This window comes from Durio zibethinus, chromosome 12 (assembly GCF_047325235.1).
Source record: "Durio zibethinus cultivar Kanyao isolate XHJ-2024 chromosome 12, ASM4732523v1, whole genome shotgun sequence".
NCBI lineage: Eukaryota > Viridiplantae > Streptophyta > Magnoliopsida > Malvales > Malvaceae > Durio > Durio zibethinus.
This window is the reverse complement of record NC_143173.1, coordinates 5623788-5695876: the sequence shown is the minus strand read 5'-3', so window position 1 is coordinate 5695876 and position 72089 is coordinate 5623788.

Here is a 72089-nt window from a genome sequence, read left to right as displayed (position 1 = left end):
TTTCACATACTTTGGTGAATTACCATGCATTATGCATTCTCTTTGTAGCTTTTATATTCTTGCCATTATACATATATACCAAAATATATTTGTGTAAACTTCCTTAACAAACATTTGGCTATGTTCTTTGTCCATAGTCTTATCAACTTTATTTCTATGAAATTTCATTTGCATCATTTATTGGTTTGCACCAAGAAGATTTAGCCTACTAATATGAAAATGTTATTATCCATGATTGTAAAATAACCATTTATAACTTATTTCAAAATTGCTACTTCATTACGACCTTACTGTCTTAATAAAACTTTAAATTAGATTTCATAATTAACATTATTGTATATATTTATATACAATCTACCTTGTTTTTCAAACAAGAATCATGAAATCTAAGTCATATGATTGCTTTATTCTTTTATTAAGAAACTTGGATCATATTTAACTCCTTTTACAAAGTCTTTCTATTCTTCTATTTAAAGAATCCTTTCCAAGTTTATATGAACTTATTTGAGAAATTGTTTTTAATATATTTGCTAATATCTATACCTATATATAAAAATTGTCCCTTTTTAAATTTTGGTTTGATAACTCAGCAATGTAATAAAAAGTGATTACATAGCTAAATTTGGGATGACAGGTGATTTTGACGCTTAGGGAGTCCCCTTTTTTTGTTTTTGGTATTCATGTCAATAATGTTTATGCATAAAGACCATGTGTACTTGTTTCATGCTATCTGATTATGCATGAAGGCCATGTGTTTGATAAACTTTCTTTATCCATGGTCAGGGTAAGAAAAGGGAAACAATTCCCTATTTAAATAAAATCAAAGTCTTTCATGAACCCTAAAAAAAAAAAAGTAGAGTCTTTCAAATACTCAATCTTATTTTTTTGCAGGATCCTATTTCTCTTTCTCAGATCTCATTAAATCACAAATGAACCTATGATTCCACCCAAGCTTTCTTTAGTTCGTAATTCCATATCTCACATCTCTCTCATTTGATTCAGAATTTTAGATCCCTTTCTTTCCTATTTTTTTTATTTTAAAAATTTTCTTCTAATAAAAATCTCTCAATTCCTCAAATCTTCTCTCCCTATTTTTTTCATAATAGGTTTACTTTTTCTTCTTTGCTCTCTCCTCCATTTCTTTTGCTTAGGTATCATTTATTTTTTTTTCTACTTTGTTTTTTTATATTTCAAAAGTTTATTCTTTCAAATTTATGTAAATGATAAAATGGGTTTTCTTTTTTTCGTATTTTTATGATTTCTTATGAGTTTGGACTTAAAGCTAAAAAGGAGGAATAACATTGAGGGATTTCAAGAACAACCTAGATTTTAAAATCTAGGAAAAAACAAAATTAAGATTGCTTTGGAAGTTGTAGAAAATGATTGTATTGAGATTTGAGAAATAGATGAAGAGACGAAGGAGGGATTTTGGGGTTGGGTCAGTTATTGTAAGTGTCACAAAGAGGATTGGTGATGGAAAGAAATTTGTTGCAAACTAAAGAGAGAGGTTCAAAATAGCAATTGTGTTGCAAGAAATTGAAATTGATTCCCAGCATTCTTCAAGTAATTCCATCATTAATTATTTTTAGTGAGAAAAAAATGAATTAGTGAGTTGTAGACTAAATAGATGGCTGCACTAACCATCTTTTTGGCTACACGAGTTACCAGGTTTATTAAATTGCTTCCTTGACCAACATGAAAAATGATAAAATGCCAATGAGTCTACTTGAATCATTCTTTTAGGATCTAAATGTTTTTTTTTTCCTTTTATGTAGTCTCAAAAAACCTGGGGTTTTAGTAGCTTCGGGTGTTATCTTGCTTTATATTTCAGCAGGGCATTTAGTAATATCATTAGTAGTGTATATGAGAAAGATATGGAAAGTATTACTAAAGTAGTTATCTTTACTTATTGGGTTGCATTAGCTTATGATTGGTGTTGACTATTTAGGGCTGATCTCTCATGTTACTTTATGTCTTTTATGACAAATATCTTTACACGCTTAAGCTAGATTCCCTATTTCACTAGATTAAGAAAAAAATCCTTGCTTTCGAGGTTCATAGATATCAAAGTTTTTTATTCTAATTAGTTGTTTGGTAAGGGTAGTATCAATATATTTGTGGGTTGTTCCTATTTCCTAAATTTTAGAACTTTTTTAGGTTAATATATTTATGATGAAGGTTTAAAAGTTGGAATGAGACATTTTTTTTATGAAAGATGTTGGGTCTTTAAAGTAAGTTAAGTCCTAACAAGAGCACATTTTACATTGTAATTTGCTCTTACAACTAGAGATAAAGAAACTCTTACTGAACTATTATAGTATAAATGACAATTAGTAGTCAAGTAGCTATTTACAGTTTATGGTTTACACAAGAATATGTGAGATAGATCATATTATTTATAGGAAAATTTCATACTTGTTATATATTATGATGATGAATTGATTATAAAATTGATACTAGATAACTCTCAAGTCCTTGAATCTTTAACATGCAATAGGGTTATGCTTTTATAGATTATTGAGCTAATTTTATTCCTGCTGAAAGGTTCTTAAGCAAAAAGCCTCTTGTTTAGAAACAACTAGATGTAGTTCTCTATCACTCTCTCTATAGTAAGTTGTCATCATGTTCGCATGTGATTTTTTTCTTCATGTATAATTAATTGGATTGTAGGCATAAAGTTTCTTCTATACACTAGATTTACAAACATATAGCTTTATAAAGGGAGACTGATTCTAGTTAATACTTTTCTTATTGCTTTAATAATGGTAGATCTTGAACTCTGTTAAACAAAGATTGTTGGTTACCCACCCTACTAGGCGAAAGCATTACAAATAAAGCCACCCTTTCAATCTAAGGGGAGTTTTGATTTCATAAGATTACATCGGTCATTATGCATAACTATTTTAATTTGTCTTTCTTTTCCCTTTTTTTTTTTTTTTTTTATTAGGAAAAAAGAGGATTTGAACTAGAAAATACTAGAGCCATCATTGGAAATAACAGACTCGGTTTGACAATTTCATGGTAAGACAAATAGGGAATCGTCATTGTTCAAACATGAACTTGCAAAAAGAATAGGTTAACGAAACTGAGAATTTTTGTACTGATTAAGCTTAAAAAATGGAGTATTATGAAATGTATGATTGTGTTGTGAGTTTCTTTGTAAGTATGTATAAGTGTTGTTATATTTATGATTGTGCTCTATATGATTATGCTGTGAGTTTCTTTATAATTATGATTATATTGTGAATGATAGTGCTATCAGTTTCTTTATAATTATGATTGTGCTGAGTATCATTGTGCTGTGAGTTTCTTTATAATTATGAGTAAATATTACTAAAATAGTTTCTTTGTAATTATGTATAATTTGGTGCCGTGTATGTTAGCTTAGTTAGAAATGTGTTTAGCAGGTGTATGATTATGCTATGACTTTAGTGTGAAAAATACTTTGTAATTATGTATAAATGTTACAAAGAGTTTATCCTTAACATAAAAAATTCTATTTGTTTGTAATAAAAGCACTATCTGTTCAGTATTTGATAAAATACTCAAGTGAATTTTTAGCATTCTATGTATTCAAATTATGTTATGTTTTGATAAAATGCCTAAGTAAATTTCAACACACTATAGTTCTTGATACATTCAGTGTTGAGAATTGTGTTATGTTTTGAAGTCATATAAATATGTAAAGTTAACAAAAGATCAAGATTAACGAACAGAAAATATCTAATATACTAGTTTTGAAGCATGCTATGAAGCCATTTTCTGTTCTCCATTATGATATTTCCTTTGCAAATTTTTGGGGTCTTTGTTTACAAATAATGATATGGTTTGGGACATTACATTTGTGTTATCAGTTGTGTTGTTTTTTGTGTGATGCCATATATCTGTCTTACTTTATGTTTTGTTTTTGCATTGATTAGACTTATATAACATCGAATAATTGCAACTATTTTTTGTTTTTAGTTTATTTTGTTTTGGCAAAGTGCCAATCAAAGGTATAATTTCTATTATTTGTGACTATTTTAATAGATTTTGTTTTACAATTCAATAAAGGGATGTAAAATAAAACATGTTTTTAAACAGACATTTAATATCTAATATCCAATCTCATAAAAAACTTACAAGAGAGAGTTCATTTTTATTGTAATTACACTTTAATTTCTATTGGTGTGAGAAAGAAAAACTTTTTAGAGCCTGGTTGCAATGATCTCTTGTATTAAGATTAATTCAAAAAAATTATAAATATATAGAAAAAAACCATCAGCAAAGTGAGGGTAGAAATCTAGTATTATTTAAATATGGCATCCTAGATTCAATTACAATTAATATTGTAATTGAGACTTTTAGATTCAATTAATATGAATCTTCATGTCTTATTGTGTGCATAATGCAATGCACTTATTCCTCTTTATTTTATCATAGATTTTGAAAATCTTTGCAATTGTTCCACATTCCAAACCATTAGTAAGTTTAGGTGTGATTCTATTTCTTAATTTATGAGAACGGCCTTATTCCTATTAATTTGGAACCATATTTAATCATAACATAATGTCATAAATGCATTTGTCTCATAACCTTGTATTTAACCAAAAGTTTATCATTAAGCTTTTAAGTTAATCTCTTAAAAAAAACATTATACCACACCAAAATGGTGTCAATTTATTTTATTAAACTCCAAAATATAAGATCTACCTCCTTTTTGTTAAAGTTAATACGATTGAATAATTCAAAACAATTGTACATCAAATCATGCATAATACAATTATTGCAATTCTTAAGATTATTATCAATAGAAGTTTTATATCCTTTTTTTTTATTAATCTTAAGCAATAAACATGTGCAATCAATCTCATGGTTTAAATATAAAATATATTGCATAACTTGAATAATCATAGCAAATATATTTTCCTAACAGTAGTTATATAATTAATTTCTCTATTAATTACCAAAATTAGCTATGCATATTTTATTGTTTCAAGTATTTTAGTGATTCTCATTTAAAAAAGTAATTTCTTAATTAAGCATGTAATGAAACAAATATGTCAATTACATCTCTAATCGTAGAATTATTTAAACTTGCTATAGATTTGTGCATATATTCATCATATTAAATAACAAAATCATATTTTATTAAAACCATAGTATACCCATAACATTAATCTATTACGATGAAAATCATTATTATGAATCAATTAATGCATATTAGAGCATGATTCTACATTTAGAAAATAAATTCATAGACATTATAATAAGCATGTAATTTATCAAAATTATCAATTAGTCATGCTTAATCATAGAATCATAAGAATATGACTTATAGATTCATGCATCATAATAATCATGCTAAATTGTTTGCCAAAATATTATAGCATATAAGGTTTTTAGCAATATCCATTTCATACAAAGTCATATTCAAAGCACATTCCATTTCAAATTATATTGATATTTAAACAAAACAACTTTACTTTTGTTATAAATATTATCTTGAAACTAATCTTTATAGTATACTATAAATTATAAATTTATATTGCTTTAACTTAGATTTCAGTATAAAGTAATTTCATGTTTGTCTCATTTTCTTCTTTATTTATAATTGAAATGCTTTAAAATTTCATGCTAACATATATTGTAGCATAGACTTTGCTTATCATGCCTTACATATCTTTTAGATATTGTAAATTCTACTTTCTATAATGCTTTCAATGAAGGGTAATCAATTCTTTTGATTAAGCAATTGGTTGCCTTTATTTCAAAAACTGATCTTTCAATTTTTAAAGTAGGATAATCGACTGCCTAGTATAGAGTGATCAACTCCTTTTAAACAGAAAGCCATTATTTTTCTCAAAAGTTATGGGTAGTTGACTTTTTTACATGGGCAATTCGTTGCTCTTTACAAAAGCTTTTAACAAGTTTAAACTACTTGTTAGTCTTTCTTTAAAAAGATGAAATAGTCATTTTTATGACTTTATTTCAATAAACCATGCATCCTTATAGTATTAACTTAAAGTTTTTCCTTTGAATAAAACTAATGTAACTTTTATCTCATAAATATCATACTATAATAGTATTTATTTTTCTTTTGTTCCTTATGTTACCAATCCTCTTATTTGAAGATACACATAAACATTTCAAGAAGTATCTTTTATTTTATAAAAATGATTTTTTGAAAATTCAACTTTATGATAATGAAAATACATAAATTATGAGAACAACAATGGGCTTACGAAAATCCATCTTACATAACTATTCAAAGTTGTTACCACATCTTATAAATAACTGTAACTACAAATAATTAAAATCATAAAATCATGCATAAAATAAAAAAATGTATATGGCTTATCTAATTTTTGGTGAAAACCATTATAAACTTTTTGAGTGAGAACCTTGCTTTTCCTCTTCACAAAATGCTTCATTGAATTGTTTCAATTTTTGAAACACTATAACCTTTTTCTTGTACATTTGAGCCTTTTCATCTTAAGTTTGAATGAATGAAAAATAAGCCTTAAGGTTGTTAGCTCCAAAGCTTACATCTTCATGAACATTAAAATTGATGGTGATTTTTCACTTGTATCTTCGGTTGTAGTTTTCTCTTCCAAACCTTGATTAAATTTAAGACGAAACCTTCAAAGAATAAGAAAATAACTTCAAGGCATGTTGCAAATGCCACTTTCCTTGATGTTTATTTCGTCTCTACCAGTTATGCTATGCAAAAAGGATATAGCCAAAATGCCTTCAAGATATAATGAAGCCTTAGTCTGATTTTCACTTTACAATTGTGATATCAAATAATTAAACATCTCTTTATGCAAATGAAAACATCAAACCTTGAACATCAATTTCTACGAAAATTATGTCTAAGTAACTAGCCAGTTTTTGGCAAGAATGGGAGAAAAAAAACCTTTTAATTTTATCAATTTTATTGAACTTTTCCAAATGAACACTCTTAATCTCTATTTATAGTGATTAAATCCTAAGGTTGTGACTCTTTGATTATGTTGTTTCAATCAAAGATAATTTCCTTTTGATTATAAATGTCTCTTTAAAAGATTATAAACATATTTATTTATTTGAATAATCAAAGTTTTCACCGAAAAAGAAACCTTTATTCATGTTTCTTGAAATTTCAACTTTCAAGTAAAGCAGTTGACTACTAAAAAAAAGTAGTCAATTGCCTCTTTGTAATTTTAATTTCTAAAATGCTTTCTATAGTGGGCTGGCCAACTTCTTTATAAAGTAGTTAACTCTTTTCAACTTACATAATACGTTCAACACATAAACAATTGACTACTTCATACATCAATTGATTCTTTTCAATTTGCAGAAAGGTTTCACATTTGACTTGCCATAGAGTAGTTGATTCCTCTTCAATGGCAGTCAATTCCTATAGATGATTGCACTTAAAATTTAACAATTTTTATCATACTTTTTTAGGATATTTTATGATAAATTATTGTTTAATCCTTGAAAAAATATGGCAAAAATACTCTCCATTGTTTAAGTATTCAATTTGTAAGTAAAAATATTGAAAAAAATGAAAAATGATGATTTGTACTCGTTTTGGATGCATTTTGGTGCTAAAATCACCATATGGCTGAACCTAGTGTGAAACTTGTACAAATGCCATTTTTGGAAGATTTTCCCTAGCTTTTCTCCATTACTTCCTTTATATATTTAAGCTTAAGTTAACTTTAGTTCAAGCTTTATTCCTTATAAATTTCTTGTTTAATTATCCTTTTCAGCTTATAAATTGTTTGCTATCTTTGTAATAAAATTACATGAGCTAACTAAGAAGAGAAGCAATAGGAATAAGTGTTTGGAGCTATTATTGGAGTTGGAAATTTTGAATTTTTACATCTCTAAATTGGCAATAAAAAGTCTTCTAATTGGTTGGAAATTGAAGAAATATTAGAACTACAACTGGCATCTATATTTGAAGACAAGGAACAACTTTTAGCCATTGGATGCAAGTGGCATGATTAAGGTAAAGTTGGCATTTAATTTCAATCAAAAAGGAAGGCCAATGGGCAGCTGCTTAATTGGCAATGTGAAGGCTCCTTATTGGTCATAATTCTAACTTTCAAAAACTCAATGGATCAAAAGAGGAAAGCTTGAAGAGAACTGAAGTAAAGGTAAGCAAACTAGGAAGCTTATAAAGCAAGCTTTAATGACAAGAAAATATCTAGCACATGTGACACTCTAGTTGGCTATTTCTTGTAATTTGATTGGTTGGAACACATCATCCGTGTCCTATAAATAGGACTAGTGGTTGGGCTAAGAGGGAGAGTTTTTTTTTTTCATCTTTTACATTTTTTACATTTTCTGCAATTTACATTTTTTTTTCATTTTCTTTCTAGCAGTGTCTTCCTTATTCTTTTAAAGGGCTATTTGGCAGAAAATCTTTTAAATTTTCTTGCACAATTTACTTTTCCAACACTTAAATTTCGTGCACTTTAAGTTTCTTGCAATGCAATTTAATTTTCTTTAAGTTTTCTTACACATTTACACATTTTTCCATTAATTGCTCAATACTATTTGGCTATTTCAATTCCTAAACGACTTTCAATTTTTAGCTCAGATTTTTATGATTTCTTGCTATTTTTTAATCAAGTTTTTTTTCTACAAACTTTCAATTCATTGCATTTTAATTTTGTAAAATTTTAATTTAAAATTCAGTCTTCATTTTTTTTCTAAAAATCTTGGAAGTTTTAGCTGAGAAACTGGCAGTAAAGGTAATGGCAAGTGGTGATGACTTGTAGAGTCTTCTTTCCTAACTAGGTGGTCACATTCTTTTCTTAATTTGATTTTGTTCATTTACTTGTTTACTCGCTCAATTTCAATTCCTTGTACTTAAATTGTTTTTTTTTTTTACTTGTGCACTTTAAGTTTCTTGCAATGCAATTTAATTTTCTTTAAGTTTTCTTACACATTTACACATTTTTCCATTAATTGCTCAATACTATTTGGCTATTTCAATTCCTAAACGACTTTCAATTTTTAGCTCAGATTTTTATGATTTCTTGCTATTTTTTATTCAAGTTTTTTTTCTACAAACTTTCAATTCATTGCATTTTAATTTTGTAAAATTTTAATTTAAAATTCAGTCTTCATTTTTTTTCTAAAAATCTTGGAAGTTTTAGCTGAGAAACTGGCAGTAAAGGTAATGGCAAGTGGTGATGACTTGTAGAGTCTTCTTTCCTAACTAGGTGGTCACATTCTTTTCTTAATTTGATTTTGTTCATTTACTTGTTTACTCGCTCAATTTCAATTCCTTGTACTTAAATTGTTTTTTTTTTTACTTGTGCACTTTAAGTTTCTTGCAATGCAATTTAATTTTCTTTAAGTTTTCTTACACATTTACACATTTTTCCATTAATTGCTCAATACTATTTGGCTATTTCAATTCCTAAACGACTTTCAATTTTTAGCTCAGATCTTTATGATTTCTTGCTATTTTTTATTCAAGTTTTTTTTCTACAAACTTTCAATTCATTGCATTTTACTTTTGTAAAATTTCAATTTAAAATTCAATCTTCATTTTTTTTCTAAAAATCTTGGAAGTTTTAGTTGAGAAACTGGTAGTAAAGGTAATGGCAAGTGGTGATGACTTGTAGAGTCCTCTTTCCTAACTAGGTGGTCACATTCTTTTCTTAATTTGATTTTGTTCATTTACTTGTTTACTCGCTCAATTTCATTTCCTTGTACTTAAATTGTTTTTTTTTTACTTGCTGTTTGGCTGAATTTCCTTTCAATTGTTTGTTTTCACATTTCTAGAACTTACTTTTTGTTAAGTTTTTGGAGCTTGTTAATTCATTGATTTAGTAGATATCTTTACTTACATTTACTATTTACATGTTGATTTAAGTTTCTTTCGCTTAATTCAGGTTCATTTACTTTCAAGAGCTGTAGATCTAGGTTTTTAAGTTCAAGCACATTTAAATTTCAACATGTAAAATAGGTTTCGATTTCAAACACTTTCTATTTCTTGCATCTTTCAAGCTTTTTCAATTTCTTGCATTTAAATTCAGTTTGATTTACTTTTTTAAAGTTCATTTTCATTTAAATACTTGCATTAGATTAGATCGATTTACTTTTCAAGTTGCATTACATTTTAAGTACACTAGTTACTAATTTCAATTTTCGTATGTTTTTTCATGTTCATGCACTTTACTTTCCGTTTTACTTTGGTTCATGCTTTATGTTTCATGTTCTTTAGTTTAGAATTGAATTCCTTTACTATTTAAATTTACTTCATGCTTTTATGCTACTTTTTACTTCTTGTTATGTTTTCTTATGCATTAGCTAGTTTCAGTTTATGTATTTAAATTTTTTATCATGTCTTTACTTTTATATTTAGCTTAGAAAATCCTTAAACCTTTTGATAAAATTAACTACAATAAGAGTATGTTGATAATAAGTACTTAGAATAGATGATCTGAAACTAATCTCTATGGGACGATATCTTGACTTTGTCACTTTATTACTTGATACAGCTTGTACACTTATAAAAACACCAATAAAGTTTTGGTGTTGTTGCCATGGATTAGGTTGTAAAGATTGCCTTGAGTCTAATATCATACTTTGGTATGCTTTTCTATAGATTAGGTCACTTGTTAGTGTACATACTCTAGGCTAGCTATTAACTTGCCTTGATTTAATTTTTTTAAGGTATACATAAGCCTAACTTTCCTTCTTGCCTTAGCTTTTTAGTTGTACAGACTTAGTTGTTTTTTTTTTTTTTATTTCTTTCATTTGATCAATTCAATTTTTCTAGGGTGTACATAAGCCTAACTTTCCTTATTGCCTTAACTCTTTAGTTATACATATTTAGCTCTTTTTTTTTAATTTCTTTCTTTTGATCTAGTTACCTTTGTGTTCAATGTATGCAAACAATTATGAGTAATGAGCTAATCCTTTTTTATCCCAAAATAGAAAATACACTTAGGAGAATTAAAAAGAGTGACAAGCCGACCTTACCATAATTGCCAAACACATAAATACTATAGCCCTTATAGATTATATTGTGCTTGACCTTAATGGTTTCTAACCCAGTGTAAGGAGGCCTACAATTCAGGCAAATACTTTTGAAATTAAGTTTGATATCATCCAAATGATCTAAACCTCAAGTCAATTTAGTGGTCATATGAGTGAGGACCCTAATGTTCACTTAGGGAACTTTTTAGAGATATGTGACACATTCAAACATAAGGATGTTACTGATGATGACATTAAACTCAGGTTATTTATTTTTTCCTTTAGAGTCCAAACTATGAGTTGGTTGTCCTCTATGCTATTAGGTATTATCACTGTATGAGATGATTTAGCATAAAAGTTTATGGCTAAGTTCTTTTCTCTAGCCAAGATAACCAAAATGAGGAATGATATTACTACATCTGCTTAGCATGACTCAAAGACCTTGTATAAGACTTAGGAAAGATATAAGGAGCTTTTAGGAAAGTATCCATACCATGGACTACCAAAATGGCTAAAAATTCAAATCTTTTATAATGGTTTGATAGTTCTAATAGGACTATTCTAGATGCAGCCATAAGTGGTACTTTCATGAGTAAAACTCAAATGTAGCCTATGATCTTATAGAATATATGGTGATTAACAATTGTCATTAGTTTAATAATAGGCAACATTCTTGAAAAGCCTTAAGAATATATGAGCTTGAATTTTATACGGCCTTAAAGGCTAAAGTAGAATCTTTAACTAAAGTTGTAGATGCCTTAAAAGTTGAACACATTAAGCCTAGTCCTAGTTATTCTAAGCTAGCTTAGAGCTCATTCACATGTTGTGAGATTTGTAGAGAGGACATGCTTATAACTCATAATCTATTTAGACTGAGAGTGTTCAATACTTAGGTCGTCATAATAAGTAACACAATAATCCATATTCTTCCACATATAATCTTGGTTTTAGAAGTAATCCTATGTTTTCTTAGAATCATTCGTAAAAACTAAATTCCATTCTTGTCCATTCTAATCATGCTACTCAATAGCTTTAGTATGCTCGAACACATAACTCACTGGTTTCCATTCTAATTCTCATCAACAGTAAAGTCCATATCAAACACATCTCAATATCAACCTAAACCATATTTTGAAAAGAAATCTTCAGTTAAAGATCTTTTAGCTTTCATGATGAAAACCTAGATTTTTTTCGTGCAAACATAGAATACCATATGTCAAATCAAGCTATAGCCTTTATGAATCTTGAAGTACAATTTGGTCAGATATCTAGCCTTATTAGTACCCATCCTCGTGGAACTTTACCTAGCAACATTAAAGTTAATCTTAGGAGAGAGGAAAAAGAGTAAATGCAAAATAATTACCTTTAAGAGTGGAAAGCAACTAACTAGTGACCTTATTCAAGTTTCTTTTAGGGATGTAATGAATGAGTTGAAAGTTGAAACAAAAAAAAAAGTTAAAGTTAAAAAAAAAAAAGAAGGCAAAGTTGAAGTTCAAAAGAAAGAAAAAGGTAAAGATGTTAATGAGATAGTAGAGTCTACCCAAATGTTAGTACTTAATTCCTCTAGGACTATTCCTCTTAAGTTAAGCCATATAGGCCTTATATTTTTTTCTTTCAGAGATTTTAGCAGCAACAATAGAAGAAGTAATTTTTTTAATTTTTAAAAGTGTTTAAGAAGCTTCATATCAACATCCATTTTTATGGATGGTTTAGTGCAAAAGCCTACTTATGCCAAATTTATGAAAGGTATTATCTCAAGAAAAAAGAGATTAAAAGATTAACTGGTGAGTGTAGTTCACTGATTTAGAGGGGAAACTTCATATCAACATCCATTTTTATGGATGGTTTAGTGCAAATACCTATTTATGCCAAGTTTATAAAGGATATTATCTCAAGAAAAAAGAGATTAAAATATTAAAAGATAGTGACACTCACTGGTTAGTGTAGTTCACTGATTTATAAGGGATTACCACCAAAGCTTAAGGTTTTATTAGTTTTACCATTCCTTGCAGAATCAATAACGTGTCCTTTGACAATGCATTATGTGATTTAAGAGCTACCATCAATTTAATACTTTTGTTTATCTTTAAGAAACTAGGCATAGGAAATTTAAAACCCACTTTTATTACTTTGTAGTTGACGGATCATTTATTGAAATATCCTAGAGAGATAGTAGAAGATGTACTAGTGAAAGTGGATAGTTTCATATTTTCTATTGATTTTATGATCTTTGATATGAAAATAGATCGAGAGATCCCAATCATTTTAGGGAAACTTTCTTAACTACTAATAGAGCCATAATATATGTGAAAAAAAAGAATTAACTATGAGAGTTCATGATCAAGAAGGCAAGTTTATAGTTTAAAATATCCTAATTATTCTGATGACTGTTCGAGGATAGAGGTGCTTAACAATTTAGTGGATAATGCTTTCATATTAAGCACCTGATTGCTCATCTCAAGGAATCTCTTGATATTGATAATATAGTAGACATGGATTTAGATGATGATGATGATAAAGATATCATAATCATCACTACAATTCAATTTTCTCCTGCCAATGTTAAACCTTTAGATGTTTCTAAGTCTTTCCCTCAAGTGTTGAAGCCCTCTATTATAAAGCCACCAGTGTTAAAGCTTAAACCATTATCCTCTCATTTTAGGTATGCTTACCTAGAAAAGGACATGGATTTAGATGATGATGATGATAAAGATATCATAATTATCATTACAGTTCAATTTTTTTCTGCCAATGTTAAACCTTTAGATGTTTCTAAGTCTTTCCCTCAAGTGTTGAAGCCTTTTATTATAAAGCCACTAGTGCTAAAGCTTAAACCATTACCCTCTTATTTTAGGTATGCTTACCTAGAAGAGGATGCATACTTTGCTTGTGATTATTTCAACTTCTTTGACTAATGATCAAAAGGCTAAATTGTTGCATATGTTGAAAGTTCATAAATTAGCTGTAGGTGGTCCATAGCTAATATTAGAGGAATCATTCCATCTTTTTGCACACATAAAACATTAATGAATAATGGATACAAGTTGACCATAGAGCCTCATTGTCATTTAAGTCTAGCCATGAAAAAGGTTGTTAAGAAGGAAATAATCAAAGGCTTGAAGCTAGGTTCTGATTTTGGATAGCTTATGGGTGATCCTAATTCAATGTGTGCCAAAAAAAGGTAGAAAAACTATATTGTCAAATGAAAACAATGAGTTAATTCCCACTAGGATTGTGACTAGATGGATAGATTGTATAGACTATTGAAAGTTGAATAAAGCCACAAGAAAAAAAATTTTTCATTTGCCTTTTATTGATTAGATGCTAAATAGGTTATCTGGATATGAGTTTTATCTTTTTTCTTAATGGATACTCGGGATATAACCAGATAGTCATAACACCAAAAGATCAAGAGAAAACTACCTTTACTTGTCTTTTTAGAACCTTTGCTTTCAAGAAAATGCCATTTGGGTTGTGCAATGCATAAGCTAAATTCTAAAGATGTATGATGGCTATATCTTTTGACATGGTAAAGGATTTTTGAAAGGTTTTCATGGATGATTTCTCAATCCTAGGTGATAGTTTTGAGTTGTGTCTTACTAATCTAGCTTTAGTTTTGGGGAAAAAAAATGAAGAAACAAACTTAGTACTTAATTTCAAAAAGTGCCATTTCATGGTGAAAAAAGGAATAGTGCTAGGTCATAAGATTTCTTCAACCGAAATTAAAGTAGATAAAACTAAGATTAAAATTATTGAAAGACTTCCACCTCCAACTTCAGGTCATTAGAAGTTTTCTTGGTCATGTTAGATTTTATAGGAGATTTATTAAGGTTTTTTTCAAGATTTCTAAACCTCTATACAAGTTGTTGGAAAAGGAAATGAAGTTTTATTTTTATGATAAGTGTTTGGATGCTTTCAAAGCAATTAAATAAAAGTTAATTACTACTTTAGTCATTGTAGCACCTAATTGAGCTTGTCATTTAAGTTTATGTGTAATGCTAGTGATTACATAGTAAATGTTGTTTTAGGATAGAGAATTGAAAAACAATTTCATGCAATTTATTATGCAAGAAAAACTTTGAATGAAGCTCAATTGAACTATGCTACTACTGAAAAAGAGTTATTAGCAGTAGTATTTGATAAATTTCACTCTTATCTTATAGGTTCAAAAGTCATAGTTTACATTGATCATGCTGTAATTAAATTTCTTAAGTCTAAGAAAGATGCAAAGTCGATGTTAATTTGATTAATTCTCCTATTTTAGAAATTTGATTTAGAAATTAGATAAGAAAGGATAAAAAAGCCATGCGACCAACCATCTTTCTAAACTTGATAATGGCCATAGTTGATTATGGATCGAGTATTAATGATAGCTTTCTAAATGAATGGTCAAAAGCATTAAGGCATGATAAATTATGATAGCCTTCCTTGGTATACAAACTATGTGAATTATTTAGGTAAAGGAGTTTTACACCCTGAGTTGACATTCCATTAGAAGAAGAAGTTTTTACATGATGTCCAGTATTATATATGTGTGGGATGAGCCATATTTGTTTAAACAATGTAAAGATCAAATTTTGAGGTGATATATCCTTATGAAAAAAATTGAGGATATATTAAGACATTGTCATTCTTTTGAATATGGTGGACATTTTAGAAGTCAAAAAACCACTACTAAAATGCTTTTAATTTGGATTTTATTAACCCATTCTATTTAGGGATGCACACTTGTTTGCTCAAAAGTGTGATCGCTATCAAAGATTTGAAAATTTGTTTAGAAGAAATGAGATGCCCTTAAACCCTATTCTTAAGGTTGAAATTTTGATGTTTGGGGTCTAGATTTTATAAGTCCTTTTGTCTCATCCTATGGTAACCATTACATTTTGATGGTAGTAAATTATGTGTCTAAATGGGTAGAAGCTGTGGCTTTACCAACTAATGATGCTAAAATGGTTCTAAACTTTTTATGAAAAAACATATTTATGAGATTTGGACTTCCTAGGGTGATGATCATTAATGATGAGGGCTCACATTTTTATAATAAGACTTTTAATACATTAGTAACTAAATATAAAGTCACTCATAAGGTTGCAACCACTTATTATCCATAATGTAGTGGTCAAATTGAGGTGTCAAATAAGGAAATAAAGTCAATTATTGAGAAAACCATTAATCCAAGTCATAAAGATTCGTCTAAGAAGCTGAATGATGCATTATGGGCTTATATGACCACTTACAAGACTTTGATTGGCATGTCACCTTATCAATTGTTTTATGGTAAAGCCTGTCATTTTTTGGTTGATCTTTAACATTGTTGGCTATAAAGAATTTAAATTTTAATTTGAATGCAGTGGGTGAGAAATGTCTGTTATAGCTCTATAAGCTTGATGAGTTTCATTTGCATGGCTATAAAAATGCTTGGTTGTTTAAAGAAAAGATGAAAAGATGTTCATAATAAGTGAATTTTGGATAGGACCTTTATACCTGGTCAACATGTTTTGCTTTTCAATTCTTATTTAAAGCTTTTTCTTGGTAAGCTTAAGTTAAGATGGTTAGGTCCATTTTTGGTTACTAAGATTTTTTGCTATGGTACCATTGAAATTATGGATAAGATTAGAAATATACATTTCAAGGTAAATAGGCATCAATTGAAACATTATTTTGGAGGTGAGGTTGAGGGAGTAGTAAAAGTGATTTATTTAGTTGGTTCATTTTGAGCTTGTTTGGACAATCTAGCTATTGACTTTAAACAAAATGCTTCTTGGGTGACAGCCCAAGTTTTACCTTTCATGTTGTTTTCATTTGCTTATTATGTTGCTTTTGTTTATATTTTCTTGCACATATTGATGCTTGTTCTTTTTGTATCTTTTTGTATCTTTTTTTATTTTATAGGTGAATAAAAGCTTATAGCTAAAAGCACAAGGTTTAGTTACATATTTTTTACATTCAATCACCAAGCTTTTAATGATAACAAAAAGTTCCCTTATTCTTTTCTTGTAATTTATTTCTTTATGCTTACACATTAAGGATAATGTGTTTTTTAAGTTTGGGGTATGAAAAATTTGCTCAAAAATTTTGTAAATTTTTTTTTTTTAATTTTCCTTATGTTTTGCCTTGAAGTTGAGCTTAACTTGTTGTAACTTAAATCATTAGTATGCTTTCTTTGATTAGTTCTTCATGAAGCCAATGATAGGTAGAAATTGAGAATGAATATAGGTTTAGGAAAAGATTGAATATTGTGTGAAATATGAGATGATGCTTAGGTTTAATGACTTTTTGAGTATGAGTTTACTTTTATGGGTTAACACTTTAATCATTGAATTGCATTTTTTATCTATTGCATGATTATGTGAGCATGGAATTTTTTTTCAATTGATCTTTGAAGTTATGTTTCGTGGTTTAAAATTTGTTTGGATAATCTTTTAAGATAAACTGTTAAAGAACACATGATTAGGAAAAAGATATAGGTCATCTTTGGATTGTTTGAGCCTTTTAAGCTAACATTGATCTAATTCTTCCATAGTCACCTTTTTTTAGCCTAATGATACTTTTTTTTTTATCATGAAACCACATTAGAAACCCAAGCCTTTGTTATTATATTTTTAATCTTTTGGTCCTTTACCCTATGTGTGTTAGGACACTCATGCATCATTTTTAAGCTATACATTATTAGAGATGAAGTGTGGAACTTGGAAAAAGAATGAAAAAGAAGAAAAAAACAAAAGAAAATAAACAAGTGAAAAGACCTTGTAAAAGAAAGAAAAAGAGATTTAAAAAAGGAAAATAAAAAATAAAAAGAAAATAAAGTGATGAAAAGCATAGAAAGAGAAGAAAAAAAAGTAATATGCAAAAATGAAAGTTTAAAGGTGATTCTTCAGACAAGCTTTAAACTTTTTTCCCCTAGAAAGCTTAAAATTGAATGATCCTATGAAAGTAATACATAGTTAGGGTATTTAAGCCTAAAATGAATTTTATCATATCTTGATCCTAACCTTATATTACAATCTTATAAAGTTTTAATTAATCTTTAGTTATGTGTTTATCTACATCAATGGAAAGAAATGTGATAGGCAAACATATGAAATATGGTCACACTTTATTGATATTGGTTTTGAATTTTCATGCTTTACATGACCATTAGGTTTTATGCAAAGATTTTTAAGATGTTTTACTTGCATTTAAAACCATAATTAGGAAGGAACTTAGCCTTGGTTGATTCTTATATATTAGCTTATGTTAATAATTTTGCTTTAGTTATATCCATTATTTAATCCATGAGGTATTCATAGTTGAATGAAACATTAGAAGTAAGTGATAATTCTAGCTCAATCTTGTTTTGCTTGAAGGTAAGCAAAAGCTTAAGTTTGGGAGTGTGATTGCACTTAAATTTTAGCAATTTATCATACATTTTTAGAGCATTTTATAATGAATTATTACTTTATCCTTGAGAAAAGATGGCAAAAATAATCTTAATTGTTTAAATATTCAATGTATAGATAAAACTATGGAAAAAAGAGGAAAAATGCTAACTTGGACTCATTTTGGTGCTAAAATCACCATTTGGCTGAACTTAGTGTAACGTTTGTGCAAATGCCGTTTTTGGGAGATTTTTTCTAACTTTTATTCATTACTTCCTTTGCATATTTGAGCTTAAGTGAACTTTAAGTCAAGCTTTATTCCTTAAAATTTTTTTGTTTAATTATCCTTTTTAGCTCATAAAGTGTTTGCCACCTTTGTAATATTGTTGCATGAGCTAACTAGGAGGAAAACCAATATGAGCAAGTTTTTAAAGCCATTAGAAAGTTTTTGGATTTTTACATGGCTGAATTGGCAATTAAAAAGCTTCTAATTGGTTGAAAATTGAAGAAAGATTAGAGCTATAATTGGAGCCTAAATTTAAAGACAAGGAATAACTCTTAGTAGTTGGATGCAAGTGGCATGATTAAGGTGAAGTTGGCACTTAATTTGAATAAAAAAAGGCCAGTGGATAGTTGTTTAGTTGGCAATTTAGAGGCTCTTTATTGGTCATAATTTTGACTTTTTGAAGCTTAATGGATCAAATGAAGAAAGCTTGAAGAAAAGTGAAGTGAAGAGAAGTAAATTAGGAAGTTTATGAAGCAAGCTTTGATCACATTAAAATATCTAGCATATATGGCATCCTAGCTAGCTATTTCTTGTAATTTGATTAGTTAGAACACATCATCCTTGGCTTATAAATAGGACTAATAGCTGACCAAGAAGGGAGATTTTTTTTTTCATTTTTTACATTTCTTGCAATTTATATTTCTTGTTTATTTTCTCTTTAGCAGTTTTCTCGTTCTTTTAGAGGGCTATTTGAGAGAAAATCTTTTTAATTTTCTTTCACAATTTACCTTTCCAACACTTAAAATTCATACACTTTAAGTTTCTTGCAATGCAATTTAATTTTCTTTAAGTTTCCTTGTACATTTACATGTTTTTCCTTTATTTTCTCAATAATGTTTGGCTATCTCAATTCATGCACTGCTTTCAATTTTTACCTTAGATTTTATGATTTCTTGCAATTTTTTATTCAAGTTTTTTTTTTTTAACAAAATCTCAATTCATAACAATTTAATTATGAAAATTTTCAAATTCAAGTTCAAATTACACTTTTTTTTTTCTAAAAATCTTGGAGGTTTTGGTTGAGAAGCTAGCAATATAGGCAACAGCAAATGGTGATAGCACTTCTAGCTAGGAGATTGGTCCATTCTTTCCTTGTTGATCATGTTCATCTACTTGTTTTCTTGCTCAATTTCAATTCTTTGCATTTAAATTACTACTTTTAGATGGTTGATTTAGTTAATATCTTTATTTGAATTTATTATTTACATGTTGATTTAAGTTTCTTTAGCTCAGTTCAAGTTCATTTACTTTCAAGAGTTGTAGATCTAGGTTTTAAGTTCAAGCACACTTAAATTTTAGCATGCAGAATAAGATTTGGTTTTCAAGCACTTTATATTTCTTAGCATTTACTTTCAAGCATTTTCAATTTCTTGCATTTAAATTTAGTTTGATTTATTATTTTTAAAGTTTTTTTGTATTAAAATGTTTGCATTAGATTAGTTCCATTTACTTTTCAAGTTGCATTACATTTTAAATGCACTAGTTACTAGTTTCAATTTTCATATGCTCTTTATGTTCATGCACTTTACTTTCTATTTAAAGTCATGCTTCATGTTTCATGTTCTTTAGTTTAGAATTAAGTTTACTTATTGTTTGAATTTGCTTCATGCTTTTATGCTACTATTTGAATTGTTATTATATTTTCTTGATATGCTTTAGCTAGTTTCAGTTTATGCATTTAAATTTTTTCTCATGCCTTTCGTTTTGATGTTTAGTCTAGAAAATCCTTAAACTTTCTATAAAATTAACTATAGTAAGAGTATGTTGATAATAGGTACTTAGACTAGGTGATTCAAAACTAATCTCTATGGAACAATAACCCAGCTTTGTCTCTTTATTACTTGATATGACCTGTATACTTGCAAAAATTACCAATCAATAGCATACATTAATTTTTCAAAAGATAATTATCAATTGCAGTTGATTCCATTAGGGTTTGAAATTGATTTTTCTCACTTCCAACTATAGTAGTCATTTGCTCTAGGTTAGTAGTCGGCTGCTATTTATGCATAATTTAAGTTTTAGCTTATGTTTGGCAAAGCAATTAACTTAATGCCCTTAGCAGTTGACTACTCTTCCTAGATGCCTAAAGCAGTAAGTTCCTCTATGGATGGCAGTCGATTGCTTTCATGTAATGTTTTCTTAGTATGATTCTTTCAATTCTAGAATCATGTTATTAATCTTCGGAAAGTAACCTTAAGTTATTTTAATAAATTAACATTATTTCTCTTTGATTAAGTTATGTACTTAATCATATTTTCATGTTTTAAAAATATTTTCCAACATCATATACAAGCATTAGACTTAAGTGAAAATTGCTTTGTCAGAGTTAATTAAAATAATGTTTAGATTGCAAGGAAATTTGATAATTTTATAGAATTATTATATGGTTTTACAATGACTTTTGCTTGATTCTTAAGTAAATTCATGACTATACTCCTAAATGATGACATTTCTCATGTGTAGGTGAAATTTATAAAAGTAAGGAAAATGAGGCAAAAGTATTTAATTTGGAATGGTTTTGCTTTAGTTTGGAATGGATTTCTACTCGTTGGTTGAACCTAGTGCTTATTAGAGAAGAAATTGAGTTGGTAAGGTCCTTAGAGTTTAGTTGAGCTATCTAGATGTATAAAAAAATTACTATACTTGGGGGTATAGTTTTTTTTTTCTTTAAGTTTTGGGGTATAAAAAATTTTATTCAAATTTTAGCAAAATTTTTGAAAATTTTCTTTAAAAGTGTTTAAATGTTTTTGCTTAAATAATTACTATGCTTATTTTGATTAGTTTTTCATAATCCAATGATAGGTTGAAATTGAGAGTGAATATTACTCTACAAAAAGATTGAGTATTGTAGAAAATATGAGATGAATCTTTGAATTAGTGACTTTTTTATTATGAGTTTCCATTTGTGAGTTATATTTTGATCATTGAATTGCATTTTTTCTAGTGCATGATTATGTGAGAATGAAATATTTTTTACATTGGCCTTTAAAGTAGTGTTTCATGTTTTAAAATTTATTTGGATCATCTATCGAGATGAAATCATATAGGACACATAATAAAGAAGATGATATAGACCATCATTAGATCGTTTGAACTTTTCAAGCCAACCTCAATTTAATTTTTTCATAATCACCCATTTTGAGCCTAATCTTTGTTACGAATCCATATTATTAACCTAAGCCATATTTTTATACTTCCTATCTTTTGTTCCTACCTTATGTGCATTAGGATTTTTCATGCAACATCTTTGAGCTATGTAACATTTGGAAGAAAGGGTGGAGTTTGGAAAAAGAAAAAAAAAAAAAACAAAGCAAATAAATGAAAACAAAAGTGAAAATGAAAGATGAAAGAAAAGAAGGAAAAAAATTTGTGTATAAAAGAAAAAAATAAATAAAGTGATATAAAAACAAAGAAAAACAAGGTAATATGCAAAATAAAAAGTGTAGGGTGATTCTTAAGACAAGCTTTTATCTTCCTTCCTTAAAAGCTTATATATTTAATGATATGGGAAAAAGTAATGCATAGTTAGGGTATTTAAGCCTAAATGACCTTTTATTATATCTTAATCCTAATCTAAATTACAAGCTTATTAAAGTCCTAATTGATCTTTCATTATATGTCTATCTACATTAGTGGAAAGGGATGAGAAAAGCGAACATATGAAATATGTCCTCTCTTTAATGTTACTTTGTTCAAAATTTCATTTTTAAATAATCATTATTAGATTCTATGTGATGATATGAGAGAGAGATATAACACACAATGAAACTCTAATTAGGAAGAAGTTATTTCTAGGATGACTCATGTGTATTAGCCATTACTTATGATTTTTCTTTAGTTATATTTATTAGTCAATCTATAAGGAAATTTGTGTTGAATTGATCATTGGAAGTATGTGATTATTCTTACATAATCTTGTTATGCTTGAGGACAAGCAAAAACTAAGTTTAGGGGTGTGATAATTCTATAATTTTATAGAATTATCATATGATTTTAAGTTGATTTTTGCATGATTCTTAAGTAAATTCATGAATTTATACTCCTAAAAGATGAAAATTTTCATGTGCAGGAAAATTTATAAAATTAAGGACAATGAGGCAAATGTGTTTAATTTGGACTAATCCTGAATCAATTTAGAAGGAAATACTACTTGTTGGTTGAACCTAGTGCTCATTAGAGGAAAAACCGAGTTGGCAAGGCCTTTAGAGTGACTTTAGCTAGCTAGATGTACTTTGGAGCTTAATTCTAAGAGTTAAAGGTTGGTTCTAAATGTCAATTGCCTAAGGAAGTCCATTAAGCTAAAGGAAGAAGGAAGGAATTAAAAGAAATTTTGCAAATTATAAAAAAGATAGCAAGCTATTGTAAGTGGTTTTATGGAGTTGTTTGGAGTTGAAATTTGAATTATTTTTTGTCAAAGAAATTAGTGATGAGTTGGCATTTTCAAGAGTTGTATTTGGGTAAAATTAAAGCTCAAGAAGAATGCAAAATTTTACTCAAATTTAGAGGAAAAGTGGTGGCAATTCAGTTGGTAGATTTGGAGTTAGTTTGCACTTCATGTGTGAACATAATTCAAACACTGCAACATTTATGCAATGTTTGGATAAATATTAATAAAGGAAAGGAAAGGAAAGTAAAGTAAAAGAAAGTTTTTTAAAGAAAAGGAAAGGATATATGTACTTCTTATATAGATAATTAAAATTAATAAAGGAAAGGAAAGGGAAGAAATTCTAATAACCATTGTTTGGATAAAGAAGAAAAAGGAAAGGAAATGATTCATTATATTAATTTTTTTCAAATATAATCTTTCATTGCTTGTGATTTTAGAGCACTTTTGAATTATTGTCTAGTATCTTGTTTGGCCTCACAATTGTTGTTATATTCAATGGTTTTTATATTGAAAGAAACATGTGAAACTTACTTGAAAAAAGAGATGGCTTTGAAAAAATTACAAAAACATTGTGATGTGGTTAAGTTTTTTTTACTAGGTTTTTAGTATTAATAAAAAGATGAATATAAGTCTTTCTATAAAAATAAATTTTTTTCAACTTTTCTTTCCTTAACTTTCTCCCAAATTGGGGTATTAAAAAAAGTGAAGATTATAAGGGAAATCAAAGGTTATTGAGTTTTCATCTCTTTCCTTTCCTTTAAATTAAAAGTTTATCCAAATAAATGAAGGTTTTTTCTGTTTCCATTACTTTCCTTTATATTTCTTTCCTTTCTTTCTCTTCCCCTCAATCCAAACATAGTGTTAAGGAAGAGAGTGGCTGACCTAACGCTCCTAGGACTTCTTATTGGCTGAAATCAGAAGCACTTGGATTGCTCAAATGAAGCTCAAAGCCTTCCAAGAAGATGAAAAACAACTGCTACCACTTGAAGTAGAGAAAGTGACGGTTAAGAGTTCTTTAGCTTACATGGCAACTGAGTTGGCAAAATGGAGCTCCCTCATTGGTCCAAAAACCTCACCAATTGCCTATAAATACCCCTAGTTGCTTCCATTTGAAGGAGAAAAGTGTTAGGGAAGTGTTAGAGTAGCTTAGAGAGCTAATTTAAGTAGGATTAGATTAGGAATAGTGTAGATTTAATTTCTTGCACATTTTCTTTCATTTTCTTTTCTTCCAAACAGCTTTTATTTTGATTTTTCTTTAATTGTCCTGTTTAGTTTTGGTTGCTGTTTTCTCACATTTGTTTTATATTTTTGCATTCGTTTTTGGTTCTTATGTCAGTTACATTTTCCTTTATCAGTTACTTAGTTTGCATCTAAGTTTGAGAGCTAAACACCATAAGATTTGAGAGAAAACTGAAATTAATTGAATGTGACTTAGATGCTTGCCTTCATGTTTGATCCTTGGATTTTCTTGATGAATCATGGATGTTTGGTGATCATTGAGGAAGGTAACTGATTCTTCAGGGTAGTGACAGTACCTATGAGGAAATCTTTGACTTGAAAGAAGGTTAGATCCTTTTTTTCTTTAATTTTTAATTTGCTACATCTTTGTTTAAATTCCTGTATTGCATTTTCTTTACTTACATGTTATATTTCACTTTGATTAGTAGCTCTTTGATGCTCTTAATTTTCATGATGCATTTACATTTCATGTCCTTTACTTGCCTTTACATTTCATGGCTTTACATTTCACGCACAATTGCTTTATTTCATGCATGTAATTTTTTTTATCATGTTATTCAATGTTGTTTTCGGTTTGTTAATTTGCTGTTTTTAGTTCTTTGATTTGGTTCTTGTTTTTTGAATTCTATTTTGTCAAGTACTTACTTTCCATTAGAGATTGTTGGTTAATTCTTAAGTTTGAGGGTGGAGCTGCTTTGCCCTAGCAATCGAGTAGGCTGAACTGAAAAGGAAATCAAATGTATTTTCTTATGCGCTACATAAATTTTCAATCTATACACATTGTAAGGCTTCTATTGTTTTTCGAGAAAACGCAAGGGGAGTTTCCGATAAGGGAAAAACTTAGTCTATTTTCAACAGTGACGGAGATGAAGTTTTTTATGTGATGAGGTTGTGAGTTTGAATTGTAGATCTGGGGTTTTTAAGGGGACTTTTTTTTTTTTTTTTTTTTTTTTAGAAAAACTAACTTAGTAGGATGAAAATGAGGAAAATGAGATCATTTGGATGGATTTTGGTGGAGACTCGACAGTGAATAGTGACAGCTAGAGGCAGAGCTCGACAGTCGACGGTAATTCCAATGACTAATTTCTAGAACTGTGCTGTGTATGGTTTAGAACTAAATAATCTCTTTCCTTTTAGCAGCCCCAAGAGTGAATTCAAACAGCCCCAAGGCTTATTTATCATCTTAAGGACACCCGAGTATGAATCATTCCTTTCCTATTAGAAGCCACCAGAGTTGATTCAGAAAATCCCAAGTGTAATTCAAATCCATTTATGGTAAAACATGAGTTTTGGTCGTCACTTTCTTTTGAGTAGTCCCAAAAGTGGATTTTTGATAAACCCAGAAGTTATTAAACCTTAAATCTGATAATCATATGATTTGGATTGGCAACCTTAGATGTTGTTGCAAAAACTCCAAGACACTTTCTCAGCAACCCTAAAGGAAATTTCTTATCTTTTACCTTGTATATTAGGCTTTCTGAACCACGTTAGGTTTGATCTCTTCGAAGTACATAAGCAACAATAATAGGTGCGACATGGACTTTTGATTTTTGATGCTTATACAATCTGCGAAATTTGTTTTATAAGCTTTGACCTTCACTAGCACCAAGCTTGATCGAAAGAGTGCAAACTATGAGTCCAAAATTTTGCACCTTAATAAGGAAGGTTCACAAATCATTTTAAAGACTTAAATTCATTCCTGGACCTTTGGAATTTTGTGCAAATTAGAATTATGTGACGATCATGCATTAAACTTCCTCTAAAAAGAATTTAAGAAGTTTTTACTTTCATCCTTTGATGCTATCTGATGACGAGTTTCATAACTTTTCTAATACTTGGAATTATTGGAGAAGATTAATATGGTTAGAGAGAGCGTTGAAATCCATTCCTTTTGAAATATTATAAGTTTAAATATGATAAGTAGTCAATAAGATACAAATGAAATACAAAGCATGTTCTCAAATCTAATATACCTTTAGTATTTTATTCATCTCTTTAAAAATAATTCGAATTTTTGAGTGAAACCAATCTCATTTAAAGTTAGGCTCTCTACGCTTTCCCACTAGAGTAAGATCACTCAATTCTGACTTCAGATGATAAAGTTATGATTGTTCCAAGTTGGTTAAAAAATGTTCGAAAGTTGGATGCCAATTTGCACTCTAAAATGGCGATCGATACTTACGTTTTTTTCTTTTAAATCATGAATTTATACATATTGCTTACCTATCGTTTTTAACGCTACTTGCAGTGCTAATTAACACAATCACTTTGTCGATAGATAATCTCGCGTTTTATTTTAAAAGTGGAGATTTTTTCTTTATTCACTTTCAAGGCTTCTCTTCAAGATTCTTTTAAACACTTAATTTTATTCAGATTAATTGAAATGAATTATAATTTCAAAACTCGATTTGAAATCCTTTAAATATCTCAATTAATTTTATCTTGTTTATTTGAAGTTAAGTCATTTGAACTCGAACGGACTTGATTACATGGTTCAATTCAATCTAATTCAATATGTATGTCATTTGGTTTGGAAAGCCAAACGTTCATATGAATTGGGCTTTAAAGACCAAAATCTAATTTTCAATTCCCAGATTCATTTAATTAGATTTAATTATTTGGTTTAAATAAAAATATAAAAAAGGAAAAAATTAAATTTAAAAAATTGGAAAATCAATGAAGAAAAATACTTGTAGCAGGTTTCATGCATGGCACCCTTTCAGGCTTCTCCCTATCAGCCTCCCACTTGCAACTCAAACACCCTAACACCCTTAGGACTCAGCTATCCTACATTTCTTACACTCAGTAGCCACATTAACAGTTGACAACAGCCACCATGGTAGCTGAAATCAAGCCCAAAATCCTTGAATTGATTCAAAATCAATCTCTATTAAGGGGTGTTTGGTTCAAAAGAATCCACAAAATTTTTCCCATAATCTTATTAGTGAGTATTTGATTCTAACATTTGTTTCAGAGTAATCCAATTCTGAGAAAAAGTGACAGATTCTTAATAATACATGAAGTTTCAGAATCAGAAACCCACATCTCCCTATGATATTCTAGGATTTTGGGAGGAAAATTTACGTTATTTTCAAATTTAACCTGAATAAAAATTTATGAAATAGCCGTTACCATTTTGAAAAACATATCTGGAAATGATGGCAAGTTAGTTGTAGGTTTTTATTGCTAAATTTTTTTTTATATTATAATTAATGGTGTTTGGTATGGAAAACACCTTAAATAAACCATCATTCAAATAAATATTGGGTTGAAGAAATACCTTACATGATGATCATTTAAGGCATTTGGGTTGAAAAAATGCCTTAAATGATCATCATTTAAGGCATTTTCCTCCAAAAATGCCTTAAATAATTCAATTAATATGGCCAAGTTCATCCCACTACGCTCCAATTAATTCTTGCGTCAATTATTTAAGGCATTTTCCCAATTGAAACGCCTTAATTGATAATTAAAAACTAATCTTTTATGTTTATAGATTAGAGTGTTATGACATGATCTTTTTTTAGATATGCCTATAAATAAATGATTAAGGCGTATGTATGGAAAAATGCCTTAATTGGTTATCAATTGAGGTGTTTCTTCTTACAACCACATTAATTGTCCCATATTAAAATTTTTTTCCCTCTTGATGACCATGTTCTGACAATAAGAATGTTCTAACGTATAATCATGAAGCAAAAAGCATATAAATATAACTATCAAATATGACGTTTGTATATTTGAAACGCCTTATTCGATGTCTTCATCATGTTTCAATAACCAATACATTTGTAATTTATATTTCAACTGATCTTAGCTCATAGCATTTACTTTTCTCTTTGGAAAAATTTCAACTTCCTCATCCGTTAGTTAATCTTCATCCTATTAAAGTTTATTGTCTTTTTACACAAAACAGTGTGTATACTTTCTTATTGATAGTGTATAATCCATGTTACCTTCTAATGAACTTATTTTTCATTTTTAGATGCTGTTTAGCTCTGGATTAAAGTCATTTATATATATATATATATATTATTTGTTTAGTGGTTAAATTGTTTTAGCTCCTTCCAATCTTCCAATATTTTGTTTGTGATTTATATTTTATTTGATGATGCTCAAGGGATTCCATCTACCATATGCCAAGATTTGCTTTCCATTATGCTTTCAACTTTAACGATATTCTTTCTTTTAAACAGTTATGGTTGGTTTTTCACTAAAAAGGAAAATGCGATTGGTTTCATTGCTTATAATGCAATTGAACCATATGGAGACTTTTTTGCATTTGTTATATTTTGTTGTTGTAACTTTACTAAATATTAACGTCGAAAAATGATGTAGACTATCTTATGATGAAACATCTTATGATAAGCTACATATTAGAGAGTTAAACTTAAACACAATGATCTTTGAGAGTGATATACATTATCTGGATCATACTAGAATGGACAGGGAAGCTTTTACAAAATTATATCATTTGCTTAAAATAGAAAGATGGTTACAGTCATCTAGACATATGTCAATAGAAGAACTAGTAATTAGCTTCCTCTGCATTATTGCCCATCATACAAAAAAAAACGATTATGAAGCATCAAGTTGCTAGATTTGGAGAAACAATTAGTAGACAATTCCACTTTGTGTTGAATTTTGTTTTAAAATTGCATACGCTATTGTTTAAAAAACCTAAATCCATATCAAAAAATTCAACAGATAATAGATGAAAATGGTTCAAGAGTTGTTTAGGTGCCTTAGATGGAATTCAATGGTAATGACATTTCCTCTAGATAAATGATCATGTGCATAATTAGATAACGCATCAATGGCAGCCTTAGCAAAGGTCATCTTTTGAGTCCCAACATCCTGCTACAACATAAAATGAAATAAAAGTATAAAAACATAATCAATAAATATAAAATACAAAAAAATAGTACATGAATAAACAAAATGAAAATAATGAGTGGTACCAGAGTTTGGATTTGCTGCCAGACCTAAATTATGAAAGCTTATCCCTATTGGATGTTGGTAACTGATTGTCTTATAGGCATGTTAGGCTACATTGTTGCCAACATCACCTCCAAAGTTGTGAGTCATTGTCGTTGATCATTCAGGTGTTGCTTTTGCTTAATAAGTCTTTGCTATTGTTGCTGAATGATTGCTTCATATTCTATATTCTTCATTGGAGAGCGTTTGGGTTGATTACTGAAGAACTTTGATGGCAACACAAATCTACCAATCCCACGAACTCGACTATGTCTTTCTTTTTATTCTAATGCTAAAGACAAGAGGTCTTCACCATAATCGGTTGGTAGTTCACAAGATTCAAATTTAGTAGCAAAACCATCATGAATGACAATAATAAAAATGGTGCATAACAACAAAGTTATACAAGTGTATATTCATGCATACAAGCACCAAGCCAATCACACATGACAAACTAATCAGTTATACATATAATCTTTTTAGCCATTTCTTCAATTGCTTCATCTACGAATGATCTATCCGTCCACATATGTCCTTATTTACACATATTCCATCTAGGAACTTCAGTGCCAAAACGAGATAATTCCTAATAATTTAACATTATATAGGAATCAAAATCTATTAAATGAATGTTTATAAATATTCATATATGAGTATAAAACAAGTGTATGAATACTTACAAGATCATGCTTGATATTTTTATAACCCTTTTCTCGATGTCCGATGGTAATATACTTGTTTGACCCGAATGCTCTTATATTGATCTTTGATTTTTTGAAAAAAAAAAAAAAGGTGAATCACATATTAAGATATTGAATATATTACATAAAATATTATAAACAATTAACATAATGGGTATATCAAGAATTCTTTTGATAGTTGATCTCGAACAAAATGCGTCTAATCTTGATAACTGATAACATCTACATATGACGATGAAAGATCAACCAACAAATCACTATTATTAGTGAATGGTAAAATATATCGAACTGTCAATTTGCTTTTAAAGTCTCTGAATGCTTTCTCAGCTAATTGCAACAAAAGTTTTTTATACTCATTTGGGATGTAAAACCGTTCCTAATAAATTTAAAACAATTAGTATGAACACATTACATTTCAATTAAATGATCATTTAACAAAATTTATGAAATTGTTGAATTAACATACCACAATTGACTACCATATACGGTCTTTTTGGTCATCAAGAACTTATCACCAATCATGGTACGTAATAGAAATGCTACTACAGACAACCGCTCCAATGTGTCTAGCCAACTTGATAGCTCCATCGAATACAGATTACCCACTTTGATAAAAGTCAATGTGAATTTTGTGTTAGTCACTTTAATTTGTTTATCACATTCTCTTGCTTTTTTTTTTCAGTACGAGTGTGTCTTCTTCATGTTTAGTAGTAGGAGACATATGTTCTTCGGATTCCATAGTACCTACTATTTGTATTTTAATTATATGAAATACACCAAATTATCTCTCTAAATTTTATATAGTAAAAAAAACAACTAATATCCACTATAGTTACTAGACCAACATACATAAAACATCTTAAAACCAAAAATATTTTACGAACACAAGCCATATTGTGATTCCTACCATAAATAAAAGTTTCAAGCAAAACAAATAATGAGTACAATAAAGAAACACCATACATGTAATGAAAGGAGGTTGGGCAACTAATGTAGTGGTGGAATATGAATAAAAACAAGAAAATATATATAGTACTTATATCGAAGAATATAAATAATACAAAAAAAGATAAAATACACACATACAGGTAAAAATAGAGGTGTGTTGGTGTTGAGTTGCTAACAGTTAGAGGCGACGAGAAAGATGAAGAAACCAAAAAGCAAACTAAATACGTTGATGGTTTAAGGGTTGGTTACAATACAACTTTTTATCATTCACTGTCTTAGCCATTTGGTTTTCCAAAGTTCAAGAGTGGATAATGAGTTTTTAAAAATGATCATTTAAGGTATTTTCTTAAAAAGAATGCCTTAAACAATTGCTTTATATTATAAAAAAAAAAAGGTTATTTAAGGTTTTTCTGGCCAAAAAGGCCTTAAATAATCTTGGTCAATTTTTTGTAAGAGATTATTTAAGTCATTTTTTATTAGAAAATATCTTAAATAAACCATTAAAAAATATTGAATAAGATTATTAAAGGTATTTTTTAACCAAAAATGCCTTAAATAATCACTTAAAAAAATTGATCATGATTATTTAAGGCGTTTCTAGCTAGAAAATACTTTAAATAATCCCTATAAAATTTTGACTAAGATTATTTATGGCATTTTTTGACCAAAAATGTCTTAAATAATTATCTTTAATTTTTTTATGGGATTATTTAAGGTCTTTTTCGCTAGAAATAATCTCCTCAAAAAATTGAATATGATTATTTAAGATAATTTCTAGCAAAAAATACTTTGATTGATCTCCTAAAGAATTGAATAACATTATTTAGGGTGTTTTTTGGCTAGAAATGCCTTAAATAATCTTCTTCAATTTTTTTAGATAATTATTTAAGGTATTTTTTGCTATAAAATACCTTAAATAAACCATTATAAAAAAATTGAATAGGATTATTTAAGATATTTTCTAGCTAAAAATGCCTTGAATAATCCCCTAAAAAAATTGAATAACATTATTTAAGGCATCTTCTAACAAAAAAAGCCTTAAATAATTCCCTAAAAAAATTGAAAAGGATTATTTGAAAAATTTTTGGACAGAAGATACATTAAATAATGCTTTTTTAGGAAAGTATTTACCATTCAAATTTTACTGTCTTAAATAATCCCCTAATAAAATTTGAATGGGATTATTCAAGGTATTTTCTGGTCAAAAATGTTTTGAATAATCTCCTAAAAAAATTGAACAGCATTATTTAAAGCATCTTCTTGCTAAAAATGCCTTAAATAATCTAATAAAAAACTTGAAAGGATTATTTAAGGCGTTTTCTGGCTAGAAACATTTTAAATAATCCTTGTTAATTTTTTGTAAGGATTATTTAAAGTATTTTTTATCAAAAAACACCCTTAATAATCACATTTAATTTTTTTTATGATCATTTAAGGTATTTTTTGACAAACAATGCCTTAAATAATCCCCTAAAAAAAGTGAAGAGGATTATTTAAGGCACTTCTAGCTAAAAGACGCCTTAAATAATGCTGTTCAATTTTTTTAGGGCATTATTTAAGATATTTTTACTAGAAAATATCTTAAATAATCTCTTACAAAAAATTGAATAGGATTATTTAAGGTATTTTTTGACCAAAAATGCTTTGAATAATTGCTTAAAAAAATTGAAGGGGATTATTTAAGGCATTTTCTAACAAAAAAAAATCTTAAATAATTCAATTATATTTTATAATCCAATTATACCAATTTTTGTTACTCAAAAAAAAAAAATTGAAACGCCTCAATTGATGATTTTTTATAAATAAAAACATCAATCAAATAAAATATTTATCTTTTTTTTTTTTTAGAAAAGACATCATTTGTGGTTTGGTTATTTAGAATTAATAAAATCTAATGAAATGTTGTCATCATATATGTGAAGGAGATTATGGTAATTAATTAGAAATTACTATATGTGAATTTCTCACAACTAAACAAGTGAATTTGAACATGGGATGCTGTGAAAATGAAAGAAAATCTGGGTATCACACTTTTTTAGGGATCACACTTTCTCTAAAATCTATGATTTCGTGAACCAAATGTCCCCTTAAAGTCAAGCCAGAAATCAAGATTAAATAAAGGGGATAAGGCAAACAAAAACTCATAAAAATCCCAAATCAATAACCAGAATGGCCAGCTTTCACCACCATTGATCACTATCCAAAAAACTTAATCTGCCACATGTCAATCTCACCACCACCTTGCAACTGAAACCAAGAAACCAAAACCCACCCTCAAGCAAACCACCCAAACATCAAAACCACACTGTCACCTTCATCCAACACCATTGAAGCCACTAATACTTACTGAGACCACCATCGATAACTCCTTTACCCATCACCTAAGCCTAGTTCACCCAACATTAAACCACCAATTTAGCCACCCAAGCCAAATCAAAACATAAACATAAAAAATAAAAAGCCTCACCTATCAACTGCATCTCTAACAGAAGAGAGACAAATGCAAAAAAAAAAAAAAAACACACACACACACACAAAATAAAAAAACCAAAGTGAATTTTTTGTGTTTTTATGTTAGGCTAGCATTAGAGGGTTTTGGGTCCTCTTTTCCTAAGGAAAATAAGGCCATAACAAGGAGAATGACATAGTAAAAGTTAGAGGCACTTGAGTAAGAGTTAGAGGCATTTCAAGCAGAGGATGGAGAGTATTTTGTTTTAGAATTTTTTAGTAAGTGGGTTAGTGATTTCAATGTTTAATAAAACAAGTTGATAAATTTAGTTCTAATACGAGACAAGTATGAGAGTCTAAATAATTTAATGTAATCACCTAAATATAGGTTTTGCACATCTTATTCGTCAGTGTGGTTTGACGATTGTATAAGCCTTTAATCCAACAAACCTTTAATGGGGAGCTTTTTAAGATTTAATATAAATTGGCTAAAATCCCTTCTTCATTTCTAAGTAACGGTGTCCACCCATTGAGAGTCGTCAGTAAGAGAAAAGCAAATAGGAATACCTAGTCCTTTCAGGAATTGGTATTGCTTTTGCTTATCAATTATGACTGCCTAAATAGGTACATAATATGATTAAATGTGGTGTTCTAATATTCATATATGGTTATTAAGATTTAAAGTTATACTTAAATGTGGTATTAGAGCTTAATTAGTTGATATTGGAACCTAAAATTATGGTTTTAAATTTAATTTTGCACGAAATTAAGTTTTGGGTGAAATCTTATAATTGTTGTAATCCAAATTTTTTATCATGCTTTCTCAAAATTGATTTAAAGCTTTTGTTCTTCTCTGTGAGAGGATTGGAACCATGTATGGAATGTTTTTTAATTCATCCTGTAGAGAAGGAAATTAGATTTTAAAGATTTGGATTCAATATTTAATTAAAATCTTAATATTTAATATGTTTTAATCCAAATTGACACTTGAATATTGTTATCCATATTTTTTAAGATTGAAACATGTTTTAATTGCATCAAATTTATGTTTTAATTGACTAGTTTGGATAAAACCCAAAATAGGTAGATTAATTAAGGGCCTTATTGCATAAAAGAAAATCAAGCATGGTGTTTAGGTTAACAAGCATACAAACCCAAAAGTTCCTTTGTAGTGATTGATCTTGATTTTGGTTACTTTAATCAATTTAAAGCATGGGGTTAATAAGTGAAAGCATGGATCACATGTCTAAATGTTTTGTGCATTGAAAAGGTTTATGAAAAGGCATTAAAGCCTTAAGAATTTGGAAACAAATTGAAAGAAGACCTGAATGGGTCAAATTGTTAAAACCATTCGAGTTAAGTTAAAAGTTGAAGAGTCTGGTTTTGTTAAGCAACATTGACCCATTCTTTGTGGTGGTGCGTGTAGGTGTGTGAAAGCTCTTCTAAGCTCTATTTTGGACACCATTTTTTTTGTTAAACTTTTTACAATGTAAATAATTTATTTATTATTTTTTCATAAATTTTAAATTGTATAAATAATTTATAATTAATATTTATGTATATTTATTTTATTATTATAATTTATGCACATATTTTCTGACATTTGATTTCATGAAAAAATATTTTGACATGCTGAGAGTTTATTAGAGGTATGTACTCTTCCCATATATTGTTTAAATTTTATGTACTCTAAGCTTGAAGTTATGTGCATAATTGAATAAATTATGTGAAATTTATTTTATTAAGTTTTGGACTTTTGTTTGAATGCAACATGAATTATTAATGCAATTTGGATTTAATCTCTATGAGGTTTTTGTACCACTACTATTTTATTGGGCTTTTTTTTTTTAATTGGAGTTTAAATTTGTTGTCTTATTTATTTTCCCATGACAATTATAGAGTTATGTATCATTATTAGTTTGAAATTTATATTGTGATGGATGATACATAAGAATAGATTATGGATTTAATATTGATTCATTCATGAATTTCAAGACACTTGAATTTTGAATGCAATAGAGTAAATTTGATCTAGTGAGACACATTTGGTTTAAGTATCTCATAAGGAGAGATCACATTTTATAATTGTCCATTGAGATACACATTAATTATTAGTGTCTTACACAAGAATGATCAGCTCTTTAAGTATTTATTAACCAAAAGAGATACATCATGGTTAAGTATGTAGTGAGAAGTGGTCAAATTGCATACACTTAGTTAAGTATGCAAATTAAAGTTATAACTAATCTAAGTTCTTCTGTGAGAATATACAATTATTTAATGTGAGTGTTTGGCTACTAAAGTGGTTCACTCATTGAAAGTTGCAAGATTTTCTTATACACAAGAATAGGAGTATTGTTAAATTACCTTATACAATCACCTGCCCAAAGGGGGTTATTGTGTTTGGTAAATTGGAGTGGATATGAAATATCATAGTTAAGGATATACTAGTCTAAAAGGTCTATTTACTAAAAGGGAATAGGCCTTTTGAAAACTAAAATATTTTCGTATTCGCTTCATGTGAAAAGTACCTAATTGAATGTCATATTCTTTGCCGAAAGGGGAGTTTGTGATGATGCACTTGGATATTTCAATTTAATTACAAATAACACATCATGGACTAGTGCTATTGTATAGATTGTTGCTTATATGTAAAAAGTTGCATTCTTTTGTCTTGAATATTAAAGTTGATTTGGTGATAAAGATTAAGTAACTTTAATTAAAAAAATGATAAAATATGATTTAGAACTTAATTAAGTCATGGATGTTTTCTTGGACATAATTGTTAAGTTTTAAACATTTTTGTTGGTTATTGTCCAATTGTTAAAATATTGCATTTTGTGATAACAAAAGTCCTTAAGACAATTTATGAATCATTTAAATATTGTCTAGTCATATTACAAGCTTATTAAAGTCCTAATTGATCCTTTATTATGTGTCTATCTATATTAGTGCAAAATTATAAGAAAAGCAAACATATAAAACACATCCTCTCTTTAACGGTACTTTGTTCAAAATCTCATGTTTTGCATAATCATCATTAGATTATATGTGATGATATGAGAGAGATATATCACACAATGAAACTCTAATTAAGAAGAAGTTATTTCTAGGATGGCTTATGTATATTAGCCATTACTTACAGTTTTTTATTAGTTATATATATTAGTCAATCTATGAGGAAATTTGTGTTGAATTGATCATTGGAAATATGTGATGATTCTTACATAATCTTATTGTGCTTGAGGACAAGCAATAAGTTAAGTGTAGGGGTGAGATAATTCTATAATTTTATAGAATTATCATATGATTTTATGGTGATTTTTGCTTGATTCTTAAGTAAATTCATGAATTTACACTCCTAAATAATGAAATTTCTCATGTGTAGGTAAAATTTATATAAATAAGGAAAATGAGGCAAATGTGTTTAATTTGGAGTGATATCTTGAATCAATTTAAAAGGAATTTCCACTTGTTAGCTGAACCTAGTGCTCACTAAAGGAAAAACTGAGTTGGCAAGGTCTTTAGAGTTGACTTGAGCTAGCTAGATGTACTTTGGAGCTTAATTCTAAGATTTAAAGGCTAGTTCTCAGTGTCAATTGCCTAAAGAAGTCCATTGAGCTAAAGGAAGAATGAAGGAAATAAAGGAAATTTTGCAAATGATCAAAGAGATAGTCAGCTACTGTATGTGGTTTTATGGAGTTGTTTGGAGTTGAAATTTGAATTGTTTTTGGTCAAAGAAATAATTGACAAGTTGGCATTTACAAGAGTTGTCATTGGGTAAAATTGAAGCTCTAGAAGCATGCAAATTTTTGCTCAAATTTCAAGGAAAAGTGGAGGCAATTAGCTAGAAGATTCGGAGTTTGTTTGCACTTCGTGTGTGAACACAATTTAAACATTGCATGATTTGAGGAAGGGAGTGGCTGATTTGACACTCCTAGGACTTCTTATTGGCTGAAATTAGAAGCACTTGGATCGCTTAAATGAAGCTCAAAACCTTCCAAGAAGATGAAAAATAGTTGCTACCACTTAAAGTAGAGAAAGTGACGGTCAAGAGTTCTTTAGCTTACATCGCAATTGAAATGGCAAAATGGAGATCCCTCATTGGTCAAAAAACCTCACTAGTTGCCTATAAATACTGCTAGTTGCTTCCATTTGAAGGAGAAAAGTGTTAGGGAAGTAATAGAGTTGCTTAGAGAGCTAATTAAAGTAGGATTAGATTAGGAGTACTGTAGATTTACTTTCTTGCACATTTTCTTGATCACATCTCCTTTGGTTTAGTATCCAGAGGTGCCCCCCTATGGGGCGACAAGATCGTTCCCAAGTGGGTGAGTAAGCGAGTGTCTGATTCTTATCAGAGCTTGATTGCTCTTTGTGCAGTCTTAAAATAGTAGTAACCAGGGTGTGGGATAACCACTGGGCTGGGATGTCAGACCTTGGTAGGTATGCATCCGAGTGCATTTCCCTTTCCTCCATATAGGAAAGGGGGGCGAGCCATCTCATAAATAGACATGACTACGATGAACAAATTGCTTTCATCTTTGATATCGGTCAGACCCTTTCTTTGGCATAGGGTCTTAGAAAACCCTAGGATGATTAAAGGAATTCTTTCAAGGGTTCTTTTGATCATTCAGGATGGTCTTACCAAGGAAATGTGTATTGCTACTCACTTACTGGCAAAGCGGATCGTGCCCCTTCCCTTGGGCGAGCATCTGGTTGGCTTTTTGTAGCATTGTATACAAGCTGCAACTAGTCTACAGTTGTTCTATGGGGAAACCCCACCGGTTCCCCCGGACCTTTTACGTCCCGGTCTCTCTCACAAGGTCCGGTATCCCTCGAATAATTCCTTCCTTTCATAGAAGAGTTATTCGGGAGATACAGTTAAAGGGTGATTTGTTGGTACGATTTTATTTGTCAGCATTTTATATATCAAAATTAATATTGCTGGCAAAGCCTGTTAGTAAGGCTACTTTTAAATCAATCGTTACCCCACCCAATGACATGGACTCTATCCTTGATGTGGTGTCGGACGTCAAATCCACTCTTCCGGCTCTCATTGAGCGGTATTTGTCCATGGATCAGAACCAAGCCCCTTGAACAAGGGCTTGCGTTCGAACTAACCTGGAAAGCCCTTCCTACGTTTAAAATCGTTCAGGCTTGTCTCACTCGTCAAGCTCGTTTGAATTTTGACAAGGTTAGGAGGCTTCGGTCTTTTTTCTTTGTCTACCCTACGAGATTGCAGCGTGGCATGATTTTCTTTTCTTTTCTTCAAAACTGCTTTTATTTTGATTTTTTCGTTAATTATCCAACACTTTAATGTTCCTTTTACTTATTTTTTACATTTACCTAATTTTCCTTGTGAATTTACATTCAATTTCTTGTTAATTTCTTTCAATTCAACTTGCACTTTCTATTCTTACAATTTCTGTTTTCCTTATTCCCTTGGCTGCGAAACACTACCTTTTCTTACACATTTCTTTTCATTTACTTACAATTGAAGCACTTTTTCCTTTTCTTTATTTTTCTAAGCAATTTTACGTTTGATTTTACTTCAATAGAATGCAATTTCCATTTGATTTCACTTGTTGATTTTGATTTCTTACTTTGATGTTCTTGCGGGTTTTTAAGCTTTTCACTATGATTTCTTTGTCCATTTTTTCCTGAAATTTTACATTATTTTTGTTGACTTCTTTATTTACATTTCTACAAGTTTTCACTTTCTAATTCATTTTACATTGCTTGCGATAATTTTTGGAATTTTCAATTTTTGTTCTCTACTTTTAATGCTATTCTGTTTAGATTTGGTTGTTGTTTTCTCACATTTGTTTTATATTTTTGCATTCAATTTTGGTTCTTATTTCAATTACATTTTCCCTTATTAGTTACTTAGTTTGCATCTAAGTTTGAGCGCTAAACACCATAAGATTTGAGAGAAAACTGAAGTTAATTGAATGTGAGTTCGATGCTTGACTTCATGACTGATCCTTAGATTTTCTTGATGAATCAAGGAGCTTGGTGGTCTTTGAGGAAGGTTAGTGATTCTTCAAGGTAGCGACAGTGCCTATGAGAAAATATTTGACTTAAATGAAAGTTAGATCCTTTTTTTCTTTAAATTTTAATTTTCTACATGTTTGTTTAAATTCCTGTATTGCATTTCCTTTACTTACATTTCTATTTTACTTTGATTTGCTGCTCTTTGTTGCTCCTAATTTTCATGATGTAATTACATTTCATGTCCTTTACTTGCCTTTAGATTTCATGCACAATTGCTTTATTTCATGCACTATAGGTCACTTAGCTAAAGCCATAGCCAACTGGCCCATAGGTTCCTTGCCTAGCAACATTGAATCCAACCTTAAAAGACACGATAAGGAAAGATGTAATGTTGTTTATTCTTTAGGAGATGTAGGGATGAATGATCTAATGAGGGGAATAATTTTATGGATGAACTTATAGTGATAAACCTTCCCAATTTTATAAAACATCCTGAAGTAGATTTTATAAGAAAGGATGACATATTAGAAGATGAAGAACTCCTGAATTTGGAAAAGAAATTTTGCAAGGTTTTGACCCTATAACACTAGAGGTCCCTAAAAACATTAAACCTTATGAACAAAACCCTGATGAAGAAAATACTAAGATGGAATATAAAGAAGATCCTAAACAATACATTGAAGTGTCAGTTAAATAAGGGCAAATGCTATTGCAAGTAAAAAAAAGCACTATTAGAAAACATAAACAAACAATTTAAGAAGGGGAAATCCAAGAAAAAGAACAACAAAAAGAAGAAGAAGATCAATAGGAGAAGACACGAGAAAAAGTGCAAACAAAGACAAGGATAACTACAAAAATGTATAGGCAATGTTTCAACATAACATCACTTGTCTCAAGGCCTATTCAAAAGGGTTGTTTAAAGAATTAAAAGAAGCCACATTTCTAAAAGATTACAGCCCTAAACTTTAACAACTCTTCCCTAGAAAGCAAAAAGATCTAAGAAGTTTTACTATTTCTTGCAAAAGTGGACATTTAAAATTTGATGATGCTCTTTGTGATCTTGGCTCTAGTATAAATCTAATACCTCTGAATATTTTTATGCAACTAAGGTGTGAATAACTGAAGCTTGCAAAGTTCAACCTTAAATTTGTTGACCAATCTGCCAAGTTACCTCAAGGAAGGTTGAAAAATGTGCTTGTGAAAGTTAGTAAATATGTTTTCCTTGTGAATTGCTATTTTAGACATGGAGAATGATGAAAATCCATTATTGTTAGAAAGGCCTTTCCTATTGATTGTTAAAGCAGTAATAGATGTTTACAACTCTAGCCTTACCCTTAGATTTAACAAGAAGAAACTACAATTTGTGGTTGGAGGGTATGATGTGCTTAGAGATGAAAATGATATAAATACAGTTAAAGTGAAAGAAAACCTTAGGGAGCTAACTTAATAGATAAACCTTCTGACCCTATGAATAAAAACATTTAGAACCCTTATCTCTAGCAAAGTTAACTCTATAAAAAATTCAAGCTTTGTTTATGTTATCTCTGCTAGGAGAGCTAGAACACCTCCTAACACTAACTCTGTTTACGTCATTCCACAAAGAATGATGCAATAAGGAAAACTCCCTCCTAAAGGGATAAGATGAGCCATAGATTTAGGGAAGGTTAAGCTTGACCAAAACTAGCACTTTTTTAAAGGTAACCCAAATTTTATGGTTTATGTTTTTATTAGTTTTAAGACAAGTATGCTTTTAATGTTTTTGTTTGAGTTGTTTTTGCAGGGATGAAGTGAAACAAGGATGATGTTTTATAGAAATGAAAATTCAACCTTAAGTAAATTTAGGGAGTATTCATTTTTCCCTTATTTTTTGTTTTGATACATTATTTAATTTAAGTGTGGGTGGTGAGGAAGAATGCTTTGAGAACTTAAATGTTTTTTAAAATTGTGATCCTTTTTTTGCTTTCAAACCAAATTGACATACTAGATCTCATTATTATCCACACTTAGTTGAATTTGTATAATTTTTCCAAGATTGACTAAAGTATGATATGAAGTGTGATTATTAAGATGGTGGAACTAAAAAGGAATTTTTAAGCATGTTTCTCTTTGGATATGATTTTTATGCCTATGTTTCTGTTCTCTTTAGATAAAATGCTATGATTTTTGTAAAAAATTATGAAATGTGGATTTGCATGAGATTTGAATATATGAATAAATGCTCTAGAATTCACCTACTAAACCCTTGAGGTGAAATTCTATATTGTATTTGACTTAAGAAATGATCTAGGCAGCTCTTTGAATCGTTTGAGCCTTTTCAGGCCATCCTATTATGATGCATTCTTATTACCTTTATTTTGAGCCTATTATATTATTCCATTTTCTTTGTTTATTTAGCCACATAATAAGCCAATAAGCTTTTTCTTTAATTATTATCCTCTCTTTTATTTACCTAACTTAATTGTGCTTACTTATGTATTATAGACATCTCTATGTATTTGAGAGAAAATGAGGCACAAGGAATGAAATGAAAGAAAGAAAATGGCAAAAACAAAAGCAAAGCCTAATAAAGCCAAAAGTGGCTATATTTTAAAAAAAAAATTACTGTGAATAAAGAATGAAGTGATGCCTCACAAGTTAAAGTTTCAAAAAAAGCTCTTAATTGTTCAAAGTCCAAGAAATTCAAAGAAAGTAAGCTTATGGTTTTGAGCTTAAAAATTTTCTTTTTCCTACCTTGACCTAAGTCTTACATTACAAGCTTAAAAGACCTTCTGGTCTTAAGTCAAGTATGTAAGTCTAATATTAATGGAAAGGGAAAGGGAAAATGAACATATGAAGTCTATTCTATCTTTAAATTGAAATGTGATGAAGTATTTTGCATTCTTTTTACTTAAGTTATATGCATGAATTAAAGATTGAGTTATAAAAAGGATAAGATATGCAATAGTGCATGATAGGAATTTTAGGTAATTTCTAACTTTATGAGTATGTATAATGGTTTTAGTTTTATTGATTTAAGATTTTTGTTTGAGGACAAACAAAGATTTAAGTGTGGAGGTATAATAGCACCTAATTATATAGTGATTTTGTATATAAAAATGGGTGCAAAAATTTAAAATTTTATTGATTTTTAATGCCTTAATGCTTATTTTGTGATTTTTAGAGGGATGAAGAAAGCATGTAATCCATGCATGAAAAGGCATATGTGGCCACACAAGACTAAGGGTTGGCCAAACCTCATTAGTGTAATCTTTTCAACCATGCAATAAAAAAAGAGTTTTACTTGCTTATGGACTCTCCCTTGTATTCGGCCAAAGAGATTTACTTCAAAAGTATTCTTGTACTTAGTCATGAAAGAATTTTGCTTGCATAATGACTCTACATGCAATCAGCTAGCTCATTTCTAAGAACAAATCAAGCACACATGTGATATTTGAAGCTACCATGCACTTTTGCATGGTTGGCCAAAGGTGTTTTCATCTAAGAAGAACTATATCCATTCAGCAATACAAAGATGAAGCTTAGTTTGCATACTTAAAACTCTCTAATCTTTATCGTGTTCGGCCAAGACCACATTCAAGAAAGACTTCATACAATTTTTATCAAAATGGAAGCTAGATACATTCGACCAATGAGAAGTTTTAAAGAGATCATGACATTTTGGCTTGGCTTTGAAAAGTATTGCTTAGATGAGGACTTTATCTATTTAAAAGTTGGATGAAATTCAAATCCTTACTTTTGAAAATCATTTTAGTTGAATTCAAGGAGAGGACTTATCAAGATTACATCAAGCATTAATCAAAGGCCAAGATTGAAAAAAAGAGAAAATAAAGAAAGCTACCTTAAAATAAAGGGAAAATGCAAGAGAAAAGAAAATTAAAAAAAAAAAAAACCTTTCTATGTCGCCACTTTTTAGTCCTATTCATGGGAAAATTTTGATCTAAAATAGATCATCTGCTTCCAAAATGCCACATCAGCTACCATTTAAAGTAGATATTTCCAACTTATCTTAAAACTTCTAAAAACTCAAATGTGCATTTCCTTCTTAGATCCTCTCTTCAAATCCTATGCAAAATGTGACTTCAAGATCCTAGTGCTTCTAAAGACCAATAAAAGCCTTCAAATGTCTAACTCATAAGCAACTATTGCCTTCCCTTGTGTTCACACTTGCACGACCAAAGTCACTACAAAATCGACTAGCTAGCATCTCCTCTTTACAACTCTATTGAATTTCCAACTTTAATGATCCATGTGTTCCATTTTTGGCCAATAAGTCTCTATAATACCAATGCAGCTAATGATTTTCTCTCCAAAATATAGCTTAATTCCAACTCCCAAAAGTCCTTGAAACTAAACCTATTCAGCCCATTCTTTCCTTGGATTTCATTGTAACCTCTACATAACTAAGCCAACTTCATTAGCTAAAGAAAGTAGAAAAACAATTTAAACATTTAAAACATGACTTAAAGGATAATTATATAGCTTAATGCACATAAAATCAACTCCAATTCAAGCTAAGAAACCATCCAAATCAAAAATGGCATCTATTAAGTGCTATGATTGGCCTTCGAAGCAACATTCTACAAATTGCACCAAATTGCCTCAAATTCATCTAAAAATCATTCATTTCCTTCAAAATCATAAAAATACATACACAAGAGACATTGCACTAGTCAGGATTATTTTCCATATTTTCTTAGAAATTAAGCAAGAAATGACAATAAAGACTATGATAATTCTATAGACTTAAAGAATTATCAACAATATCTTGATTTGTGCATCATTCTCTCTTTAATTCCTTTCTCCAAACTTATCATTTACCTATATTAGTGTAAATTTATTGAAAAGCTAGCTTATCTATTGTCCCCAATTTGTTCAATATTTTGATTTATGCGACATTAATTTACCTTTCATTGAATGGACATTACGTGAACAACTAGAGTGGACTCAAAAATGAAGATTATTATATTGGGCCTTCACTTGAGTAGAAAATTGAAATGATTAACTATGAGCATGAGTTGCAAAAAAATTAATGAAAAAAGAATTTATTGTAGCATCATGCATGTGAGATATTAGAATGATTCCCAAATCAAAGAAAAAAAAATTTTTTTCGAGAATCATTCTTCAATGAAAATATCCACATTTTGATAAAATCAATTATCATCTTTCATATTCTTTACATAAAAAAAAAAAAAAAGAAGTTATCCATTTCCTATCCCTTTTGAGCTTATTGAATTTTTTCTAAATAAACCATAACCAAAGATCACTTTCCACTTGGGGACAAGCTCAAGTGAGGATCTTTTCAAGAAAACATGAATCCTTAAACAAGACAGAATGCCTTATGACAACAGGCAAGTTTGAATAAAGTTGAGTTCCAAAATTTTGAATTCAATTGGTTAAAAGTGCAAACATGCAAGAAAAAAAATGACTATGAAAATGAAAGAAAAAGATGAAAAAACATTTTTCAAGAAAAGGGAAAATGGCCTTAGGAAAAAAAATGGTCCTTGATTTATTACCCTTAAAAACATCTTGTGGGCATGTTTATCCATTCTTTTAAAACCTTAAACTTGGCCTACATTATATCATTCAAAAAATCCATATTGATCAAGTGAGGATACCTAAATTGAAGAACTTTTTCATTCTAAAATCATCATCATTATTTGGTTGTGGATGAATTTTGAACTCTCAAATGCATGATGGAACAATTAATGAAAATAGAGAAAAAAAAAAGATGAAGCTCTATGATGAAAATCGAAAAACGCAATTTAAAGCATGATTGAACCTTTAAAAGCAACTTGATAACTCTATTTTAAATAGTTATTTCTAGTGCTTTTATGGTTGATTTTCACTTAGTTCATAGCAAAACAAAGTTCTTTTTCCTCCTAAATGGTTGAATTTTCTATTTTATAGGTTTTCTTAAAGAAAAGAATGATTCTTGGTAATTCTTGAAGGTTTTTAAGGTTTTTTGATGATTTTTGGATGATTCTTGATCATATTCTAGATAGTTGAGATATTCATGAAAGTTCTTGATTTTCTTGAAAATTTTGAAGTTCAAGAGTGAGAAACATGTTCAAGATTGGCTTTGGCAAGTGTTATAGAGTTAAAGATGATGAATCTTGAAGAAAAAAAGATGAAAATTCATGCAAGAACTCAAGTTGGAATTTTGGCAATGAATAGGAACAAAATTGCACTTGCACATGATTGCAAGTCCATGGTAACTTATGTAGGTGCACATGCATGAGAGTACATGGGATGACATGGCATTTAAAGAGTTTTCTTATTGGTTAAGAAAGATGATGTGACATGATGAGTTGGCAATTCTATTTTCTTTTCCTATTTGGAGTTAGATTTCTTTTCTTAGTGGTGAAGTATTCCTAATTCTACTTGGGGTTGGATTTTGTATGGGTTATAAATATAACTCATATAAGCATATAGGAAGCTTTTTGGATGAAAGTAAATTTTTTATTTTTCTTCAAGAATTCAAGTCAATGCATGGAAGAGAAGATCAAGATCAAGATGGAAGAATTGAAGCAACTTTGTGGAAGCTAAATTTGGTAAGGCCGAAAAAATACTTTCTTGATTTAGCAAGATTCTATTTTTGGAAAGCTGATATATGATATAGAAGAGTTGCTACATAATAAGTTATGGTATAGTCAAGAGCTAGAAGCTTTCTTTTTAAGAGTCTTTGTCAAAGTTTAATTGAAGAAGCATTCTTGGATTAAAGAGACCAAGTCTAACCAAAACTGGGAGAAGTCCTCTTGAAGTTCCACTTTAGCTTAACCCATCTAGGGTTTCTCTTGCCTATAAATTCATCATATTCTTCGTAAAAAAGGGTGTAAGTGGTTGGGGTGGTAGACTAACTTATGTCTTTAGTTTTAGGTTTTTCTAAGTTTTCTTCTGGCATTCTTTAGCATTCTTTTAAGTTCTCAAAACAATTTTTATTTCTATGATCTTGCAACTTTAAATTTAAGTTTACAATTCCAGTTTTCTTTAATTTCAAGTTCTTGCAATTCAATTTTAAGTTCTTTAATTTCATATCCATATTCTTTAATTTTTGCTTAATCCCTTTAAAGTTTTCAAATTTAATTTTTGTTCATACTTCCATAATTGTGGTTTAGGTGCAGATTTTATTTCTGTTTTTATGCTTCTTTTGATTTCGGTCTTCATGAGTTTTAAGCTTTAAAATTTTAGTTTTTAAGTAGTCTAGTCTAGGAAAATTTTACTGCATGTTTAAAATTCAGTTTAGCATAGTTTAGGATTGTTTTTAGCTACTGTTTTTCAGTTTTCTGCACTATTTTTAAATTTTGTCTTTATTTTACTGCAATGTTTTCGGTTTCTGCATTAGTTTTAGGTTTAATTTTCTGTTTTTGCACTTTAAAATTTTACTGCACCTAGTTTTTAGCTATGTAATAGGTTATTTACATAATCTGTTTTAGATTAATTTACTGCATAATTAAATCCGCTACTGCATAATTTTCTATGTTGAAATTTTTTATTCTGCATTAGTTTAATTTATTCACACTTTTGACATTTTTAAATTTTGCATACTATCTTAGATTTAATTCACAATTTTGATAGTTTTATAGATCTTTAATTTTAGTTACTGCATTAAATTTAATTTAATATTTTTATTTTCTGCATTAGGATTTTTATAGTTTTTATTTTTCTGTATATTTAGTTTTTATTTTTAGTTTTAATTTACAGCATTAGTTTTAAAAATATATATTTTAGATTTTCTGCATAGTTTCGGTTTTAGTTTTGCATAACAGATTAGTTAATTGCTTATTTTCGGCTATTTGAATATAACTAGGGTGATAAAATTTCAGTACCTAATTATTCCCTATTCACAATCCTTGTGAAAACGATTCTCTACTTATCATTATATTACTTATCGATTATGTGCACTTGCAAATCATTAATCACAACTCATGAAATTTCATGCATGATTATGCAAGGCAAAGCAAAAAGCATTAGAGAAAGTCATTTTGAATAAACTAAGGTGCTTTGGAGACCTTTGAGAAATCTAAGAAAATTAGCATCACTTTGAAGAATTGTTATGAGATTTGAGCCTTTCTTTCCCAAAAGTTGTAAGCTTATCATAACTAGTCTTGACATTCATGAAAATACCACATATAAAGAAACTAAAAGAGTGCCAAAATGGATTGTGCTTTAATAGAGATATTTCATTTGTGAACTTGAATGAAGAAACATTGATATTCTTTTTCTTATCCAATGGCAAAGTCTCCTTTGATAACTAAGACCTTGATGTGCCAAATCATTTCATCCATAGGGAAAGACCAAGTTATGATTCACCTCATCCATTCTAGGTAGTAATCACTAGTTTTAAAGAGAGTTGATCGCTTATTTTGAAAAAAGAAAAAGAATTTATTCATTTTTGTCCTAATCATGGAAGATTTTGTGGGGTTTTCTTGTCAGTCGATAAAGTTTATATATGAAGAAATATTAACATTGTTAAAAAATGAAAAAAAATTTATGATTATTTTAGGGTAATTGCTAATGCCATTATTTTGAATTTTTGAAACATGTGCAATAAGGATGAGATTTGAGTATATGAATTTTAATTCTATTTTGGATCAGAGATAAATGATTTTCAAATTAGTATGACAAAAATGACCTTTTTAGGGCAAAGAGAATTGATCTTTAGATCATCACATTTGCATCATTGTTTAGACCATGCATTTACATTTACATCATTGTTATAATCATGCATTTATATCATTTAATGAACATTTTATCATTATTTTGAATATTGCATTTGCATCATTATTATAATCATGCATTTGCATCGTGTGGTGAGCATTTAAATTTTTGTTTTGATAATTGCATTTGCATCATTACTAGGACCATGCATTTGCATCGTGTGGTGAGCATTTAAATTTTTGTTTTGATAATTGCATTTGCATCATTACTAGGACCATGCATTTGTATTATTTAGTGGACATTTACGAACATCTGCATCTACATCTTGAATAGGATACACACACTTGCATTTATATAATTTTTAGAGCATGGCATTTATTTACAAACTTTGAGGAGAAAAAAGAGAGATTTGATACTAGAGACACAAAAACAAAAGGAGTTTTTCTAAAGAAGAAAATGTTGAGAATTTGTTCACATAATAAGATTTTTAAGCCAAGTCTAAGTAGCTCATAATAAGAATTTTAGGCCTAGCTTAGTTGGCCCATAATGAATTTTAAACCTCTAGCTAGCCCATGATAAGAATTTTAAACTTATCTTAAGTGGCACATCATAAGATTTTTAGCTAACCCATAATGAAAATTTGAGTCCAACTTAATTGGCTTATGATGATTTTAAGCCTATTTTAGTTGACACCAAAGTTATTAAAGACAATTGAGTTGATACATGATTTTTCAAATTTTAAAGTTGTTAGCCTTTGTTTAAATAAGCTTTTCAAATATAAAAATAATTTGTAAGATTTAAAATCTTTGAGCATGATCCGTAAAACTTTTGGTCATAATATTTAAAAACCTTCAAGCATAATCTCTAAAACCTCTAGACATAATCTCTAAAAATCTTCAAGTATAATTTATAAGACCTTTGGACATTATCTTTAAAACTTTTAGGTATCATTTTTCAAAACCTTCATCTATCATTTTTAAGATCATTGAATTCATTTTCAAACTCTAGCTCAACCTAAGTCATTTCATTTTCAAACTTTGACTCAATACAAATTATTTCATTTTCAGACTTCGACTCAGTGCAGGTCATTTCATTTTTAGACTTAGGCTAAGTCTAGGTCATTTCATTTTCAAACTTCGGCTTAGTCCAAGTCATTTCATTTCCAAACTTTGATTCAATCAAAGTCATTCATTTCAGACTTCAATTCAATTTAGTCCAAGTCATTTCTTTTTTAGAATTCAACTCAATCTAGTCATGAATTCAGCATTTAAATCTTTCCAAAGCTAATTTGCCTCTATTTAAAAGGGCTTATAAATCTTTCCTAGCTTGTTTTTTGGGCAAGTTGAGCCCAAATAGATGTCTATTTTCTTCTACAATTCTTATTTCATAGAAAATGCACAAAAAGGGTAAATTACAGACATCACATTTTGTCTGATGTTTTATTTTTTGGATCTTAGAATTTGCTTTCAAATTTTTGGCCTCTAATTGGTTAATTAGGCCTCATTTGGGTCTCTAATCCAATTTAAAAATATGATTACCCTTCCTTTTCTTTCTATATACATATTTTATCTTTTTATTTATATTTTCTATTTTAAGTTTTTTTGTTATTTTTTAGAAAAATGAAAAAATTAAAAATTAAAAAAATAAATAGAATAAAAAATAAAAAAAATTTTGGTGAAAATTTTAAATTTTATTTGGATTGAAACTCGATTGAAGATTAAGATAAAATTGTTTCAAAACTGAAATTGTTTATTGATAAAAAAAAAATTTATTGTATTTTCAATTTTGTAACACAAAGATGACTAAAAACCTAACAAGATGGAATTTTTTAAGGCAATTCACTACTTAGAGAATAAATGATGGTTAACACATGAGCCTTAAGTAGCTTATGTAAGAAATTTGAAATTAACTATTATAATTTTATTGTTTTAATATGATTCTTTGAGATAATAATATTTTTGTTAAATGCTAGGAGAAAATAGAGTTACAATTAGCTCTTACTAAAGAATGAACAAAACCTAAGACTATTAATGCTATAGTCTATTGAGTGCTTGGTATTAGGTCAGGATACAAAAGACTTGGATGCAGGCCAAAACTTACTACTAATCTATAAGTACTACTAACTTAGAAGAAAATCTTAAAAGGACACAAGATTAACTTCAACAATATAAATCAACTTTGACTTTTCAAGTTCAAATTGATGCTATGACAAATGCTTTATTAGCTATTAGAATCTAAGTGCGCATCCCTTAATTTCCAGGTATATACTTCAATACGTCATTGTCTATGTGCTCATAATCTTTTGGGGTTGCATCTATACTCTAATTTTTCATTTATATAAGATGTACTATGTCATTTGAAATTCATATTACCATTTATGCAATGTTGCTATGAAGTTTTAAAAGTATAGTCAAATTACATTGGAAAAGTGCAAAGTATTTTGGAATTGCTATTTTGGCCTAGGTTGCTCATCTTTTTTGGTGTCTTTACCTTGCATTTTTTTTTTATGTTTTTACGTTTTAATTGATATTCTCCTTTACCAAATTGAAAATAAATAATTTCTCATAGGGTTTTTTTTTTTTTTTTGTTAAAAGTATGTCATGAATCTTAGTTACATTTAGGCATAAAGAAGTTGGTTTGTGGATCATTTATTTCATCATGGGAGCATGTGTGTTTCTTATGCAATGTAAATAGTCAAATTCATTCATGGCAAAGCCTATTCTTTAATATAAGGTAGGGCCTCGTTTAAAAAACAGATATGCATGAAATAAATTAGTTTGTTTTTATATTTGCGTCATATTCTTATGTCTATTATGGTTTGTTTTTATAATTGTTATTAATTGTTTATCATAGTTTTAAGTGACACAAACTCACCATCAACACAATCACTCTCAACACAATAATTAAATTGAGTGTTTCAAGACAAGCTTTCGATAACTACCTATTTCTTAGTTCTAATATTATTTTTTAAACAATATTATTTCTATATGATTTTATAGTTGACTTTGGAAAATGTATTACATTTAAAAATCAACGTAAATATTCAATCAATTTTTTAACATTTCTTCTTATTTATATAGGATTTTGCAAGAACAATATCATTTATATTGGATTATTCTAGAATAAAGACAATGACGATTTGTGGCATTCAATATTTGGTCACCATTATAAAAGAAATTTTTGTGACATTAAAATAATTAATTTGTGATGCAATTATAAGATTTTTAAAATAAACATATATGGTACTCAAAAAATTTTTCATGATGATTATAGTATTGTTATATTCAACTAATGATACTTATCTTAGTACTAAAAATAAGTTTGTAATTGGTGATGAATTTAATTGACACAAATTTGACATGACATCACCTAAATTTAACTTTTTATGTATATTTAATGACATTATGAAATTTTTATGACATTATCTTATAATCATAAGCGATGATAATTGTGTCACCAATAGTGTGACGATTATAGTATTTAATGATTTTTTATTAAATCGCTGATGAAACCTAACATTACAAACAATAAAGAATAAGGTGACATTTAATGTTATTGTTACCCTAGATTCACCAATAGGTAATGATATTTCTGTATCATCACATTTGACCTTTAGTGATGGTGCAAATGTGACAAACATCGTGACATTGAAGTTTTTGTCACAAAAGATTTTTGTTGATGAGAAATTAATATTTTGTCATATTATACCATGTGCCATTAATGGCCAAATTTGTTACAATGACTATTTACTTATGGTCCTAACCTTGGATGCCTCAGTCAGATAATCAAATGTTGTAATCAACATAAGGTTCATAATATTGAATGATAGAGAAAAGATCTCATTATTTTGATAAGAATTAACTTCAGAAATCTTTAAACAAAGTGAAATAAAGTTTTAGAATAGTTCTAAAACTTAATCGAAGAGTTAAAGCCTAAATCCAAGACATTAAGTGGTTATATCTATTGAAAAGATATTAATCTATATTCCATAATAAATCGAGATTTATAGTAATGATAGGATAATAATTATGTAATAAAATCTAATATCAAATAATTTTATTTAATATAATTTAATTTTTATATAAATATTACTTTTTAAATATATTTTAGTTAAATTATTTAATTATAATATTATTTAAATGATATTGAATTTTAATATGATAAATTATAATATTTAATATTAACATTAAGTAGTACAAAATAATATTATATAATACTATGTGAATAATATTACTTAAATAAAATAGTTTGATTTAATAAATATAACATTATTTCATTTAATTTTTTTAAAAATTTTAAAAATTCAAGTTTGACCAAAAAAATTGGAAGAAAAAATGCAACAAATGTACGTGATTGTTACTTTAAATTGATATTGAAAAGTTTACGCGTTGACCGGTTAAAGCATAATTGGCGTTGGAAATTTCGTGTTTCGTCAAAGTCAATGCACTATCTCCATCATAGCTAGATGATTTCTGTCACTATGACATTAATTTGTAATGAGCAAGTTTCTTTGCCATGTTGGCTACGATATGTAGTGTTTTTCTTTTCCAACCCCTTTTTAACGACAGAATTTTTTTCTTGGAAAAGAACTTTTCTTTATTTTTCCTTCTATTTGTTGGAGAATATGAAATGTACAGTAGTCAACTTCATATTTCTACTCTAAGCGTGCAGCTGCTGCTATATATATTCAAAGTTAGTGCTTCTTTTTAAGAACAGGAAATAAACGAAAAGGAAATTAACTATGGAATCAAAAGCTGATTACTAGAAAATAAAGGGTATGTCTGAAAATTGAATAAATTCCACTGAGATCTTTGAAAATAGACATTCTGCTCCAAAACCACGAATGACTATAATAGATACAGATCAATTATAAAACTATGGATGAATTAAAACTTTTGAATTTAATTTATAAGACCTTCGAATATAATTTTTAAGACATTCAAACATAATTATTCAAAATCTTTGACTTATAATTTTTAAGATTTTTTGATATAATTTTTAAAAAGGTATTATTTTCCCAAACTTTTGTTTATTTTTTTTTAAGATCTTTAAATTCAATTTCCAGCTCCATCTCAGTCTAAATTATTTCATTTTTTTACTTTGATTTAGTCAAAAATCATATATTTTTAAATAGGACTCAATCTAGGTCATAAATTCAGCATTTAAATCTTTCAAAAGTTAATTTGACTCTATTTAAAGGAGCTTGTAAATCTTTTCTAGTTTGTTCTTTGGGCAAGTTGGACCTAGCGTAATAAATATTTTATTTCTTTGTATATTTTTTGTTTAAAAATATATATAAAAAAAAAAGAGATAATCATGGACACCATATTTTATCTGATGTTTATTTTTTGGATATCAAATTTTGCTTTCGAATTTTTGGCCTCAAATTGATTAATTGGGCTTCATTTGAATCTATAACCCTATTTAAAACTATGATAAGCCTACCTTTTCTTTCTATATATGTATTTTATTTTATTTTATCTTTTTTTATATTTTAGTTTTTAAGTTTTTTGTTATTTTTAGAAAAATAAAAAATCAAAAAATTAAATAATAGAAATAATAGAATGGTAGAATAAAAAATCAAAAAATTTTGGTGAAAATTTTGAAGTTTATTGGATTGAAACTCAATGAAGATTAAGATAAAATACTTTAAAAACTGAAACTGCTTGTTGATAAAAATTCCTTTTCAGATTAGGATTGAATTTCCTTATTTTAAAAACAACAATAATTCAACTAGAAAAAACAAAATTGGAGAAAATCAAACACCAGCAGAAAGAGTTAAGCAGCAAACATGGAAAATCTACCAAACAATTCCAGAAAATAATCCAATAAAAAAATGCTTAAGATTCTCTTTACCAAGTTCCATAAACCTAGAATTCCACAAACATAAGCAAAAAATATTCAAGCAAAAGTAAGAATTTTCTGGGTTTGGGATTTTGGGTTGTTTTGGGGCATTTAGTGGTTATGATTCAATGTTAAGTTAGACAAGGAACATTGGGAGGATTTTTAGGAATATTTTAGGGCATTGTCTGGCAGAAAACAATAGAAACACTATTAGAAATCTCTTTAAAATTGATGGAATTTTTTTGTCTATAATTATCGATGGATTTTTTATGGTTTACTTATGAAAATTTTTTATATTCCGTAGGTGAAGTTGCCAAAGGAAAATGAGGATTTCAACAAAAAATTTTTCATTAAAAAATAAAAATATTTTTTTTGGAATTAAATTGGGAGGGAAAATTTTTAATTAGCAACTAGTTTTATTAATAATCCATCACTAAAATTCAATTAAATGTAAAAATCCCCTTCACCTTTTCCTTTCTTACCCAAATGAAATCCCTAATTCATCATTTTCTCTCTCTTCCCCTCTATCCCCTACTCTTTCCTCTTCTCTTTTCGTTCCTCACCACTAGCCTATGTTGGCCTCTCCTCATTGCCGGCCTGTGCCGCTTTTAAGTCCATGACTGCCCCACGTGTGAAGAGTTGGTTTGGAACTCATATTTTTTGCTAAAGTATAGTTTCATTACTTGGCTTGTTGAATTTAATATAGACAAAGTATTTTTTCTCACATTCAAAGTTGGGGCATTCAACAAAAAAAATTACTTACTATTTTTACAACATTTATTATTCAATATTTGCAAAAATTAATAAAAATTTATAGTTCTTACTCATTTATTGATAGTATTTTTTTAAGACATTAATTTTAATGTAAAATTTCATTTATTTAAATTTGTCAAAAATATAACAAAACTCAATATTAGATGATTATGTCAAAATTCAAAGATTGTATAAGAATTCTCTATAATATATTTTATATTATTTTTTAATAACAAGTTTTTTTAGATAGTGAAATATTATCCAAAAAAAAAAAATAGTGATTGCCCAGTGAAAGATGACAACCAATTATTGTTGATGACCAATTATGATTGATGCTTTTTTTTTTAATTTTTGCTAATGGAGTGACCTGTTCTGAAAATTACATCTTAATCAACTCCACTCAACCTAGGATTAAAATTGTTGAACAAAAAGAAAATCAAACAAATGCTATCTAATTAAATAAATGGGTCCTAATTTTATTACCCTATGCCCCGAGTATCTTGAACAAAAGCATGCTTAAGATTTTTATTCATCTCAAACTCAAGTGTTAAATGTAGAGTTAAAAAATTTCAAATATTGGTAGAGATAATTGTTTCTTCCTTTAATTGGTTTTTTTTTTTCTCAAATATCTTTAGTTTCCCTCTTCTTTACCTTACCACTAGAGTAATAGAGTTAAACCTAAATATGGTTTTAATTGGGACTTGTTATCATATAATCTAAAGTTCATATTAAGATAAAATATAATCTAAAGATGAAGTTTTTGATGGACCATGGATGAAATATAATCTAAAGATGAATTTGTGTACTTGTGTTGAAAAGTAAAATTTCAATCTCTAACTGTAAACAATATATTATTGCATATGTACTTATCTTAGAGAATTTGTGTCAAAATAATTTTTCTTGTTGCTTATAAAAAAATATCAATTCAAACTATGTGACTTTTGAGCCTTTGTTTGTGTATACACCTTTAAAACATACTTAAGTACATGTGTGTGTTAAACTTTTGTAATTGCTTTTTAAGGTTTTAATTGCTTATTTTTTAGTTTAATAGACTAAGAGTAACATTTTTTGAACCTTTATGATAATGCAATTAGGGTTGAAAAAATGAAGAAAAATCATTCTTGGATGTATTCTCATTTAGATATAAATAGATACATTAGTCAAAACTTCTGCAATGGTGTAGAGAAATTTGTTGGATATGCTTATTCTCAACCATAGTTTGTAAGTAATGGGAAGATTAGATGTCTTTGTACCTAATGTGAGAATAGATAGTTTTTAAATGCAGATGCTATGCACGAGCACCATTATTATAAGGGGTTTACTCTCGGTTATATAAGTTGAGTCTCAAATGAGAGTTAAAAGTAGAACAGCCATCAATAAGTAAGGATACCTTAAAACTAATTAGTGAAGTAAGATTAAAAAATTTGTACACTAGAATGGTTATGGATGCTGTATATCCTAATTTTGGGAAGGTGTTTCTCATGCTAGTGATGTAAGAGTTGAAGAGGAAGATCCAAGTGCAGATATAGCAAGCTTCTATTCTTTATTGAATGATGTGGCTAAACCATTGTGGTCAAGCTATATGAAGCACACAATTCTATCGCTATGTCACAACTTTTAAATTATAAATCAAAATTTAACATAAGTAAGTCATGTTTTAATCATCTAATGAGCATAGTGAAGGATATGTTGCCAGTGGATGATAAATTATTAGAAAAATTCTATAAAATGAAAAAAAAAAAGGATGATGAAACTTGGACTTGGTTATAAGAAAATTTATGTATACGAAAACAATTACACATTGTTTTATAAGGAAGTAGCAACCTTGATATATTGTTCAGTATATGCTCATCCTCGATATTTAAGAAATAATTCTGGTGGTGAGATAAAAAAAATATATTCCTTATAAAATGTTATGTTATGTGCCACTTATACCCAAAAACTTTATATGTCAAGTAAAACTGTTAAATATATGACATGGCATGCCTATAATTAAAGTTATGATGGTGTGCTTTGACATCTTATTGATGGTGAAGCTTGGGAATATTTCAATTGCAGCTATGAATGATTCGTAATCAAAGTTTGAAATGTTAGATTAGGATTATATGCTGATGGTTTTTGTCTATTTGGTCTAAGTGCAAAACCATACTCTCGTTAGCCAATAATGATAGTAGTATACAATTTGCTAACATAGTTGTATATGAAACGAGAATATATCTTGTTGAATATGATCATTCTAGGAAAGAGTAGTCTAGGTCTAAATATTGATTTTTTCTTGAAACTTTTAATAGATGAGTTAAAAATATTACGGTTGAATGGTGTTATGATTTATGATACTTATAGAAAACAAAATTCTTGTCTGAAGGCGGCCCTTTTATGAACAATTAACGAGCTTCCTAGATATGATATGTTGTTTGAACGGAGCACACAAAGAATCTTATCGTTTCCTTATTGCATGGGATAAAGAAAGTCTTTTCAAATGGTTTATGATAAGAAACCCTACTTTTTTTATTGTCACATATAATATTTATTCTATATAATATTAATGCTATATATAATATTTATTCAATGTGGTCAATATATGTAATGTTAAATATAATAGTTGCTTTGGCCTATTTTAATTATAATGTTTTGATAAGCTTATTTTTATATTGTTTGCTCATTTCATCTAATATTCTAATACTAAAGTAATATTATATATGTTGGTTTTTTATGCTTTTTAAATACTTATGAAATGTTTATGTTCTATGCCACAGATATGATAGGATGTTGTGCAAAAAGCTATATTCGCTAAGGTGGTTCTATAGCAAGATTGATGAGAGATGATTCACATATTAAGTCATCAGCAGCACCAATACAGCATAATCCTCAATATGGATTTTCTTTAACATTGATATAGCATGATCCATGATATGGGTCATTTTCACCACTGATACAACATGACCCACCATACAAGTCTTTATTCCTATCGATGATAGATGATTTGTTGATAAAGCATAACATAAATCCATCATTCAATGATGAACCACCACTTAAAGAAGGATTAAGAAAGCAAACAAAGGATTACTGACTCCATCAAATCTAAACAAGTGGTTGTGCATTACTTTGCTAGGAGAAAGGTTTGACATACATTTTACAATTAACTTTTTCTTATTGTTATTTTTTTAAAGAATTTGTGCAATTTAACTAATCTTACTAACAAATGGATGGTGGTAATTGTTTTGAGCAATCGACGTTAGCTCAACAAATTTCAAAAATAATTCATGTAAATTTTACTGGTCCTTGGTTGATATAGGGAAAAGTTTTTGTGCTAGTAAAATCAATGATGTTTGATAAATTTAAGGTAGTAAGTAGATATTTATTTTTTGTATATATTTTTATTTGATTTGAATGAAGAGTTCAAATTCTTGTCAACCACTTATTGTAATTCACTATTATTTACATTAGGAAAAATGTCAAGGCTGAGTTAGATGATGATCTTATTCAACGAGCATGGAACAACATTTCCAAAAATCGATTGAAATACTTGTTTTCAAACAGAGGGAATTAGCAATGAAAAAGCATAAAATTGATAACATCATAAGTTGTAGAGGGATGAAGTACAGGTGGATTATAACTCCGCATTAGGATGCTCTTATTGAAAATGTATGGAGTACTCCAAAATGGCAAAACATCTCCACCAACACCAAATAAAATTGTTTGACACAAAAAGAAGAAAATATTACGAAACACACTAGCAACTCGATTGCATTTCATGTTCATAAAAAGAGAATGGTATGATGTTAATTTTTTTGTAACTTATTTTTTTCATCAAATATCAATTTTATATATATTACATTGTTATAGATTTCATTGAATGTATCTAAATGAAAAAAAAATGAGTTGTAACAAAAACTCACTTTTATAAAAGTTTTCAGTCACATTCACAGACATTCAAGAAGACATGGTGATTTTGTTGATGACAAGTCTAAAATTGTCAATGTATGTGACTTTCCAATGACTTTGTGAATACTTTCAAATTTTTGTATTGCTTTATTGAAATAGATAATATGTTATGTGTTTTGAGATACAAAACCTTTGTGAAAAGTAAAAAGTGTTGTGTAACTTACTTTGTGATTCTGGTTGTGTATTGTGATTGTTGATGAACTATCTTTATAGTATATTGCAATAAAATCACATTTGTGAAAGGTGAAAACTATTGCTTATTTTGTGATGTGATTCTGTTTGGGTATTGTGATTGTTAATGAAGTAGATTGTGTAGTAATTGAAAGCCTAGTCATTATAGGAAATTTAGTATTGAACTAGATAGTATTTTGTGCATATTGAGATGAGTTAAATGTTGTGAAATGTGAAAACTATTGCACGTTTTGCTTTGTGATTATGATTATGTATTGTGATTATTGATGAAGTAGACAGCGTAGTAATTGAAAATATAAACATTGTAGGACAAATGGTATTGAATTATATAGTATTTTATACTTATTGAGATGCAATGACTTTGTGAATGTGAAAACTATTGTGTATTTTGTTTTGTGATTTTGGTTGTGTATTGTTATTGTTAATGACATAGATAGTATAGTAATTGAAGTCTAAACATTGTAGGATGATGGTATTGAACTGTGTTGGAATGATAACGTATTTGTATTGGAATAATAATTGTTTTAAACTTTTTGTATGAAAAATATATTGTTACATTATCTCAAAAATATGGTGAAAACTCTTCTAATCATCCAAATTTCAATCCACCGGTATGGACTGAAGCTATTGAAAGGGTTGAAGCTACGTGTACTCATGTATCTAGCTTTAGATCTACAAATAGATATAAGGACCTATTTTATTCAAGTCAATCCACCACTGTAGCAGCAACATCTCACTCTGTTTATAGTCTATCATCAATGCCTCTTTAGCCTTAGATACATTAATAGATTGATAAGTTGAGGACCAAGTTGAGGACTGAGCTTAGGTTTTTCATGGATCAAATGATGTAGTTGATGTGGCTTAGACAATTTTCGCCAACACAATTTTCTAGACCTAATGACTACAACAATTCTGGATCAAGAAATGCAAGAGCATAGTGAGCTCTTATTGAAGACTTTTGTGGATGTTATAATATTTTTTAGTATTATATTTTGTGGATGTTAGAGTTGTTAAGATTGTTAACTTTATAATTTGATTTATTTAATGGTTATTATATGGATTTTTTATTTTTATTAATAATACTAGAAATAATAAACTTTTTAAACAATTACACATGTTTTAATTTTAATTTACATGTTTCTTAAATAATTATAAATGAAATTAATTAAATTATGAATGAAATTATATTTTTACTGATAGATTTTACCAATGAAATTTTGTTATTACTGACGAAATTTCACTATTACCTATGGATTGTCAATGAATTTTATTGATTGATTTTACCAATGAAATTTAGCAATGGATTACCAATGTAATTTACCAACAAAAATTTTAACAACAAAAAATTTTTGTTGATAATTACGAATTAAAAATCAATTTTTTTAATAAAAAGACATTACTGACTTGTTTAATACTAATGTAATTTTTTTGTTGAAAATTCCATTTGTAAAATTATTATCAAAGAAAAATTGATTTTTACTGACAAAAATTCTGTTAATAGAAGTATTTTTCTAGCAGTGAAAGGGCAGTGGAACTTCAAACTTTTAGACTTAGATGTACAGAATTTGAGGAGGATTTTGACTAATCCAATTCGAAAAAGATAAAAAAGGATGTTGAGAGGAACTTGGGGATAAGATTTGGAAACTAATCGACTTCAGTGGTGGCGGCCCAGCAGCAACACGCTAGTTTCTGTGTTCATTTAAATTTTTCTGCTGGGTTCCTAAAATCTAGAGAGAGAACGGAGAATATGGTAACCTAGAGAGAGAAAGTTGATGAAAGAATGAAAAGAGAATTGAAAAAGTGTGTTTTATTCTAATAGAAAATGGCATCTTTTGGACTTTTAAGTGGAGATGAGAATCCATGCCAATATCTGTCCCATTAGTTGCTGAATTCGGGCCAACGGAAGACCAAAGTGTTGACTTGCTTTTTTTTTTTTTAATTTATTTTAGCTATTTTTGTTTATAGATATGCTTTAGTCATTTAATAAAAAAAAATACATATAAGGATTTTAAAATAGAAAACTAATAATTTGTACATCTAATTTTTGTCATGTAATTTTATTTGTATTATGAGAATTTTTAAAATTTTGAGAATGAAAGGAAATTATTTTAATGATGAAATTTTTAAAAAAAATAATGAATTATTGATTGTCTAATAATTTTTTAAGTGAAAATTTAATTTTTAAATTTTGAATGGAGAAAAATTTAGATAAAATTTTTAATAAGTAATAGTTGATATTTATTTTAAAGTAATAATAAAAAATAATAAAAGTGAGACATTCTTAGAAATAACAAAATAAATTTTTGAATTCAATTTTAAACCTTGCATTAAAATAAAATAAATCCCATGATGGAATTATGAAAAACTGACAGCTGTTGATTTTCTTTAAAATTTTAGGTGAGAAAATATTTTTTAAAATTTTATAGAATTGTGAAAATTTTAGATATATTTTCAATAAAATTAAAATAAAAAGTAGAAAAAAATTGAAGAAAGTAATTAAAATATTTAATAAATTCGATAATGAAATGTCTTTAAGTGGATGAATGGGTATCTTAATATTCTTTAAGTGAGAAATATTTTTTAAGAATTCTGCTATAATGGTGGTTAAGACCTAAGACCTAAAATTTTTTCAGTAAAAGTTAATTAAAAATCAATCACTTGCATATGAATATTTAATAAATTTGATTATAGAGTATTTTCAAGAGAACAAACGAGTTTTTAGAATATTCTTGAAGTGAGAAAATATTTTAAGAATTTCATCATAATGGTAAAGAAAAGTTAGAATCTTTTCTAGTATTTAAATAATAAAAATAATAATATTAAGTTAAAATAGAAAAACCATCTAGTTAAGACAATTTTAAAATAATTAAAATTAACCGGTACCATTTTATGATGAATGTTGTATAAGTGTTAAAACGTTCTATACTTATAATCGAACTCTCAAACTTATCTTTGTTAAGTAGAACAGAACCTATTTTTTTAGGAACCCTTAGTCAAGCTTAAGATGTCCTTCGAAATAAATTCATTTAGGTGATCAGTCACACCTAAATTTATTTCTAATTTTGTGTCTAACTATTGAGTTATTGCACTTGCACATTATGACACATAGTTAAGTCCATTAAGATTTTTCTTGTTATTGTAGCATACCATGATTATGAAATATGGCAAATGGATGTCAAAACTGCATTCTTTAATGAAATTTTGCAATAAAAAATGTAAATAAAATGCTAATAAGGTATGCAAGCTTTAAAAGTTCATCCCTAGATTTTAGCAAACATCAAGAATTTGGAGCATTTGTTTTTAGGTTTCACCAAGAATGTAGATAAACCTTATGTGTACAAGAAAATTAGTAGGAGTGTAATCATTTTCATAGTGCTATATGTGCATAGCAAATAGCTTATGGAAATATTGTGCCAATGCTCTAAACTAATAAGATTTGGTTATCTAAGAAGTTTTCCATGGAGGGTTTGAAATGCACAAATGAAAAAGTTGCTTGGACTATCACAATCCATATCACAAAAACAATATGCTAAAGCAATTTTCACAGGAGATTCTAAGAAGGGATACTTGCCTATGGCATAAATCTCTCCAAGGATTTGTCCTAAAACACGAAAAGTGAAGGATCACATGGATAGAGCTTCATAACAAGCTAATCCGAGTGAACATCACTCAATGGATAAAGGCAATCCTTACTTAAGAAGAACTAAGGATGCTTTTTAGTCTATGAAGAAGCCAAACTCCATGTTAAGGTTTTTTGTGATACTAGCTTTAATCTGACAAAGATGATAGCAAATTTTAAAATGGCTATATTTCATTTTAAATGGTGGAGTAGTTAGTTGGAAATTTTTCAAACAAGCTATAACCGTGGATTCTACAACTAATGGCGATTATTGACGTCTAACTTTGAAAGGGCGAAAATAATTTCATGATAATAATTTTTATATTTTTTTTCTCAAAATCTATCACATCTACTAATAATAGAAAGAAGATCTTTATATGCAACACATACAACAAATTTTACAATTATAAATATACTAATATGTAAATATATGTTTAAAAAGATGAATATAAATTACTTGTAACATTCTTTATAAAAATAAAACCGTTATATTTTTTGCACATTAATTTATTATATCATATTTAATATTTTAATAGTATAATAAAATATCATAAAAAATTATTTTTTAATAAAAAATAGATTTTAGAATAATAAAGTAGAGATTTTGGTACAATATGTTGAAACCTTATAATTTTTGTGTGGTATTTTTAGATTTGGAAACTCAAGTTAATGTTGTTAATTATTTTTGTATTTAACATTTTTCAAAGAAAATGGGCATGCCTAAGTATTAAAGTAAATGAGATCATAAAAATATTTTTTAAATTGCAAAATATATTTTAGAACGATAAAGTAGAGACTTTGATATGATAAGTTGAAATCTTCTAATTTTTACATGGAATTTTTAAATTAGGAAAAATGAAAAAGTACTTAAACTAATTATGTTAATTATTTTGGCATGTAACCATTTAAAAAAAATGGAGCATGCAAGAAATAGTATGAAAAAAGTTTGGTTGAAAAAAAAAAAAAAGAAAAGGATCTCAATTGGATATTTATCAATTTGGTTTTAGTTAGTATAATAATAAGGGATCCACTTAAATCAATGTAAATTTTACACTTTTTTTAACCATTGGATCAAATTGGTAAAGATTAAAATTACTATTTTGATCCAAATTAGTCATGAATTTAATTTTGATCCAAAGATCAAAAAAAAGTGTAAATTTTACTCTAGTGTAAATGGATCTATACTCTATTATAATACACATATATGTTAAAACTGAATCTACATGTTATGAAAATATAGTGATAACAAACTTATTCATTTTAACTTAAAAATCATTTAAAATAAGTAAATCCAACTTAAAGAATAATATATATGAACATAATAAACTTAGATTTGAGGAGGCCTAATTAATTTATTTTTAAAAATTCAAAATTTAGAGGGCCATAGGCTCCAATGAGCAGTTACCCATGTCTACAACAAAAGCCAAATACATCTCTATATCTAAAGTAGTGAGAAAGGTAGTTTGAATCAAAAAGTTCATTAGTAAACTAAGTGTGGTCCATAGTATCATTTTGTTATATTTTCTTTATTATGCAAACTGAATCTTAACTTTGTATAATCTTAATGCTAAAGCCTTAAAATAAAATGATTTTCACAATTTATTAATTAATGAAAAGTCATACTTTGATCCATAATTTTTTTAGAAATGATGTTTTATAATTTTTTTTTCTTTTTTGATCCTTTGACTTAACACACAATCTTGACAAGAAAAAAGTTCCTTTTATAGGTAGAGAAAGAAGCAAACTTACTTTTATTTAATGACCTTTATTTATATGTTCCATCAATGTATAAATTAATGACAAAATAATCTCTCTTTAGTTTCATTTGATCAAAATAAGTTTTAGCAAATAATAGTTATTAAGCTATAGTTACTTAAGTTATTAAATCATAAATAAAAGGTTATTTACTTAAGTTAGAAAACGGCATGTATGCCATAATATGTAACATTCTTCCACTTGGTCTTCATGTTATTATTCAACTTTATGGTTTAATAGTGAAACATAATGCATAAAATATAAGTTAAGTCCTTTCTTAATTTGATCAAATCATAAATCATCATTAAGCAAAAACTAACAAGAATCATAGCGATTGTATGCCATTAGATTGACATAGTCCATTTTATGTATCACAATATTAGTTCTATACTCAAAATGACCTTTAATTAGAGATACCATAATGGTTTAACAATAATGTCTTCGTTAGAAACAAATCATGTTTATATTTCATATAATTCAATCATACATATATATTAACATAATGGAACATGATGTATTAACGTGTTAGAAATAGTATTTAAAAAAGTTCGGAGTATCAAATACTTATGAACATAAAACTTTATAGTAATATCGATAATGGTTTTCCATTATACCCATTCTTTTAAAATGTTCATTAAATGTCTTTGGTGATAAACCTTTTGTTAACAGATCCACAACCATAAGATTGGTACTAACTTGTTCAATTGACACTTTTTGTTTTTGGACTTCTTCTTTGATAGCCAAGTATCTCAATTTCATGTGTTTAGTACCTTTTAAATACTTGTTGTTTTAGGAAATAATATTGTTATGGCATTATCATTATAAATTTTCAGTGACTTAGCAATACCATTGACAATTCCAACTCTTTAAATAAAGTTTTGTAGCCATAAACCATGAACAGTGGCCTCAAAGTATGCCATAAACTCAACTTCCAGGATGGATGCAGCAATGATAGACTACTTCACACTATTCCATGAGATTGTTCCACCTGCTAAAAGAAACAAATAGCCAAATGTGGATTTTTTGGTATCCACACACTAAACAAAATTTGAATCTAAATACCTTATCACTACAAGATTATTGAACCTCCTACAAGTGAACATGTGATCTTTCATTCATTGCAAGTATTTCAATACTTTCTTTATAGCCCTCTAATGATAAATCCTAAATTACTTTGATACTTACCAACATTCTGATGCCAAAACTTATGTTTGGTATGGTATAAGTTTGGGCTTACATCAAGCTTCCAATAATAAATGCATAAAGAATTTGTTCCATTTGTTTGCATTCCAATTCATTCTTTAGGCATTTCATAAAACTTAATTTCCCTCTAAGAATTTTGAAATTAAGATATAGGTAAGGCATCCTATGTAATTGGAATTGAAATATTCCATCATAGATCACAAGAATTGTTAGGAACTTATACAATATTAATTCTAAATGAAACCTTCTTAGAAACTAGAGAAATTGTCTCTTTATAGTCATTACCATCTTTCTAAGTAAAACATTTGGCAACAAGTCTAGCCTTATATGATTCAATATTACCATTTAAGTCACGCTTGGTCTTGAAAACCTATTTACATCCAACTATTTTACAACTTTTAACCAATTCAACAAGATTCCAAACATCATTACAATCCATTGATTTCAACTTTTTTCATGGCATCTTACCATTTGATAAAATTATCATTGTTTATTGCTTATGAAAATGAAGCTAGATCCTCATGGTCAAATTTTGACTCTTGTAGATAAATCACATACAGAAACTCCATTTAGTTCGAGATCAATTTATATTTTAAAATTAGGTTTTGAATTTTTTTTATTTATCTTTGGAATTGTATTTAGTTTAAAGTTATTATTATTTTTAAAAAAGGGGGAAATTTTGTTTTGCTAAAACTTGAAAAGGGTTTAATTCTAATTGGGTTAATGAAATGAAAGTCTTTTAAATTGAAAAAGGACTGTAAAAGGGAATTGTTTTGAGAGATGGATTTGAATTAAAAAACCAAGGTTGAAATTGATTAGAAGATTCAAACCAAGAAAACTCATTTTTCTATTGTAATTAAGATTAGAGGCGTATAAAAAGACCCCATTAAGATCAATTAGAAACAATCAAGAATTAATTAAAAAAATCAAGAGAGAGAGAGAAAAAAAAAAGAAAAAAGTAAGAGTTTTTTAATAGTTTTTTTTGGTGTTTTAGGTTTAGTTAATTAAGATTTTCTTTTGAGAGTTTTGTGTTAGGGAAAAAAGTTGAAAAGAAACACAATTGTAAAGGCCCATGTGTTTTTAAATCAATTGTAGCTCAATTTTTGGTATTTGCTTTTTACTTATTTTTTTCTTAAGTTTTAGTTATTTTTGTATTTTATCATAATTGTCTATTTATTTATTTGTTTGTTTATTTGTTTATTTTATTTATTTGATTATTTATATATTTCTTTATTTGTAAATATTTTTTTAAAAAGGAAAAATATTTTTTGAATAAAATAAAAAAGCTTTACCAAAATATTAGAAGGTTCAAATTTTCTTAAAATAAATCTTTAAGTAAGAAGAATCTTACCAACCTATTGGCAAATTCAAATTTTTAATAAATTGTTTTACTAAAACAAAAAGCCTTGCCAACATATTGAAAAGCAATTTTAATTTCAAAATAAGGTTTTACAAACATATTAGAGAACCTTATTAATTTTTCATAAAAAACAAATTTCAAGAGAAAAAATAGTTTTCAATAAAGCTTTATCAACATATTGAAAGGTAATTTGATTTTTTAGATAACGTTTTACTACCATATTGGACAACCTTATGATTTTTAAATAAAAAATAATTTTAGAGAAGAAATAATTTTCATAAAATCCTACCAACATATTGAAGAATAATTTTTAGCAAAAAAAATCTTACCAACATATTAGAAGATATTTCTAAAAATAAAAATTATTTTCATAAAATTAGATTTTGAATCTCCCATTAAAGAATCATTAACAGTGTTGAAAATAACAATCTCTATATAAATTTCTAGGTGAGAAATCTTTTTTAAAATTTTACCAACATATTGGAGAATTTAGATAGAAATTTTTTATATAAAGATTCTAAATCTCATTTGATTATCACACTCAATTTTTTTAAAATATTAATGAATCTGACAATAGAGCCTCTTCAAATGGTAAGAAATAGTCTCCTTGAATACTCTTGAGATGAAGGAATGTTTTTAAATTATTACTAATATATTAGAGTAATTTAGGAATAATTTCTGATATTAAATTACTTGGTAAGTTTTTTAGGCTTTTGAATAACACAAAATCAAGCTAATATCATCCTTTGGGTGGGCGAAGTGAGAGTGCTATAACTTTTCACATGTAACCGTACTCTTGAACCTAGTTCTAGTTTCGTAGATATGAATCTACCTTTTAAAGATACCGAAGTTAAACTTGAGACTTCTTTTTAAAATGGGACAGATTTAGTTAGGTGGTCAATCACACATAGATAAAAAAAGATTAGTGGTAACTCTTACAGTCAGGTATAGTGATAGCTCTATGGATCTATATGTTATGACCTTCTTCACATGTATCTATAGCTAGTATCCTTTGGGTGGGTGATGTGAGGGTGCTATAACCTTCCTCACACGTATCTTTTTTTTGTTAGAAACGATATCTCTTTTCCTTTTGAGACCTTCTAATTTCTACATCACGTGGTTCATCCAATGCAAGTTTATTGAAAATAATTTTATTATAGGGTGTTTGGTCATTTATTTATTATTCTTGTAAGTTGTTAAACTGTTCATCAATTGTAGAGACAACAATTTGATAAGAAGTTATAAGTAAAGAAATTTACATCCTAACTTCTTGAATTTCCACTTTGCTTGGTTCCACATTCCTACTTATTTCATCATTTTCAATAAAACTAGTATTTCTAGTTTCAACAATTCTTGTATTATGGCTAGAACAGTAAAATCTATACCCTTTAGATTTTTTTAGATAACCAATGAAAAAACCATGAATTTTTCTTGAATCTAGTTTCTTCTTATATGGATTATAAATTCTTACTTTACCATGTACCCACAAACATATAGGTGCGTTAAACTAGGATTCTTTATCGTCCACAATTCAAAATGAGTCTTTGGAATTACTTTACTAGGAATCCTGTTTAAAATACTTTACGGTTTTTAAAGCATACATACATAACCATTTTCTTACGATGCACTTAGCATTGTGTATTGAGTATATATGCAATTCTTTCAAGGAATTTAGCAAATAAACGATAACATTATCCATTTTCATTATAGCTTTCATACTATTTACCACTTCTGTCATATCTTATAACTTTTACCTTACTATTTAATTGTCATTCAACCTCATTAATGAAAACCTCTAAGGTATTTAGTAATTGAGATTTTTCATGCAATTAGACATAAATATAATGTGAAAAATTGTCAATAAAAGTGATAAAATACTTTTCTCCACCAAAAAATAGAATATCAAAAGGTCCACAAATATTAGTGTGCGTAATCTTAATAAGCTATATGGTTCTTGTGAATACGTTCTTAATAGTGTGTTTTGTGTGCTTTCTCTAAATACAATATTTAAAATACCAAAATCAATAAAATCCAAATTATGAAGGATTTCATTATTTATGAATCTTTGTATTCTTCATTTAGATCTATGACATAAATGTTTAAGCCACAAGTAAGCTAAATTTTTATTCATTAAATCACACTTAATACCAACATTATGATGCAAGGTCAACAGAGTCTCAACAAAAAAGTTATTAAGATTTAATTTGTATAAACTATCACACAGATTACCAAAGCCAATAAAATAATTATGTTTAAATAAATTAAAACATCCATTTTCAAACTTAAAAGGAGACCCAGATGTATCAAGTTTAGATAAAGAAATTAAATTTTGAGTAATGAAAGGAACATAAAGAGTTTGAAAAAGATCTAAACGGTGTTCAATGTCTAAAACTAAACAATAAGTTTCAATTGCTTCAATTGAAGCTTTAACTTGATTTTTTATAAAAACAAATTTTTTTATTTGGATTTATAGTTTGGGTCATAAGGAATCTCAACATAGTATTTGAAACATAAGTGATACAACCAGAATCAATCCTACAAGTATTATAAAAAACTTTTGCCAAATTTAATTCAAAACATAAGAAAGCACTATACTTACCTTTCCTTTCAAACCGTGCCTTACGTTTAGGCATTCTTTTTTATAGTGTCCAAACTTTTCATAGAAATGACACTTATCTTTTTTTTGTTCCTTTTTGTGGATTTGGACAAATGAAGTATTAATCTTAAGTGGTTTTACATTACCCTTTCCATTTTTCTTTTTCGGTTTCATTTTAGCTCATGGCTTCTTTAATAGTCCTAATTGAGTGAATTCCTTGCTTTTTAGTTCAATAAGCACACTTTGTAGTTCAATAACATTTCATTTATCATTTATAGTGTTGTAACTTTTTTGAAATGGAATATACTCAAAAGGCAAAGAATCTATAATAAATTGTGAAAGAAAACTTTCGCTCACTTTCATTCCCATAGATCTTAATCTTGCTACTATATTTAACATTTCAATGACTTGCCCATGCATGATATGATAACCATCAAATTTCATGTTAATTAATGTACCCATTAATGTCCTAGTGAGTGACTTATCAGTAAAGTCAGACTAAAACATATCTTTCACAACCTTCAAAAATTCTTTAACATTATCAGTTTTAGAAATTATTGACTTAATGTTATTTGCTACTCTCATTTGCATGAATATTAAACTCAGTCTATTTGATTTTTCCTAAGTATTATGAAAAGACTTTTGTTCATTACTACTAGAATTAGAAATAGCAACAGGCTATCAGTTAGGAGTGCCAAATCAAGATCCAAAACACCTAGATGAAACTAGACTTGTTCATACCATTTAAAAAATTAAGCCCATTGAACTTTATAATAGACAAAGCTTGCGAATTAAGAGAAATACGAATAGATGTTGCAAAATAGATAGAATGCTCATATGTTAATGCTTTGAGTTGTAACTTAAACATATAATACATATTCAAATAACAGTCATATAAACATTAAATGTACATTGAAGTTTTCCTTTGGGTAATCTAACAATGTACAACAATAAACATAATTGATACTTAATTTTGATTTCATATAATTGTCAATTATATATACTCTAATTAGACATACTTGTTATTTTTGGATATTCAAAAATATCTAATGAATTATATTAATTAACTATGATCATGTTTATGATTACAAAATTAATCAATCTACTTTTGGATGATCCTTAAATATTTTATAATCACTGAACTTCAATTTACTCAATAAACAAATATATATTGTCATAACTCTAGATCCGGGGATCTATCGCTAGATATTGACTTTTAGGGAGTCGCCATCAATCTTTTTATCTAGGTGCGATTGGCCACCTAAAGAATCTGTCCTTTTAGGGAACACCTAAAATTAAGGGTTCCTTAAAGAATAGGTTCAGGTCTGCTAACCAGAACAGAGTTCGGGAGTTCGGTTACGTGTGAGGAAGGTTATAGCACCCTCACAACGCCCATCAAAAGATGGTACCAGCTTAAATTTGTGTTATCCAAAAGCCTTAAAATTTCACCAAGTAATTAATTATTGAAAATTTTTCTCAATTGACTCTAATACTTTTAGCAAAAAATTGAGAAAATTTCCTCACCTCAAGAGTATGCAAGAAAAACTACTGTTTCACTTGCAGAGGCTCCGTCGTCGGATTAGTTAAAGAAAAATCAAAATAAAAATCAAAATAGAAAGGAAGGAAAGAATTGATTGTTTTTGTGTAGGGAAATTGATACTTTCAACTTTTCCCCAAAAATATTTTTTTGAAAATTTATTTTTAAGGAAAATTGATACTTTCAACTTTTCCTCAAAAAAAATTTTTTTTGAAACTTTGATTTCCAAGGAAAATTGAACTTTTCCTCAAAAATCCCTTTTTTGAAAATTTATTTTTTAAGGAAAATTGATACTTTCAACTTTTCCTCAAAATATTTTTTTGAAAATTTTGATTTTCAAGGAAAATTGATACTTTTAACTTTTCCTCAAAAAAAAATTTTTTTTTTTGAAATTATTATTTTTATTATTAACCAATGTTTTTAAATCATGAAAACATAAAATAAAATGAGTGAATAAATGACATGCTACAGCCAAAAAAAATTCAAAACGGGAAAGAAAATATCTTACCAAAAATTGAGCTTAATCCCGGATCAAAATCAATTTAAGTCAACTTTCTTATTCAGGCCTAGATTGTTTCTTAGGATGGATTCCAACTCAAGGCTTTGGTTTTGATTAGCGAATGGCTAGGGTTTAAGGTCTTGGGTGAGCCTGTCTTGAAGCTGTTTTTGCTAACTGTATTTTTCTCTCTATCATCACAAACATAGGATAAGCAGCTACCCCTCTTCGAATAAATGCAGAGATGTCTGGTGCTAACGTCAATTCTGGAGATGACACACGAACAGTCTCCACGTCCTTCTGAGCAAAGGGTGGCAGCAACTGACTGTTTTCAGAAAACATTTAGAAATGCTTCAGCAAGTTTATCATCCACTTCAAAAACCATTTCAATCAGTTCCCATCTTTTTTCTGCAATTGTGGCTTCCATTTCTGTTGGTACTTTTTCAGCATCAACTTTTTCTTCGCTGGTTGAGAACTTTCCATGGATCAGCTCCCATTCGATCGAGTTTGTTAATAAAGGTGAGTCTCAGAACCTCATATCTTCTCATTTGTCGATCAACAGTAATTGACTGACTTTGTACACCACCAATACTACACAGAACCCAAATGGCACCGTCAAGAATATGCAGCGCCCTCTCCACTTCAATCGTAAAATCAACATGACCAGGCGTATCAATTATATTAATCTGATAATCTTTCCAGGTGCAACACGGGACAACAGATTGGATAATAATTCCTTTCTCTCTTTCTGAATCCATGGAGTCCATCTCTGCTCTGACGCCGTCTTTGCCACGAACTTCATGGATGTCATGGATCCGA